The sequence below is a fragment of the Pelophylax lessonae genome (genome assembly GCF_965119305.1).
Source record: "Pelophylax lessonae genome assembly, chromosome: 1".
In the NCBI taxonomy this organism is placed as follows: Eukaryota; Metazoa; Chordata; class Amphibia; order Anura; family Ranidae; genus Pelophylax; species Pelophylax lessonae.
In genome coordinates, this window is record NC_138768.1 from 674,339,195 (window position 1) to 674,411,283 (window position 72,089).

Here is a 72,089-nt window from a genome sequence, read left to right on the forward strand (position 1 = left end):
AATGCTGAGCAGCCCAAACCAACTATTTACATATGTTTTTTTTTTTTTTTTTTACTGTGCGTTCTTCTTTACATCTCGGTTATGATAAAGTTTGAAACACAAAATCATAAATTATAATATACTAATTAACTCTAAATAAGTTAAAGTATGTATGTACACACACACACACACACACATATATATATATATATATATATATATATAAAATATATGTATATGTATATGTATACATTAATTTTATATATGTATATATATATATATATATATATATATATATATATATATATATGTGTGTGTGTGTGTCTATACATATATATATATATATATATATATATATATATATATATATATATATATATATAAAGTACAGTAATACTGCAGGAAAGGGCACTTGGGGGCAAACTAATGTCAATTTATTTTAATTTGTATTGTAATCAGTGTGTTTGTGTGTATAACTTTTTGAATTTGCCGCTGGTTCCACCCTCCTGCGAGCGTCACGTCGCAGGAGACGGAAGCCGGGGCTCACAGCATCGGGTGGAAGATCCGGGCGCCGCATAACGCCAGGATACATCGTTGGATCCCGGGGATAAGGTAAGTAACCCCTCTTTCAGGATCCAGCGATGCTCCTGGCGGTACCCCGAGTGTGGCTCGGGGTTACCGCTAATTGCACTGAAATTTAACCCCGAGACACACTCGGAAATACCGCTAAGGAGGTTAAACTGAATTTGTATAAATCCCATACCAGTAGCTTTAGCATTATCAGCTTTTTGAGTTAGTGATTGATATATTCAGTGGTCTTTGAAGCACAGTCACTGTTGGTTTTCTTTAGACACATTTAGGTGCACTAATGTCAATTCAGTAAAACTGAATAAAGTTGGTACCAATTGGAAGCGCAAATGCCACATAAAAATGAACTAATTATTCTGCAACAACTTTGTTTTGGGCTCCATTTTTTTTTCTCTACACTTAAAGTGGTTGTAAACCCCAGTCATGGATTTTGAACAAAGCATATATATCTGTAGTGTTTACTTATCTCTCTCCAAAGCTCTAAGTGTTGTTTCTCTCAGGTGCTTCCTTCCTCTGTTATCAGCATGTGATGAGAACTTTTCCAGACACATTTGATACATTTGTGATGGGGGGGAGAACTCAGAACGGAGTTTGTCTATTCACAACACAGTTATTCCGCTATGTGGAGGGGGGTGTGTTCCTTTCCTCCAATCAGCTCTCACACACTGTAACTACAGTCTCTCCACTCTCTGTTCTGTGCTAAGACAAATGAAGAAGATCTGCACTTCTGAAAGGTTGTAGAAAGCTGAAAATAACAGATAAACAAGGAAACCTATGTAGGAGGATCTGTTTCATGTCTGTCTATCACCTGAGGCTGTTCACTCAGTATATGTGAGGGTTTACAACCACTTTATTGAAGGAGTCTTTTTGGAGGATCATGTTAACAGAGTGATGGACCTGAGCAGCCAGTGAATGCACCGTGGGTGCAATAACCCCTAATATGACTGAATGACATCTGCAGTCATATATAGTGATGAATGGAAAATATGACGTCTGCTTCAACGTTTATTTAGCTGTATCAAAAGGCAGAGAAGTGTCTGGTGTCTAGATCTGATCACTCTCTGGTTTGTGGGAATAGACGATAAGAAAGCTTAGAGATGAATATTAACATTTTCCCAAGAATACTTTCATTGCAGCAGAACACTGAATCCAACTTTGCCGTTAATTTGGAATGACAAATAAAAGAACAATTCTTCAGAAAAGGCAAACAGCTGAAATGGTATCAAACATCACACATGGTATGGTTTTGCTTGTGGCTTATAAAGAGAGAGACTAGCTAAAAGAAAAGCTTTTTAGGCCTAACTGGTCTCATATGTACAGAACAAAGCTGGAGTAGTAGTGACTGAAATTTAATATCATCTAGGTTTTTTTTAAATCTGCTATTTCAATTTGCAGTATAAAATAAAGTATGTGATACACTTCATGTTTCAGAAGCTCCTCTAAAAAACATTCACATCAGCCAAACAAGTGGCAGCTTCCACTATCTGTACACATTAGGGGATCATACACTTGTTTGTACATTTTATAAAATTTTTAGGCCTAGTACACACTAGTGTGATTTCAGGTGTGACTTGTTTCACACAGAATCACATGACAAGGGAAATCACAATATTTGTTATGGTGCCGTTCACAACAATGCAGCACAGCACTGCACACTTTTGGAAAAGGTGCCAGTGGCACTTTGGTGCGGTTGCTGCACAATTTTGCCCCATAAACTTTAGTAGAAATGTGGCATCACCTGGAAAGCGGATAATTAGCAAAACAAAATGGTTGATTCTGACAATCCCAGTAGTACTACAAAGACAAAAACAGTCAAGCTGAGCAGTTTAGACCCCCCCCCCCCTCTATTAATTTCTCTCTGTTCTCCTGTAACTAACGAGAATACACATAAGTGTAAAACCGGGAATGTTAATTGCTATAGCTAAGATGTTACAGGGAACATCTGGAGAAGAATATATATTGCTTGCCAAACTAGTTAGGAAAATATGTATCTGTGACGTAACTGCTGATATATACAGTATATGTGATGTACATGCTTATTTGGGTACTTGGCAAATTGACTTGATTCGTTGCTAAGTCTTCTTCGCTAGCGAATAAAAAGGTTTGTTTTTCTGAAGTTTGCGTCCAGACTCCATTTCAGGTTTCCCCCAAAACTATTTGCTGCTACAGTTCTTGGTGCATTGGCTGCAGTGTTGCCAACCGCCCGTAGATTTACGGACAGCCCGTAAAAAAAGGGCACTTTTCTCCTGCCCGTAAATGCCCGTAGCAGGAGAAAAGTGCCCGTAAATCTACTGCGGTGGCGGCACTGTCAGAACTGCGCATGCGCGGCGCGCAGTTCCGGAGATGCCCGAGTTCTTCTCTCGACTCTCGCACTCGCAGCGATGCAGACTGCCAGACTCGCACTGTTCGTTGGACGAGTGTCACTGCACTGCCCGCCTGCGCCCGCCCCTAAGTCCGCCCCCGCCCCTGCCATAATTTAAGTTTTCCCGCCGCCGCCGCCGCACCGGCCATGCAGAGTCACTCTATCTGGAGTGGACTAGGAGATGCTGCCGCTAAATGGATGCCTGGTGGAGTGGACAGAGCAGTCACAGACTGACAGCCGAGGCAGAGGACTGGTAAGTGCTGGGGCTCCGAGCCTCCGACAGCTAGCAGGAGCAGACTGGAGTAGAGAGATGAGTCAGGGGGCAGAGGACATCAGTGTCCTGCTCCTGTGCCCCCTTCACCTCTCCACAGGCAGTGTCACAGCTTCACTCTGCACTAGTAATGTCACTGATGTTTGTGGCTGTGGAGAGGTGAAGGGGACTTAGGAGGAGGACACTCATGTGGAGAGCTCTGACCATCTCCTGTACCATGTACACAGTCCCTGACCACCCCTCTGTACCATGTCCGCAGTCCCTGACCCCCCCTCTGTACCATGTCTGCAGTCCCTGACCCCCCCTCTGTACCATGTCCGCAGTCCCTGACCCCCCCTCTGTACCATGTCCGCAGTCCCTGACCCCCCTCTGTACCATGTCCGCAGTCCCTGACCACCCACTGTACCATGTCCGCTGTCCCTGACCCCCCCTCTGTACCATGTCCGCAGTCCCTGACCCCCCCTCTGTACCGTGTCCGCAGTCCCTGACCCCCCCTCTGTACCATGTCCGCTGTCCCTGACCCCCCCTCTGTACCATGTCCGCTGTCCCTGACCACCCCTCTGTACCATGTCCGCAGTCCCTGACCACCCCTCTGTACCATGTCCTCAGTCCCTGACCACCCCCTTTACCATGTCCTCAGTCTCTGACCACCCCCTTTACCATGTCCTCAGTCTCTGACCACCCCCTTTACCATGTCCGCAGTCTCTGACCACCCCCTTTACCATGTCCGCAGTCCCTGACCCCCCCTCTGTACCATGTCCGCAGTCCGTGACCCCCCCCTCTGTACCATGTCCGCAGTCCCTGACCCCCCCTCTGTACCATGTCCGCAGTCCCTGACCCCCCCTCTGTACCATGTCCGCAGTCCCTGACCCCCCCTCTGTACCATGTCCGCAGTCCCTGACCCCCCCTCTGTACCATGTCCGCAGTCCTTGACCCCCCCCTCTGTACCATGTCCGCAGTCCCTGACCCCCCTCTGTACCATGTCCGCAGTCCCTGACCCCCCCTCTGTACCATGTCCGCTGTCCCTGACCCCCCCTCTGTACCATGTCCGCTGTCCCTGACCCCCCCTCTGTACCATGTCCGCAGTCCCTGACCACCCCTCTGTACCATGTCCGCAGTCCCTGACCACCCCTCTGTACCATGTCCGCAGTCCCTGACCACCCTTCTGTACCATGTCCGCAGTCCCTGACCACCCCCTTTACCATGTCCTCAGTCTCTGACCACCCCCTTTACCATGTCCTCAGTCTCTGACCACCCCCTTTACCATGTCCTCAGTCTCTGACCACCCCCTTTACCATGTCCGCAGTCTCTGACCACCCCCTTTACCATGTCCGCAGTCTCTGACCACCCCCTTTACCATGTCCGCAGTCTCTGACCACCCCCTGTACCATGTCCGCAGTCTCTGACCACCTCCTGTACCATGTCCGCAGTCTCTGACCACCTCCTGTACCATGTCCGCAGTCTCTGACCACCTCCTGTACCATGTCAGCAGTCTCTGACCACCTCCTGTACCATGTCCGCAGTCTCTGACCACCTCCTGTACCATGTCCTCAGTCTCTGACCACCTCCTGTACCATGTCCGCAGTCTCTGTCCACCTCCTGTACCATGTCCGCAGTCTCTGTCCACCTCCTGTACCATGTCCGCAGTCTCTGACCACCTCCTGTACCATGTCCGCAGTCTCTGACCACCTCCTGTACCATGTCCGCAGTCTCTGACCACCTCCTGTACCATGTCCGCAGTCTCTGACCACCTCCTGTACCATGTCCGCAGTCTCTGACCACCTCCTGTACCATGTCCGCAGTCTCTGACCACCTCCTGTACCATGTCCGCAGTCTCTGACCACCTCCTGTACCATGTCCGCAGTCTCTGACCACCTCCTGTACCATGTCCGCAGTCTTTGACCATCTCTTGTCTTTTATCATGTCTGCAGGGGAGTCTGGACTCTGGAGAGGAGTCAAGAGTGAGAGCGCTGCCAGGATGGGGGGTCACAGGAGAAGTCAGATGTGCGGGGCCTGCGGAGTGGAGACAGGGGCCATCTGACTGAGCCCTGCACAGTGCACCTGAGAGGAGGTCAGTGACAGAGCCGCCAGACCAGTCTGATGGGGGGGGGGGTCACTGATGTAAGGGGGCACTGATATAAAGATCCCTCTATATTAGTAACCCCCCCATATCTTAATGTATTCACTCCACTGTGTAAGGTGGTCTCTGGTCACAAGATTGCCCCCCACATCAGAGTTCCTGGCGTTCCCCTTTACATCAGAGTCTGCAGGATTCTCCCCTTACAGTGCGAAGAGGGAACTCTGCGGACCCTGATTTAAAAGGGAACTCTGATGTAAAGGAGAATGCAGTGGACTCTGATATATGGGGGAACGCTGTGCTGGCTGGGTTATATTAACCTGATCTTCATGTTAATGGAGAAATATGGTTTTTGACTTTTGTTTAACCTAAACACGTTGCTAATAGCTCTATCTACATGTTTATAGTTTAAGTATTGATATTTGCACGGTTTAGCACTGAAAACAGCCTGTTTATGTACATTTTTGCACTGCCAGTAAAAAATTGGTGCCGTCCGTAAATTTTGGACGTTCTGCCAGTAAATTTCCCTCTCGGGGGTTGGCAACACTGATTGGCTGGGAAACCAGGTGGAAAAACCGAGATGGGTGGCCAGACTCCGCGTCGACTTATAGGGATCGGTCTGGCGTCGGCCCCTACGATCACGCCTATGTCTCAGGCGCCACTGGACAAATTGTCTGGGAGACTATGCTACATCCTGGCCACCTGCTCCGAAGCCGCCCCCAACGACATCTTGAACCCGGACTCAGGAACCAACCAAACAGTTGGAGCTCCACTTCAGGACCAGGTAAGATCTTTGCCTTTTGGTTGGGATAACAGTCAGACAGGACCTCACGACGATATTCGAGGCAAGGGGAGCCTGAAAACCTCTTGAGGAAACCCCAAGTCGGATGATTGTGCATCCTGGGCAGACCTAAATCTGTTAGTTATCCCAGGTGGCATAGGTCGGTGTGAATGGTGTGCATGAGATGCTGTGTCGAGAGTCTTGGACCCCTTACCCTACCCTCTGTGTCTGTCTTGACGTCTCTAGGTTACAAAATGGGTGGGAACCAGTCAGTCCTATCCCCCCTGGAGTGTATGATCAAAAATTTCAGGAAGGGATGCTCAAAGGTAACGGAATAGGATTATGTGGTGTGTGCGTCTTTAAGTGTTAAACTTCTAAACTAAAAAGGTATCGGCAGTGTTTGTAAGTGCATGCCAGCCTTCCAGTGAAGAAGAATAGACACTGACACTGTAATATTTAGTGCTTTGATTAGCTGCTGTTCTGCTTTTAGATGGGTAAAATCCCTGCTAAGGGACCTCTGCCCAATGTACCTAAGCATCCACCTAATAAATAATAAGTAATATTATAAAGCCATCATGGTGCGGGAGGGGAACAGGGAGCAAGGGGAGAAGAAATTCCAAGGGAAGATAAGGGTGTGGTAAGTACCTCATCGCCTGACTCCACATTGGTTTATTCCCCTATGACATTACGAACAGGGCAGAAAGTAAGACCAGTGATGCAATTTCCATTTATTGTAATGGGAAATTATGTAGTAATTAAACCCATGGATACACCTGAAATAAATGATATAATAATTGACAGAATCTTGGAATATGACTTGGACTCCGGGTTTGACTGGACAAAGGTGCCCATGACTGGACAACGGCTTGCAATTTTGTTATTGTTTGATAAATTGGGTGAGAGACTGATATACAAATGAAACTGTTGTATCTTCAGGAAACCACAATTTGTAATAGTAAAAAAAAGCATTGGTCTTTGGATAGTAGAAGTTTCAGAGCAATGAGACTTGCTTGAATATTGAAAACGATGAGCTACTTTTGGTTCCAGGCTTCCAGCGTCACATGTAAGGGAGCGAGGAATGGAGGCTGCGGCACATCCAGCCTATAAAGCCCGCTCTCCTCGCTCATGGACGGTGAGTGACGATCAGCCCTACCTCTACCTTCACGGCGGAAGAGTCCTATGGACAAATTAATGGTGCATGGCCCCCACAGTGTCACTGCAAGCCTCCACTCTGATCACTCACAGGCAGGCACCCCTGCTGCCAACATGGGGGACGGAGTGGCTCCCGCTGGCAGGCTGATCCTCGCTGCAGACTCTGCAGACTATTCTGCACAACTGTCCCCACAGATAGAGGAGCAATACGCTGGAATAGCCCAGGCTGAGGCAGCCCTCCTCTCCCCCACAATAATGGCAGCTGTGGATAGGGCAGTAGCCGCAGGGATAGTACAGCTCAGACAGGAGATGGGTGTCCCTGCAAAAAGGCTAACAGAAATTGAACAACGTGTGTCAGAGGTAGAAGGTGAACTACAAAAATCATTTACTGCTAAACAGCAATTCAAACAAGCCTAACAAATCATTTTTGAAAAACTGGAAGATTTGGAGAACCGTTCCAGGCGTAATAACCTACGGGTTATAGGCCTCCCAGAATCATTCCATGCGGATTCACTGGCTGATTTATGCGCTATTCGTATCCCTACTATCTTGGGCATAACAACTCCCTGTACAGTCAAGAGAGCTCATCATTAAACGATTGGGGCATGCCGAGACCTGTTATTGTGCGATATCTGAATTATGCGGACAAGTTCAATATCCTGAAATCTTTCAGGATTTCCAAATCACTTCAACTAGATGGCTGCAAACGTCTGCTTTTTGCACACTACTCCCAGGAGGTGTCTAAATGACACAAAGCATTCCAACCCATATGTGCTGCTCTATACCAAAAAGGTATAAAATTCTCACTGGCATACCCGGCCATCCTCCGTTTCACAGACACTGCAGGGGACCCGAAATCTTTCACGAACCCTGAAGAAGCCATACAATATCTACATACCTATCTACATATCCCGATGGACACCTCGGCTCCCTCCACCCCCTCTTGCTTTGCTGCCCCAAGAGAACAACGCAGCCCCAGGAAAGATCCAGCCAAAAAATTGCGCCTTTCCGATTCCTCTGGCCGCAACAAAACACGATAAACCTGGCTCAGGATCAAGTTCACTTCCCAAATCCTATACCCCCCCTGGAGAGCCACCTATGCTTACAACCCTATCTCTGGTGATGTATAACCACGTAGTTATGTAAAACTGTTGATAAACCTTAACTCCTAGGACACTGTTTGTCTTTAACTGTTTTTTTCTGATTATTCCTCTTGTTCTTGCAGATACGCACACCCTTATTGCGGGACGCCTCTCTGTGCCCGTGCACGATAGGTATTCTCCCCTGTGGCACTCTTGTGATTGACGCTGGTTAACATACACACGTTGGGCTGGAGCTTGTTCGTCCTCCACGGGCATGGTACACAGCATTCCCCGGTAACGCTGTTCGAAATCAGATTGTCACATGTGAAAAAAAGTGAAGTCCAGTCCCCACTGGGTATGTGATTTTCTTGTTATTTACCTAGCTGTTTTCTGCTCATCACTCCAATTCCAATCCCCCTCTTTCAGTCCCAACACCAAAGTTATCCGACCATGGCTCCTCAGTGCCTTTTTAATTGCATGCCAACATGTCTTCACTCTCCCACCTCCCTGTTAGCCCTTTAATTGTACTAATAGATCACCCCTCACAAACGTGTTTTTATGAAAATAGTCTTGTGAAACGTTAAGGAGTTACGCCTACCCAACAAACGTATGGCAGTTCTACGCCACCTGAAACGGCTAAAGGCAGATATTGCGGTTCTCCAAGAAACACATCTTACTATGCCTGATTTCACTCGGATGCATAAATTATGGGTTGGGCAAAGCAAAGCCGGAGTTCTTCTCCTCATTCACAAAAATCTACCCTGCAAATAAGTTTCTGTTCAGACCGATAGCGTAGGGCGACTTATAGTAGCTGAACTTAAAATTCACGACCGAGAGTGGGTGCTTACCAATGTCTACATCCAGAACGTTCTAACCAAACATTTTTTTCAAAGCCTGGCCCCTTCTCTGGCTCCACACTTACACCTTCACCTTGTGGTAACTGGGGACTTTAACTCAGTAGCGGATGTACGTGAAGACAAGGCAGGGGACACTCACCGCACAGTGCCCAACCCCCCTCACCAACCTTCCCACTTATCATGCTTCATTGATAGCCTTCAACTAACTGATGTATGGCGATTGACCTATTCTCTTCTCATCGAACGAGCCTCTGATGCTTATATTCATGACTTTGCCATCTCTGACCATGCACCGATTTCAGTCCAATTAGCGGGTCTTATTCCCTAAGGTTATGGGGATTCCGGTCTTACCTTGCCCATGATAAGACTTTGGGCCAGCTTATTAATGATACATGGGAGTCTTATGCAGCCACTAACTCTGAACACACAGCCAACCCCAACTTATTCTGGGAGGCTGGGAAGGCGGTCCTGCGGGGGAGAATCATCTCCTACATCACTGCTCACAAGAAAAAGATCCACAAGGAATATGTTGCAGCTAGTGAATCTCTATGCCTGGCTCAAAACAACTTGGCCCAGTGCAGCTCCTTGAGGAATAGAAAAGCTTGGAAGGAGGCCAAGGGCCGGTTTCATCTGTGGGCAGGGGCGCAGGAGAAACTCCATCAATCGATATTAGATCTTAAATATCACAAATATGGCAATAAATCACGTAAACACCTCGCCCGTCTATGTAAGGGACCCCATTCTCCTACATATATAGCCGCATTAAAGGACAAACAAGGACGCCTGACCACCTCCCGAAAATCGATCAACCTTTTTTTGGAGGATTTCTTCGCTTCACTCTATGGAAGAGATCCCATTAATGAAACAGCTGCCTCAGCCTTTCTAGACAAGGTTCCACTCCCTAGGGTAGAAGACGCCCTTATAGCTCAATTAAATGCACAACGACTATTAAATCCCTCTCACCGGGCAAAGTATGAGTACACATCGGAATTCTAAAAATTGGCATTAAACACCATAGCCCCTACTCTCAAATTAGCGTTTCAACATATTCTTGATGGGCATCCACATCTGCCCTCGGACTTTCAAGCCCATATTAAGCTCATCCCCAAGAAAGGCAAAGACCCCATGGACCCAGGCGCCTATTGTCCCATCTCCCTCCTCAACTTGGACTCTAAAATATTCTCCAAAATTATCGCAAACAGGCTCGCCTACATCATGCCCTCTCTAATTCAGCCCTCACAAGTTGGGTTCACGAAAGGTAGATCCGCTATCTCCAACATCAGAAGGGTGTTAACTGCCCTAGAAGTGGCAAAGGCTAATCCTTCCTAAGATCTGGCTATTATCACACTTGATACAGAGAAGGCCTTTGATTATGTCAGCTTCTCATGGTTTCACCTGGTCTTAACCAAATTTGACTTCTCGGGCTCCTTTAACCATCTCATACACGCAATGTACTCGACACCTTCAGCAAATGTCATAGCGGCAGATCAGGTTTCCAATACAATTAGACTCCACAAAGGCACCATACAAGGCTGCCCTCTCTCCCCCCCTCCTATTCAACCTGGCTATAGAATCTCTATCTAGATTCCTGCTTTCCAATTCTGACCTTCATGGGATCAAGATAGGTTCGCAAGAAATTCGCACTGCACTTTTTTCAGACAATATTTTAATATTCACCTCTAACCCCTCCGAGGATATAACGCATATACAAGAGATTTTCAATGCCTTTCAAGAGTGCTCGGGGTTGAAAATAATTTATTCTAAAAGTGAAATCCTCCCCCTGTTTCAATCATTTATCCACTCCTGGACTGCTACCTCGGCTTTCTCTATAGCCAAGCATCACATTACATACCTGGGATTAAAGATAGGAAAGTCCCCTTCCTCACTTTACCACCTGAATTTCCTCCCCATTATACATAAAATCATTGCGGAGCTGGAGAATTGGTCAGAGCTACCCCTTTCACTATTTGGCAGATACCATTTATTCACAATGGTAAGTTTCCCAAAACTATTGTACCCTCTACAAACATTCCCGGTTCTTCTCCAACATAGAGACCTCCAAAAATTGCACAAGGTTTTATCTATCTTTCTTTGGAAAAAAACGCAAACCACGTATTGCCTTGAGGAAATTGTTTCTACCCAAGCACAAGGGGGTGCTAACCATCCCAATATAAGACTTTATAATCTCTGATGCCTTCTGAGAGTGGGATTGGATTGGCTATCTAATACCTCTAGTAACTCAAATTATGACCTAGAATCTCAATTATCTAGCCCTAGTTATGATCTGTCAGCACTGCTGCACTGCGGGATCAGGGATATACCCCCCATCTGAAATATAAACTCCTCATTGGAGACACAGCTGTGTCCTGGAGAGAGATCACAAAAAAAACGAGGTATCTCTACCCATATGTCTAAATATCTACCTATCTGGGGCCACCCTCTGTTACCCCAGGCGCAGTAGTCCTTCCCGTTTTCCGCCTGGGCCTCACATGGCCTATCGAGGTTCGCTCAACTTTTAGATCGCTCTTCAGGAAAGCCAATCCTGCCCTCGCAGGTTTTAAGTGACTTTAATCTCCCCACCAGTCATCTATTCTACATCATCCAGGCAATGAGTTTTGCGGCAAATAGTCCTCTGTTCTCAATCCTCAATATTGGACATATTCCTTGAGAAGGACATACATAGGATCTCTGGCATCTATAAACTGCTCTCTGGACACCTCCTTTGATTTTCACATCGCTCTCCACCTGGAAGAAGAGACTCCAACCACTGGACTGCCACACTGCTATCATCTCAGGATACTGTACTACAGGTACTTTTATAACAAACAAATTCTGGCAAGAACAACAGTTTAAAATATTACATCGGGCCTACGTCCCTCACCTAAAATACAAGGAACTCCCGGACCGCTCAAAATGCCCCTTATGTGATACTCCAAAACCTTAATTGCTTCATAAACTCTGGACTTATTGCTTCTTTCTGGGATAGAGTGGAACTTTTTGTCTCGGCAATTACAGGCCTTTGCCCCCTCAAGAATATAGATCTTCTCTTATTCGGCTCTTTTGACTCTATCAGTCGGTCTATATCTAGGCCTCAATTGCGTCATCTACATAACAATAAGGCCTGGCTGGTCACCTGCTACATGGCTGCCAGAAGGGCAATCCTCAAGAACTGGATATCACCCACCCCTCCCACGACTAAAGACCCTAAATCCCATCTTCTCAATCTCTACAGATTAGAGAAACTGGACCTAATCTTCTCTAACTACTCTAACCAACAACATTTTCAAAACAAATGGTCTTCCTTCATGGCTAAAGAGATCTCCTCCTTAGAGCTAGGAATCACCATGACTTTTCCTAAATCTACCCCAATGCTTCAACTCTCAAAGGTTACCCTACCTCCGATCCAAAGGCTGAATCAATGCCACATAGGCCCAAACGTGTCATTCTTCAAGATCTATTGAGCTGCTCTCTGTCCTGATAAACTCATAACCATCAGAGCTGGTCTTGGAGCCCTCCCATCCCTCCAACTGGACATGACAACCCAGATTCCTAATCAGAGAGGCTTATTCCAAGACATAAACCAAGTTCCTTTTCGGCTGCTACTCCTTGGGGGGGGGGGGATATAGATGGCCCACTCCGTTCTTCCCATTCTGTTACTCCTTTCTTGAACTAATTTGATATCCTGATTGATGTGTTGGTTACCCATGTGAATATTCTCTCTTATAGCTTTTGGCAGCTCACTGCATAAATCCTGGTTTGGACTCCCCCTCCCCTTTTCACCCCTTTTCCTTTACCCCCCTCTCTCCCTTTCCCTTTTCCTTTCTTCTCTCTCTTTAACCCTCCATACCTCTTCTCCTCCTTCCTCTCCCCTACACATATATTCTCACCCTTATTCTATTAGTTATGTTTTACCACATTTGAATATCATAACTCTGCTTGTACTGATGTTCATGTTTTTCTATTGAATAACCAAATAACATTTTCTTCTAAAAAAAAAAAAGAAAACGACGAACTGCCGCTCAGATTGTAAAACTGCAGTAGCGTAAGATATATGTGTATGCGTTGAGCTCTTTGTGTTGTGTTAGCTTACTAATGATGAGGAAATGTTGCTTATATGAAGATGTTGAAGGCATTTTGTTTTCTCTGTAGTAAATGTGACAATGTTACCTAAATTTAGACAGAAAGATAAAGCTAAGTATGGCTGATTTGTAACATACGTTTTGCTACTTATGTTTGAGGGTCTATGTATGTTTATTATTAGGAGAGATAACTAATCAAATCAAGGTGAAGATTTTGTAAAGTGGTACTGTATATGAGAAGGATAGAAGCCTTTGTAGAAAGTTTTTGTATGTTTAACTGAGAAATCATTTGTACTGCCTCCCCAACACATAGAGGGACATGCCACGTGCAGGTATGAGCAGAGAGCAAGTCTCAATGCCCCGGCCTGTAGACTGGGGGAATCAAGTTTAAGTCATTATGTTGCACAGGAAGATGACCAGACCCCATCAGTCTTCAGTTGCAGACTGAACACCCAAATTGTACCCCTGGCCTTGACACTCTCAGCATAAGTAGGATGAAAACGTCCACAGAAACGGCCAATGGGTGCACAGGTCAAATGTCCACTTCCACCCCAAAGACTCACAGTGCCAGAAACCAAACTCTTGCCCCGTCTTTCAACTCTGCTATGACAGAATAATTCCGCTCAAATAATTCAGACTTATAGTCCCACTTCTGCAAACTGCCAGCAGCTCCTACTGACTCTTTCAATGCATAGGACAGATACAGAATAAGCCAAGCAGGTTTAAAGTATGTTGAAGAGTTAGGAAAAAAAAGCTATGACTCTATTGGGTGGGTTACAGATCAGAAATAAAGAGAGAATCTGATTGTAGAATAAAACAGGAAGTAATGTGAAGGACAAATTAACTGTTGCAGCTACTCAAGTTATAAGTAGAGTTGAGCGAACACCTGGATGTTTGGGTTCGGTGGATTCGACCGAACTTGAAAAAAAAGTCCGGGTTCGTGACCCAGACTTAACCCGAACTTTATCCTGATCCCGAAGCCCATTGAAGTCAATGGAGACCCGAACTTTTGAGCACTAAAATGCCTCTAAAACAAACATGGAAAGGGCTAGAGGGCTGCAAATTGCAGAAAAATCATCTTAACAGCATGGCAAGTGCTCTGCAAACAAATGTGGATAGGGAAATAACTTAAAATAACATAAAAAACAGAAAAATAAAAAATAATCATCTTGAATGATGTAGGAGGAGGATGAGGCCCATATGGAGTAGGATGTTGAGGTGGCGAAGGATATGGCGGTGGATATGGCGGTGTAGATGGAAGCAGCGGCGGCAGTGCAGGAGGAGGACGAGGTAGCCAACACTGGTTTTGGTTTTTAATAAAAAAAATGTTTAAATTTGGGTACACCCCAAAAGAGTAAGAAAGATCAAATCCAACAATGGCTGGGTAAGGCCGGTATACATGTCTATTCTGCACAAGGTACGGACAAGTCCTGTGGGATCCATGCCTGGTCCATTTTAATGAACGTGAGCTTGTCCACGTTGGCTCTGGACAGGGGGCTGCGCTTGTCTGTGATAACGCCCCCAGCCGTGCTAAATACACGTTCAGATAATACACTGGCTGCAGGGCAGGCCAGCACCTCCAAGACGTAAAGGGCAAGCTCGGGCCATGTGCCCAATTTGGAGACCCAGAAGTTGAAGGGGGCAGACCCATCATTCAGTACGTCTAGGCGTGTGCACACATACTGCTCCATCATGTTAGTGCTGGGTGGTGGTGCTGCCGGTGGAGCTCCTATTGCAAGTACGAGAGTACGTTTTCGATCTGTGGCAGCTACACGCACAAGTGAAACACCTTTCTCAGCTGCGAGTAGGCGACAGAACCTTACAGCAGTAGTTGGTAGGAGCTAATGCGCCTCTACAAATGTTGAGGCCAGAACAAGTACAGCGATAGTAGATTGGGTTGCTGACAGTGCCTCCAGTTCCTTCACATTGTCTCCCACCCAGTCTTCTGCTGAAAGGTCAGAGTTGCCACCTGCAGCCGAAGTCCATCAATCTTTCACCTCACCCCCTTGCAAATCAGGCAAGCAGTCTGAGCCCCAAGAAATGCAGCAGTCTCTTCTTCTTTTTGATGACTCTGTTAGCATGGTTTCCCAGGGCCATCCACCTAGCCCTGCCCCAGAAGTGGAAGAGATTGAGTGCACCGATGCCCAACCACTTATGTCTCAAGATGAGTACATGGGAGGACCATCGCAGCACGTCTCAGATAATGATGAAACACAGGTGCCAACTGCTGCGGAATTCCGAATTGTGGAGACCGACAAGGGTTGCAGGGGTGAAGACTGCGTGGAAGATGATGTGGAGGACAATGGGGTCCTCGACCCCACATTGAATGAACGTCATTGTCACGTACCTGATCCGAGGCCGAGATGCAGAGAGGGCTCCCCTTGCGGCTGAGTGCGGCACACCCCTGGGGTTGAGACAGAGGGTGTAGCGCCCACAGAAGCACTGGTTGCCAGGAGAGTCCAGATGGTAGACAGGCGGTCTCTAGCAGAGTGCTGGGCAGGAATACACCGGACAGTCCAAGGAGGAACCAGGAACAACCAGGCAGTAGGTGTAAGACCGGCCGGGGGTCAAACACAGGAAGCTGCAACAGGTGCAAGCCAAAGGTATAGTAGGAAAGCCAGAAGCAGACAAGTCCGTGGGGAAGCCAAGATCAGGTACTGGAGGGCAGGTAGACAGGAAGCAAGTCCGTGAGCCAAGCCGAGATCAGATAACGGGAGAGCCAAACTGGAACAGGGATGGTCAGACAAAGCCGAGGGTCAAAGCCAGGAGAGAGAGCAGACAGGTCAGGAACAAGCCGGGTCAAACTGGAATCCAGGAAGTTGCAATGCACAGGAAACAGGAAGAGCTGAAGACAATCCAGCAATCTGATGGGCTGAGCAGAGCCCTTTTATAGGCCAGTGAATTAGTCTATGGTCTGAGTCCATTGCGGCCATGGGAAGTACTGGCAAAGTTGCCAGTTTGCAGCACAGCCATTTCACTGACAATGAGTCTATGGCCTGAGTCCATTGCGGCCATTGGAAGTACTGGCAGAGTCGCCAGTTGCAACATGGCTGTTTCTCTGACAGTGCCCCCCCCCCCCCCCAAGGGGCAGCCTCTGGTTTGAGTAAGGAGATATGGAAAACTGGGTGTACCTTAAAGGAGTCGGGAAGTGCCAGCTCAAAAGCCACAGGATTGATCACCCTCTTGACTTCAGACGGACCAATGAACCTTGGCCCGAGCTTCCTGGATGGGCATGAGAGTTTAAGGTTCAAGGCTGACAGCCAGACTTTGTCTCCAATCTTGAGATTCTGACCCTTCTTTCTTTTACAGTCATGAAACCGTTTATAGTCCTCCTGGGCTTTGCGCATGGCTTCCTGTAGGGTTTGATAGTTGGTTTGAATGAAGCTGATCCGATCTTGGACAGCAGGAACTGATGCTTCCGGAAGGGTGTTAGGCAGAAAAGAGGGATGAAATCCATAATTTGCCCAGAAAGGGGACTGGTTGGTGGATGCATGAAGAGAATTGTTGTAAGCAAATTCCGCACAGGGGAGGAGCGAGACCCAGTCGTCTTGGGATCAGGTGCAAAAGCATCGTAAGTATTGTTCTAGAGTTTTATTAGTCCTCTCTGTTTGCCCATTGCTCTGAGGATGGTATGCAGAAGAAAGAGAAACTTCAATGGACAGGGATTTACAGAGATCCCTCCAGAACCTGGAGGTAAATTGCACTCCTCTATCTGAGATAATGTTGTCTGGAAGGCCATGTAGCCTGACTATCTCCCTTATGAATATGTTGGCTGTGTCCAGGGCTGAAGGTGTGCCAACCATGGGTAGAAAATGGGCCATTTTGGAAAGGCGATCCACTACCACCAAGATGGTGGAAAATCCTTCTGAAGGGGGTAGTTCAACAATAAAGTCCATAGATATCTTTTTCCATGGTTGCTCAGGAATGGGAAGTGGTCTTAGCAAACCCCAAGTCTTGGTACTTGACCCCTTGTTACGTTGGCAGATGGTACAAGAGCCGATGTAATCCTTGCAATCCTGCCCAAGGTTGGGCCACCAAAAAGAGCGTTGGATAAACTCCGAGGTCTTCCGCACCCCAAAATGCCCAGCAAGTTTACTGTCATGAAATATTTTAAGAACTTGAGGTCTTACTTGGGGAGGGACAAAGATTTTATCCTGATGCCACAGCAACCCTTCCTGTTTTTACAGGGAGGGTACTTCAGGATCCAAGCGAAGGGCTGAGGCCTGTCGGATTGCCGTCAGCAGGTCAGGCTGGATAAGGAGAAAATTATGGGCAGAAAGGATGGTATCAGGTTCTGCTGTTTCTGGGGTATCCGGAAACATCTGGGAGAGAGCATCTGCTTTTCCATTCTTGGAGCCAGGTCGATAAGAAATATGGAAGTTAAACCTGGAGAAAAACAGCGCCCATCGGGCTTGTCTGGGTCTCAACCGTTTGGCAGTCCTGAGGTACTCCAAGTTTTTGTGGTCCGTGAAGATCATAATAGGATGAGTGGCTCCTTCCAATAGATATCTCCACTCTTCTAGTGCAAATCTCCACTCTTCTAGTGCAAATTTAATGGCCAACAGTTCTCGGTCGCCAACGTCATAATTTTTCTCCGGAGGTGACATTTTCCTAGAAAAGAAGGCCACAGGATGGAGGAGAGATTTGGGCCCTTGACGTTGCGACAGGATTGCCCCGGTGGCCACTTCCGAGGCATCAACCTCCAACACATAGGGCAGAGCCGGATCAGGGTGTTGTAGGACGGGTGCAGAAATAAACAGCTGTTTAAGTTTGTCAAATGCCAATTGGGCTTCCTGAGACCACAGAAAGCGGGACTGATGGCGGGTTAACTGGGTGATGGGGGAGATGATGGAAGAAAAATTAAAACGCCTGTAAAAATTAGCAAAGCCCACGAATCTCTGAACGCCTTTCTTGTCACAAAGAGCAGGCCAATCTAGGATCGCTTTTACTTTTTGTGGGTCCATAGTGATCCCATCGGTGGAAATAATGAGTCCCAAAAACTGAATGGACCCCTTTTCAAAGTTACACTTCTCCGCCTTGGCATAGAGTCCATGTTTTCTCAAGGTAGAAAGGACTTTTTTAACGTGAACCCGATGGAGTTCCAGTGAGGCAGAAAAAATAAGGATATCGTCAAGGTATACGATGACGAAGTGGTCAAGAAACTCCCGAAAGATATCATTTGCCAGGTGCTGGAATGTGGCTGGGGCATTACACAGGCCGAAGGGCATGACTAGGTATTCATGATGTCCAAAACGAGTTCTGAATGCGGTCTTCCACTCCTCTCCCTCTCGTATCCGGACAAGGTTATAAGCTCCCCGCAGGTCTAACTTGGTAAAGAGTTGGGCGGTCCGGAACCTCTGGAAGAGTTCTGGGACAAGGGGGAGCGGGTACCGGTTTTTGATAGTGACCTTATTCAGCTCTCTATAGTCCACACAGGGTCTCAAGGTGCCATCTTTTTTTTTCCACAAAGAATATACCAGCACCTGCAGGAGAAGAAGATGGGCGAATAAACCCCTTTTTCAAATTTTCATCGATATAGACCCGTAGGGCCTCCAGTTCCTTTTCAGAAAGGGGGAATATCCTTCCAAACGGGATCTCGGCTCCGGGAAGCATTTCTATAGGGCAATCGTAAGGCCGATGGGGAGGAAGGACCTCGGATTTTTTCTTGTCAAAGACGTCCCTGAAGTCCTGGTAAGCAGGTGGGATATCCAGGAGTGGCTCAGGTGTTGGTTGAACAGACAAGCAACTAGCAGGCCCACTAGGTCTTTGAGGGAAGCAATGCTGCTGACAGTAGGCAGAAGAAAAGTTGAGTTCCTTCTTGGCCCAATCGATTTGGGGGTTATGGGCTTGCAGCCAAGGAAGTCCCAGTATGATGGGAAACATGGGGGAACAAAGGGCATCAAAACGGATGAACTCCTGATGACCGGAGTCTGCTGTGGTGAGGATGGGTCCAGTCTCTAGGATAACTGGTCCGGAACTGGGTAGGGACCCATCGGCGAGATGGACCTCGAGCCTTTGTGTCTTAGGGATAAGAGGAATATGGAGTCTCTTGGCCAAAGAAATGTCCAGAAAACAGCTGCAGGCCCCGGAGTCAACGATGGCTCGATGTTGGACCTCCCCTTCTGGCACCTGTAAGGAGACCGGGAGAATAAGGTGAGAGAGCGAAAGCTCAGAAACTCGGCAGTTAAATGGGGGCTGAGAGTAAGGCTTACTGGGTCTCACGGGGCAGTTCCGAAGAAAATGTCCAGCCCCGCCGCAGTAGAGGCATAGGTTGGCCTGCCGACATCGTAGTCTCTCATCAGGAGTCAGGGAGGAACAGACCAGGCCCAGCTGCATAGGTTCCCCTTCAGATGCTGCCATGGGGGAAGAGACCGGAGGTGCAGGTGAAGCAGAAGAGATCTTGGGAAGCATCCAGGTAGGCCGGAATGTTTGGAGACGCTCCGAGCGTCGCTCCCGCAGACGTCTATCAAGTTAAATGGCGAGTTGTATGAGACCCTCAAGGGTAGCGGGGGTCTCCACTCGAGCCAGCTCATCTTTTAATGTTTTAGAAAGTCCTTGGCGAAACTGGTACTTGAGAGCAGCCTCATTCCAATCAGTGTCAGCAGACCATTTACGGAATTCAACCGTGTAGTCCTCCACTGGGCGCTTGCCCTGTAGCAGGGAGTGTAGGGCGACCTCTGCGGTGGCCGTGCGCTGGGGGTCGTCGTAAAGCTGTGCCATAGCCTCAAAGAATGTGTCCACAGAGTCCAGAACAGGGCTCTTCTGTTTCATTAAGTTATGAGCCCAGGTTTGGGGTTCTTCAGACAGCAAAGAGATGATGAACCCCACTTTCACAGAGTCCAGAGAAAAGGTCCGGGGTTGCAAGGCCAAGTATAGCAAGCAGGCGTTCTTAAAGGCCCTGAACTTCTTTCGATATCCAGAAAATCGCTCAGGCGTGGGTACTCGTGGTTCAGGAGGCGGGACTAGCATAGAGTGGGTGGAGCTAGCGTGTCCTTGTGGTAACGGGGATGAAGAGGTGCTGGCAGGCGATTGATTGGAGTCTGTAGGAGGCGAAACGGCCAGGTATTGCAGCCGACCTTCCAACTGGAAATAACCCTCCTGGAGTCTTTGCACTGCCTGAGTGAGGGCGGTGACTTGCTGGCACAAAGCCTCAATTGGGGAAGCACCTCTGTCGGCCTCTGACATGGCTGGATTGTACTGTCACGTACCTGATCCGAGGCCGAGATGCAGAGAGGGCTCCCCTTGCGGCTGAGTGCGGCACACCCCTGGGGTTGAGACAGAGGGTGTAGCGCCCACAGAAGCACTGGTTGCCGGCAGAGTCCAGATGGTAGACAGTTTGGAGGAAGAGGCGTGGTCACACAGAGCCACCAGCACAGCAGAAGAGGGAGCAGGGTGCAAAAGCGGAGCGGCCGTGACCTAGACACTACACCTGCTACTGCCGCAGCAAGGGACCAAGCACACCAAAGCCAGCTCAAAGGAGTTCCCTAGCGTGGCAGTTCTTCAGACAATGTGCTGATGACAGGACACGTGTGGTTTGCACGCTGTGCAATCAGAGCCTGAAGCAAGACATAAACCTTCTCAACCTGAGCACAGCCTGCATGACCAGGCATCTAAGTGCAAAGCACGAGCTGCAGTGGAGTAGACACCTCAAAAATCAAGAAAGGTCTCTGGCTCCTCCTGCTTCCTCTTCTGCTGCTGCAGTCTCTGCCTCTTCATCCACCTCTGTAGTGACAGTGGCACCTGCCACCCCGCAAACAGAGGATCTGCCAGCAACACCACCACCTGGGTCACCAACAACCATCTCCACAATGTCCCATGGAAGCGTTCAGCTTTCTATCTCCCAAGCACTGGAGCGGAAGAGGAAGTACCTCCCTACCCACTCATGATCCCTGGCCCCGAATGCCAGCATTTCAAAATTCCTGGCCTTTGAGATGCTGTCATTCCGTCTGGTGGAGACACAGAGTTTTAAAAGCCTTATGGTGGTGGCTGTCCCACAGTACGTCGTGCCCAGCCGCCACTACTTTTCCAGGCAAGCCATCCCTTCCCTGCACAACCAAGTGGGTGACAAAATCAGGTGTGCACTGCGCAATGCCATCTGTGGCAAGGTCCACCTAACTACAGATACGTGGACCAGTAAGCACGGTCAGGGACATTATATCTCCCTAACAGCACACTGGGTAAATGCAGTGGCGGGTGGGCCTGAGGCGGATAGCAGTTTGTCGCATGTCCTTCCACCACCGACGATTTCAGTGCGCTTCAGTTTGTATCCTGTTAGTAACTCCTCCTACTCCGCTTCCTCATCCTCTACCGCCTCCTCATCCGGTCAGCGTAACACCTTCACCACCAACTTCAGCACAGCCAGGGGTAAACAACAGCAGGCAGTTTTAAAACTTGCCTGTTTGGGGGAAAAAACCACACACCGTGCAGGAGTTGTGGAGGGGCATTGAACAGCAGACTGATGAGTGGTTGGTGCCAGTGAGCCTCAAGCCCGGCCTGGTGTGTGCGATAATGGGCAAAATCTCGTAGCAGCTCTGGGCCTAGCCGGTTTGACACACATCCCTTGCCTGGCGCATGTGCTGAATTTGGTGGTGCAGAGGTTCCTTAGAAATTACCCCGATATGTCAGAGCTGCTGCAGAAAGTGCGGGCTGTCTGTGTGCACTTTCGGCGTTCTCACCCTGCTGCTGCTCGCCTGTCAGCGCTGCAGCGTAACTTCAGCCTTCCCGCTCACCGCCTCATATGTGACGTGCCCACAAGGTGGAACTCCACCTTGCACATGCTGGCCAGACTGTATGAGCAGCAGCAGGCCATAGTGGAGTTTCAGCTGCAGCACGCACGCATGAGTCGCTCTGCGGAACAGCACCACTTCACCATCAGTAACTAGGCCTCCAATGCGAGAACTGTGTGCCTTGTTGCGCTGTAACATATGCAGACTAGGCCGCAATGTAATCTTTTTTCCCTAAATGGGTGTTTATTGAATAGTGGAATAGAACAACAGTATCCAACGAGTGTATCTCACAGTAAAATATGCAGACTAAGCTGCAATGTAATATTTTTTCCCTAAATGGGTGTTTATTGAATAGCGGAATAGAACAACAGGATCCAATGAGTGTATCTCACACGTACAGATACAGACTAAGCCGCAATTTAATATCTTTCTGTCCCCTAAATGTTTTTTTTTATTGCAAGGCGCAATACAACAGTATACAATGGGTGTATCTCACTGTATCATACGCGGACAGGGCCGCAATCAACTTTTTTTGCCCCTAAATGTTTTTTTTTATTGCAAGGCACAATACAACAGTATGCAATGGGTGTATCTCACTGTATCATACGCGGACAGGGCCGCAATCAACTTTTTTTGCCCCTAAATGTTTTTTTTTATTGCAAGGCGCAATACAACAGTATGCAATGGGTGTATCTCACTGTATCATACGCGGACAGGGCCGCAATCAACTTTTTTTGCCCCTAAATGTTTTTTTTTATTGCAAGGCGCAATACAACAGTATGCAATGGGTGTATCTCACTGTAACATACGCGGACAGGGCCGCAATCAACTTTTTTTGCCCCTAAATGTTTTTTTTTTTTATTGCAAGGCGCAATACAACAGTATGCAATGGGTGTATCTCACTGTAACATATGCGGACAGGGCCGCAATCAACTTATTTTGCCCCTAAATGTTTTTTTATTGCAAGGTGCCATACAACAGTATGCATTGGGTGTATCTCACTGTATCATACGCGGACAGGGCCGCAATCAACTTTTTTTGCCCCTAAATGTTTTTTTTTATTGCAAGGCGCAATACAACAGTATGCAATGGGTGTATCTCACTGTAACATACGCGGACAGGGCCGCAATCAACTTTTTTGCCCCTAAATGTTTTTTTTTTATTGCAAGGCGCAATACAACAGTATGCAATGGGTGTATCTCACTGTAACATACGCGGACAGGGCCGCAATCAAATTCTTTTGCCCCTAAATGTTTTTTTTTATTGCAAGGCGCAATACAACAGTATGCAATGGGTGTATCTCACTGTAACATATGCAGACAGGGCCGCAATCAACTTTTTTTGCCCCTAAATGTTTTTTTTTTATTGCAAGGTGCAATACAACAGTATGCAATGGGTGTATCTCACTGTAACATACGCATACAGGGCCGCAATCAACTTTTTTTGTCCCCTAAATGTTTTTTTATTGCAAGGCGCAATAAAACAGTATGCAATGGGGGAATCTCACTGTAACATATGCGGACAGGGCCGCAATCAAATTTTTGTTCCCTAAATAGAAAATGGGAGTTTGTGGGGAATCTTGGGCTGGAAAATCAGAACCCAAATTGATTCATCACAAAAACAAAAAAAAAATAACATTTATGCTGAGGTCTATATGCTGTGTAGGGAACACACCTGTACTAGGGTGTAGCCAGCGTCACCCTAGTACAGGTGTGTTCCCTACACAGCATATAGACCTCAGCATAAATGTTATTTTTCTATGTTTGCTACCTCGACACTAATGAATGTTCTGTTTACTTTAAGAAACTTCTGATGTATAAATACGGTCCTGAAGAAGCACGCTGCGAAATGCGTAGACCCAAATATCAGATGTGACTATGTATCTTATGATGTTATTCGAAATAACTTTGTGAATTTACAATAACCAACACTATTTTCCCATTCTCAGTAGGAGACCATATGGGTTAAAATAGTCTTGGGTTATTTGTTGTTTAATCCACTGACTTCACACATGTTATACATGTTTTGTTTGGACACTTGTCCTTTCAAATAATTTTACTGTGACTCTATTTTGTAATAAAATTATGTTTTAAGAGAATTTGTGAGTCGCTATGATTCATTTCATGATGTGCCAACTTTTTTTGTCCCCTAAATGTTTTTTTATTGCAAGGCATAATACAACAGTATGCAATAGGTGTATCTCACTGTAACATACGCGGACAGGGCCGCAATCAGCTTTTTTTGCCCCTAAATGTTTTTTTTTTTGCAGTGCGCAATACAACAGTATGCAATGGGTGTATCACACTGTAATGTATGAATGAAAAACTGAAAAATAATTGTCCCCTTAACCAACTTGTCTGGGCCACTTTTTGCGATTCGGCACTGTGCGAATTTAACTGACAATTGCGCGGTCATGCAATGCCGTACCCAAACAAAATTTACGTCCTTTTTTTCCCACAAACAGAGCTTTCTTTTGGTGGTATTTGATCACCTGTGTGATTTTTACTTTTTGCGCTATAAATAAAAATATGCGTCAATTTTGAAAAAATAACAATAGTTTTCAAATTTTTTATAAGAAATTCCCCCCCAAAAAAATGTAAAAATCAAATTTTTTTTATCATTTTAGGCCAATTTGTTTTCTGCTACATATTTTGGTAAAAAAAATTCCAATAAGCGTATTTTGATTGGTTTGCGCAAACGTTATTGCGTTTACTAACTAAGGGAAAGATTTCTGTCGTTTTTGGTGTTTTTTTTAACGAGTAATGGCGGCGATTTGCGATTTTTTTTTGCGGGACTGCGACATTGCGGCGGACAGATCGGACCCTTGACTGACATTTTTGACACTTTTGGGGTTACCAGTGACATTACTACAGTAATCAGTGCTATAAATATGCACTGTTACTGTAAAAATGACACTGGCAGGGAAGGGGTTAATTTTATTGGAGAGGGAGGGGTTAATGTATGCCTGGTGCTTACTGACATGTGTGGGGGGAGGTGACTATGTGACACAAGGACAGATCGCAGGTTCAGCTATGCTGAACCCTGCAATCTGACCCTGCCTGTCACTTTGGAGATCCGCCAGCTTTGTTTACACAAGCGGGCAGATCTCCAGACTCGCTTCCCCGGCGATCGGGGAAGAGCAGTGGCGATCGCCGCTGCTCCTCCCCTGGTCCGACTCCCGCTGTGACTGAATACAGCGGGAGCGAGCCTCCGGCGGCACGCCCGCGCAGCCGAGAAGGGGGAGTGTCTGGCGACGTAGGTCTACGTCGCAGACGATAACGAACCACTTTGCCGCAGTAGAGCTCTAGTGAGCAGCGGTAAAATGGTTAATTGGTGCTTGTTGAATAGCAGATTTGAAATGCAGTGTCTGTCTAAACGCTGTAAGTCACAGTAAAATATGAAGTGAAAAAGTTTTTTTCTTGTTAAAATGCAGATTAAGCAGACACATATGCACTAATTAGGTTGCAGGAAATGCCCGCTACACACCGCACGCCTAACAGGTTGGATACTGTTGTTGTTCTATTCCGCTATTAAATAAAAAAAAAAAAAAACATTTGAATGAAAAACTGAAAAATTATTTTTTTACCCTAAATACTGAAAAAGAATTATTTTCCCCTCACATTGGTGCTTTTTGAAGAGCAGGTTAGAAAAGCAATGTCTGTCTAAAGACTGTATGTCAAAGTTAAATATGAAGAAATTTTTTTTTTCTTCTTTAAATGCAGATTAAGCACACACATATGCACTGAGCTTGCATGAAATGTGCAGCACCGCACGCCTAACAGACTGATAAAAAAAAATGTTCTCCTTTCTCCTCCTCACTTGGCTCAGGTCAGGGCATAAAGATCGTTCACTGCACCCCACACAATCAAATTAATGTAGATCGCTGTATGATAAAGCAGATTGTTCCTCCTATGCTTTCCCTACAAGCAATCTCTCCAACCTCGCCCTACAGTAAACTCCTATCTCTCAGTAGCAGGAGTCAGGAACCTGTCCCTAGTATAGTTATAGCAGAGTGACACGTGGCGCTGTGTGACTCCAGCTTATATAGAGTCTGGGTCACATGCTGCACTGACCAATCACAGCCATGCCATTAGTAGACATGGCTGTGATGGCTTCTAGGGCACACTAATTAAACGCTTGCTGATTGGCTGTCTTGCACCTGTTGAAAGCACGCCATTAAAACCGAGCAAAACATCTAATAACATTACCGAACAACGGACAGTACCTGAACATACAGTGAAATGTTCAGGTATGGGTCCGGGTATCGAATACCCAAAAGTCCGGTACGAACACGAACAATACAGTCCGGGTTCGCTCAACCCTAGTTATAAGGTATCTAGAAGAAAAGCTTAATTGTGCAAAGAGGCTGTAAAATACCTGGGATTCAAGGTTTCACAAGGCCAGAGACAGTTGGGAAAGGGCAGGAAAGAAGCTGTTTGCCAGACCCCTGCCCCAACCTGGGAGCAGCAGGATTCTGCTGGATTTGGATACCTGACTTTGCCACCAAGGCCAGCCCCCTCTATGAATTCACAAAGGGGAGAGAGGGATCCCTTTCTTTGGGAAAAACAACAAGACTAAGCCTTACAAGACATTAAGGCTTCCTTAATGCAGGCTCCTGCCTTAGGCCTGCTGGACAGCCACAAATCCTTCTATTTGAACGTCAGTGAAAAGTGGGGAATAGCAGCGCGAGTCCTGACACAGTACCTGGCATCATGGCAATGCCCTGTGGCATACCTCTCAAAACAACTGGACACTGTAGCACAGGGTTTGCTACCTTGCCTGCGGGCCATTGCAGCAACAGCCCTCTTGGTGGCTGAAACTGACAAGCACTCCTGTACCATGCCCGCAGCACTGCATCTCCTGTAGTATGCCCACAGCCCCGCATTCTCCTGTACCATGTCCACAGCCCCACATTCTCCTGTACCATGTCCGCAGCCCCGCATTCCCCTGTACCATGTCCGCAGCCCCGCTTTCCCCTGTACCATGTCCGCAGCCCCGCATTCCCCTGTACCATGTCCGCAGCCCCGCATTCTCCTGTACCATGTCCGCAGCCCCGCATTCCCCTGTACCATGTCCGCAGCCCCGCATTCTCCTGTACCATGTCCGCAGCCCCGCATTCTCCTGTACCATGTCCACAGCCCCACATTCTCCTGTACCATGTCCGCAGCCCCGCATTCCCCTGTACCATGTCCGCAGCCCCCCATTCCCCTGTACCATGTCCGCAGCCCCGCATTCTCCTGTACCATGTCCACAGCCCCGCATTCTCCTGTACCATGTCTGCAGCTCCGCATTCTCCTGTACCATGTCCGCAGCCCCGCATTCTCCTGTACCATGCCCGCAGCCCCGCATTCTCCTGCACCATGCCCGCAGCCCCGCATTCTCCTGTACCATGTCCACAGCCCCGCATTCTCCTGTACCATGTCCGCAGCCCCGCATTCTCCTGTACCATGTCCGCAGCCCCGCATTTTCCTGTACCATGTCCACAGCCCCGCATTCTCCTGTACCATGTCTGCAGCTCCGCATTCTCTTGTACCATGTCCGCAGCCCTGAATTCTCCTGTACCATGCCCGCAGCCCCGCATTCTCCTGCACCATGCCCGCAGCCCCGCATTCTCCTGTACCATGTCCACAGCCCCGCATTCTCCTGTACCATGTCCGCAGCCCCGCATTCTCCTGTACCATGTCCGCAGCCCCGCATTTTCCTGTACCATGCCCGCATCCCTGCATTCTCCTGTACCATGACCGCAGCCCTGCATTCTCTTGTACCATGTCCGCAGCCCTGAATTCTCCTGTACCATGCCCGCAGCCCCGCATTCTCCTGTACCATGTCCACAGCCATTGCAAACTTATATTCTGAGGTTTTAATTACATTATTTTAATATAGTCAGTCGTGAACTAAAGTGGGCCGGTCTAAGGCATGAAACTCCAGGGCTGAAAATTAGTCCCACTCCGGCCCTGCTGGAGAGTCTACACTCACCCGCATGCTGGAGCCGGGCAGGAGCACCCCATCATGGGTCAGGAGAAGAGGCAGGCGCCGGGGGATCTGGATAGAGCCGCTAGAGGCCATGACCGGCCACACACACAATCCGCACACCGACCGACCAAACTCACTGACAGCTCCGAGTCCGGGCAAAAACCACCGCCATCTACTGGCCAACTGTGAGTATTACAACTGGGAATTCACCTCACAGGGCTGAGGACAGAAATAACCTCATCATATATTGTGATATCCTACATACTATACACCCCAATATAATCACCTCATCGTATACTATACACCCCAGTATCATCAGGATATCTGATGAGGTGATGATACTGGGGTATATAGTATATGATGAGGTGATTATATTGGGGTGTATAGTATATGATGAGGTGATAATACTGGGGTGTATGTAGGCCGCTCTCCATAGTTGTAGTCTTGCTGCTCTTTGCCCGGACTCGGAGCTGTCAGTGAGTTTGGTCGGTCGGTGTGCGGATTGTGTGTGTGGCCGGTCATGGCCTCTATCAGCTCCATCCAGATCTCCCGGCGCCTGCCTCTTCTCCTGACCCATGACGGGGTGCTCCTGCCCGGCTCCAGCATGCGGGTGAGTGTAGACTCTCCGGGGAATATGGATCTGGTCCGGAGCCGCCTGCTCAGAGGAACTTCCCTGAAGAGCACCATTATCGGGGTGACCCCCAACACTCGGGACCCGGCCTCCAACACCGAGGAGCTCCCCATCCTACACAGGTCAGTGTGACTTACTTCTGGGGCCCCTGACATGGTGCCCGCCCCCAGTCTTAACGGCTGTCCGTGGGGCACATGCGCAGTAGCGCAATCCCACAGACACAGGGATGGAAGGAGAGACACTTGCATATTATTAATATAGAATAGATATCCTACATATACCCCAGTCGGGCGGCCAGCCAAAACTCTTGAAGCGGCGGGTGTGCGCGGGCACGCGGCAGGTACGCGCTCGCATGCGAGAGACGCTCGGTCAGCTCTGCGCGTGTCTCTGTTGCTAGGGCAACAGGGACACTATGTGCAGAGCTGGCTACATCATGCGGCTCTCACGTTGTTAGAAAAAAAAAGAGATAAGCGAGAGCCGCTCAGTCAGCCATATGTTCTAGAGCCCCTTAATTTAACGGGCTTAATGTCTAGTATATATATATTCACACATATACACATACACACACGCGCACATGTGTTTGAGCTTTGGTTTGAGGTGCACACCCTAATGCCATAGTCTGCGCACGCCTATGGTAACTTGTTATATTGGAAATGCCAAGAATTAGGTATTCCCCATTCACCCAGCATTTGATCAAAGGATTTAAATGTGCCTGCGTCAAACAGTTGGTGAAGGTATTTTAGTCCAAATCCTCTGGTTTGAGCAGTTCCCCTAAATATTGTACCACAGTGGGGCATTGGGGGAAAGACTTAAGGACATATTCAATATCTTTTTAAAGCATAATCCCAAAATCTGTTTCCATATCTTAAGTATAGCCATTCCCACTGATGTGGGCCCCTCCCCCCTGTAGAAAAAGTTAAGTAAGGCTTCATATGAGGAAGTCACCACAGTCTCTACTGCTACTGCAGCATTATTTAGCTGTGGAAACATTCACCAATGCATATACATCAATTGAGAAGCAAAATAATACATGCGAAGATAAGGTAATGCCAACCCTTCCCTACTGTCCGGCTGTTTTAGTATGTCTAGTGACTCTCTAGGCACTTTGGAGCCCCATACAAAGGAGCTAATCAAAGAATTAATATGCCTAAAAAGCTATTTAGAGATATATACTGAGCTGCTGGTAAACACATAAAGGAACTTTGGTAGGTAAATCATTTTGAATAGGTTTATCCTATCCAGTAACGTTAAGGGGAGATCCTTCCATTTTTGTACCCTCTCTTTAAATGATCAAATTAAAGGCCAAAGGTTATTGTCTAGAAATGAGTTGGGTGGGAGTTAGATAGCAATCTCTAAATACTTAAAACTATCAGCAATCAGTATAGGACATGAAAGGGGTGCCACCACATTAGAATTCTGATAAAACGTGAACAGAAAGGACTTGATCCAATTGATAAAAAATCTGTACTAGTCCCCAGACTACTGTGTCAAAGAAAAGGCTGCAAAGAATGAGCTATATGGGTCATTCAGATACAAGAGCATATCATCCGCATATAATGAGACACATTCTTCAAATTCTCCTATGTGTAAGCTCTTGACCCTATCCTCTTCCTTTAACTTCACAGCCAGTGGCTCAAAGGCCAATGTGAATAGGAGAGGGGATAAGGGGCAGCCCTGTCTAGTGCCCCTATGTATCTGAAATGGCTCAGAGATTAGCCCATTAACCCTTACACGAGCCATGGGTTCACAATAGAGAAGCTGTACCCAAGAGAGGAATACAGGGCCAAAATCAAACTTAGCCAGGAGTGTGGTAACCCCATTCTACTGAATCAAATGCTTATTTTGTATCTAAAGATGCTATCACGCAGTATTATCATGAGTTATCTGTAGATTTACAAACAGTCTTCTAAGATTAATTTGGGCATATCTGAGTGGCATGAATCCAGTCTGATCCGGTCCCACCACCTTAGTAATCACTGACTGCAGACTCCTTGCCAACACATTCGCCAAAATCTTAACGTCTGTGTTGATCAGGGAAATGGGCCGATATGATTCACATTCTAAGGGATCCTTCCCTAGTTTCCCTATTAATATGATAAGTGCCTCTCTTATGGATTGGGGTAACTTGCCCTCCTTCCTAGCCGAATGAAAGACCCGATGTAGGTGGGTTACTAACGTTTTCCTATAGAGTTGGTACCACTCCACTGGTTAATCGTCTAAACCCGGTGATTTGTGGGGATAACAGTTGTCAATGGCAGCTCCAATTTCATCATATGTGATGGCTTGAACTAAAAGTTCTCTAGCATCCCTAGACAACATGGGCAGATCTATAGAGGACAGGTAGAGAAAGATATTACCGTCCACCTTTCCAGCCTAAGATTTATAGAGAGTTTGGTAAAACTCAACTACAGTTCCCAAAACCTCCCGGGAGTCCTCCACAATACATCCCTCAGAGTTTCTAATATGCCAAATAGAGATTGGAGTGCAGGAGAGTCTCCCCAGAAACTCCAAAAGGCGCCCATTTTTGTCTCCAAATTTAAAAATACTATAAATAGTATAGTTTATGCGCTCTGTCTGCTTACCAGAAGAGCTGCAGGTAAACCTATATTGTTCTCTGCTTACCAGAGAGCAGGATATGTTAGTGAAGTCTGTTCACTGTGCTCAGGATGCAACTTATTCTGTCTAGAGAATGTTTTACACTGGTCCAATAGGGAGGCATGTTGGACAGGGGGAGAAAACCTGACGAATTGGTGCATGGGCTTTTGATACAATCCTGATGATTGGCAGAAGGAAAGTCGCCTCGGTGCATATTGGGATACCAAATAAAAGTCCCGGTAGCCTCCTCCTCTGGAGAGGTGTCATGTGGCCTCAGGCGGTCACCCTGAGGGCCTGAAGAGTATCAGTGAGGAGCTGAACACAGAGGTCCAGAGAAGCTGACTGAGAGGGGAGACACTTGAGGATCTGTCTCTGCAGTATAGTGAGGATATAAACTTCTGTCAAGGGGCCTGACCTGAGGGGGGCCACCCCTGCTTCTAGGATAGTCAGTGGACAGGTGTCAGTGGGAAAAGGATGCTAGTAAGAGTGTCCTGAAGATAATTTATTGTCCATCAAGTGATCTTGTCAGGGAGCCAAGAGCAAGAGACTTCACACCATCTACACTTGTGGCAGTGTGGATTACAGCCTGGCTGTTCCAAATTCTCGTGCAAAGTATCTGAAGATAGAAGTCCTCAGCCAATAGTTAAATTGGAGTATCCCACTAGACTGTTCATTTGTGTGACTAGCCATCAGGAGCAAGGAGGGATACAGGGACTTATTTTTAAAGGTAATTGAGTGCTGGTAACCAGGGGAGCCCTTCAAGATAATACTCAGCAGTTCTTGCGGGGACAGTGCTACACTAGGTTTTTCCACTAAAAGTAATCGATAACTATGTGTATACTCTTGCCAAGTCACATACTGTAATTAGTTAGGGATAGATCCTGTACATTCTAAGAGTTACCTGATCCTCAGCTTTTAATACTTTCGTACCCAAAGCCTTAGTAAAATTCTTCACCACCTTCATAAATGTCCCTCTAACAGTGGCACTAAAAGCCTCCCATTGGACGGAGCCATTCTCTGCCCAATAATTGTTAATGGCCATTTGGCACTTCAATTTCACATAATCCTCCTGCAGACAATATGTGTTCATTATCCATTGTTTATTGAAGGCTTTTTATGAGCCGCATCAGAATCGGATCGCACAGTGGTTCACACTTGGGCGATCCGATTCTGTGCGAACTTGCCAGATCGCACTGCGATATGCGATCGCAACTGGGGGTGTCGTTAACTTTTAATTGACACCCCCTGCGTATCGCATATGGCAGTGTGAACTGCCAGATGTGCGGATGCGATGCGATGCAGGAACACGCTGCATATTCGCAGCATTCCCGCATCGCACAAGTGTGAACCGGCACTCACACACAAACTGCAGAAACAAAAACGTAAACTTTACAATTAACATTACACAACTATGCAAATTTATAGAAAGCAGTACAAAAACAACAAACATTCTGAAAAAAAGGTGGGCTTGGACTATACCTGTTCAAGAAACTTCTGGCAACACCAGTGATGGGGCACTGTCCCCCCCCCCCCGGCAACACCAGTGATGTGGCACTGTTCCCCCCCACCAGTAACACCAGTGATGGGGCACTGTTCCCACCCCCACGGCAACACCAGTGATGGGGCACTGTTCCCCCCCCCACGGTAACACCAGTGATGGGGCACTGTTTATTCCCCCCAGGCAACACCAGTGATGGGGCACTGTTGCCCCCCCCCCCCATGGCAACACCAGTGATGGGGCACTGTTCCCCCCAAAAGCCAACACCAGTGATGGAGCACTGTCCCCCCCCCCCCCAAGGCAACACCAATGATGGGGCACTGTCCCCCCCGGCAGCACCAGTGATGGGGCACTGTTTATTCCCCCCAGGCAACACCAGTGATGGGGCACTGTTGCCCCCCCCACGGCAACACCAGTGATGGGGCACTGTCCCCCCCCCCCACGGCAACACCATTGATGGGGCACTGTTTACTCTCCCCGGGCAACTCCAGTGATGGGGCACTGTTTACCCCCCCCCCAGCAACACCAGTGATGGGGCACTGTTTGGGAATAAAATCAAGTAACATTTGCAGGGCACATAATGCTCTCAGTACTTTTATACCAAAACTTTTTTTTAATTAAGCTCCTATATACTGTAAATATAATAAATGCTTATCTAGATTAAAGAGTTAATATTCCTTATAAGGTGCAATATTATAATAGAAAAATAAGTGAATAAAAACATCTGTGTCAGCCAGAGATATGAAATAGGGAGCATAGAAAGACCACCTATATGTGCTATGTGGACGTTTTAAATCACTTATTTTTCTATTATAATATTGCACTTTATAAGGAATATTAACTCTTTTATCTGGATAAGCTTTTATTCTATTGTTTGGCGGGCTGCATTGCATGGACAGGACACTGTAACACTAAGCTCGGCACTCACGTGCTGCTTCTCTCCTCTTTTCTCCCTCGCCTCGATCTGACTGACTCCCAGAGGTGGGGGACTCAGGTAACTGACTTGACTTAAGTCAGACTTAAGTCACCAGTTTGAGGACTTGAGACTTGCTTGACTAAAATTAACAAAAGACTCGACTTGACTTTGACTTGGTATTCATGACTTGAGACTTCACTTTGACTTGAGACATATGACTCGAAATGACTTTACTTTTTTAAGTTATTAAATATTTGCATTTTCTCAAGATGTGTTAAAGAAAAATGAATGTGCCTGTTATGTTTCTGACACCACAATCACTTAAAACACCTCAGTGTGTTCTGATTTTTAGGACACTGGCTGTTTAACAATGGAAATACTTAACATGTTTTTAGTGACTGGTGTTGAAACATGACCGGACGAAGGATTTTGAGCTGTTTGGGCATTCAAAGTGTTTCTTTAATATGCCAAGAAAAAAGCACTCAGCAGTTTTGTTAATGTTGAAAATAAAACAAAACCTTTCCTGACCACTGACTTTTAACTGATTTAACCACTTAAGCTCCCTGAATATTTGGCTACTCAAAGACCAGGCCCTATTTTGCCATTCGGCACTGTGTGACTTTAACGGACAATTGCGCGGTCGTGCGACGCTGTTCCCAAACAAAATTGATGTCCCTTTTTTACCACAAATAGAGCTTTCTTTTGGTGGTATTTGATCACCTGTGCGATTTTTATTTTTTGCACTATAAACAAAAAAGAGCGACAATTTTGAAAAAATAACAATATTTTTCAAATTTTTTATATGAAATTCTCAAAAAAAATGTAAAAATCAAAATGTTTTAACATTTTAGGCCAATTTGTTTTCTGCTACATATGTTTGGTAAAAAAAATCTCAATAAGCGTATTTTAATTGGTTTGCACAAAAGTTATTGAGTCTACTAACTACGGGAAAGATTTATGTCATTTTTATTGTTTTTTTTTTTTTTTTTTGCGGGACTGCGACATTGCGGTGGACAGATTGGACCCCTGACTGACATTTTTGACACTTTTGGGAGTACCAGTGACATTACTACAGTAATCAGTGTTATAAATATGCACTGTTACTGTCAAAATGACACTGGCAGGGAAGGGGTTAACTTTATTGGTGATCAAGGGGTTGTGTCCCTAGGGGCATGATTCTAACTGTGGGGGGGGCGTGGCTTGTGATGTAACCACAGAGACATACGATCCTACATAGCAAGATTGTACAGTCTCTGCAATTATATCAGGGAGAATGACAGATGGCTGTATTTACATCAGCCATCTGCCTTTCTCCCTCTGCAGCGGGAGGTCGCGAGTGACCGGCGGACATCGGAGCCACCGGTCACTCGTGCGGGGATCTCAGTGAACGAGCGGGAGTGCGCCTCCGGCGGTGCGCGCTCGCCCCCCACAGGCGGCTGAGCGAGTGATGTACCCCTACATCCCTTTGCCCAGCAGCGGCTGCCTGCCGCAGTATATCTGTGGTGGGCGGGCGTTATGTGGTTAATGGTGAAAATTGGGGTAGATCAGTATTTTGACTTGATTTGTGACTTGACCAAAATAAATGACTTGACTTGACTTGCTTGACTTCTAGCAGGGACTCGACTTGACTTGCTTGCTTTTCGCCACAGTAACTTGGGACTTGCTTGAGACTTGAAGGTTAAGACTTGAGACTTGCTTGTGACTTGCACATGTGTGACTTACTCCCATGTCTGCTGACTCCCTCACTGACGTCAGCAAGAAAGCAGGGAGGAAAGGCAGAGAGGAAAGGAGGAGGGAGGGGGAGGTCACGTAAGTGCCGAGCTGTGAGAGACAGTGAGTGCAGCCGACGGCTTCACATAGGAGACAGGCAGGGAAAGTCCAGAACGCAGCGCAACTAATCAAAGGATCAACTAATCGATAATGACAATCGTTGACAACGATTGTAATTATCGATTGTTATCGATTTTGTCGATTAGTTGTTTCAGCCCTAATATTAACCACTATATATATATATATATATATTTATATTTATATATATATATATATATATTGTGAGGGATTAGCTCGGTGGTAGGCGTGGATGACCCCTTTGGGGGGTGCGTTTTCACAGAGAGATAGCCGAGCAGAGGTTGCAAACAAGACTGATTTATTCATGCAATTTACTTCACACAATTGCAAGCGTCAAAACAGCCAAAATAAAATAAAAGACAAAATAAATCCTTGCCTCTGTGGGCGGCTACCTTCTCACGCTGGAACCTACCTAAGAGTCTGTCCCCAACCTACTGTTGGGCAGACTTTCTTATCCTACAGCGGATACTCAACAGTCCATGTTTTATCTCTTCACACAGCACATGTTCATTTATAACAGGTCCCTTTACTCTTCAGACTCTTCACACTCTTCACATGGAACATGTCCCTTTGTTTTCTTTCCACATAGCAAAACAGTCCATGTCCTCACCTTTGAGACGTCTTCACACTTGGTTACCCTCCTTAGCGCATATCACTTCAGGGGGTCTTCTCCCATGCTCACCAGCTTGTCGGGAAGCACACATCTGACTGTCCCCCTCTCCCAGCCCACACGGCGACAGGAGGCAGCAAAAACATCCAAAATAAAATAAAACAAAATAAATCCTTTGGACAAATTATAGAGGCTTTAATTTCCTCATTCTGAACAGCTGAAGGCCTTTCAACTTCCTTAGACAGTTTCCTGCTGCCTTTGGCAGCCGACACCCTATAGTAATTCGTGAACTTTCCAAAGCAGGTGGGAATGTGTCTCCTCTTTGTGACTATATTCCCAGATTTACCTGACTTCCTGTCACATACCCCCCCCCTCTTGTTTCAACCCTCGGGTTGGGACACAGATTTCCAGGCACGCATGTGTCAAGCACTGCTGACTCTCACTGATAAGCCTCCTAGTATCCTCCAGCTTCCGGATGAAACTGTTTGTCATCTTCATTGACAGATTTCTCATAAATGCCACACAGTTTGTCTCTCATCTCATATACACATTCTTCAACTGCATTTTTGGCATCATTTTGTTCCTTCTTTTCTGTCATCTTCATTGACAGATTTCTCATAAATGTCAGACAGCTTGTCCCTCATAACCGTCTGTCCAATCCACCATGGAGGACCGTGATCCATAGGCAACTCAATTGGGCTAGTCTTAAATTCTTCAACATTCTTAAGACGCCTCTCTCTGCAATCAACAAATGATTTCCACAACACTTTGAGAACCTCTGCTTCACTTAGCTTTGTTCCAAGAAATGTCTGTACTTTATCAACTTTCCTTCCATCATCATATGGGTCAAAGGCAACAACACAGTTGAAACCAGCGATCTGGGTGGTATCCATTATAGACCTCCTCTCTGCATCAGTAAAGAAGCATGGAACTGCAACACATTCTTTTACAGGTTTCTTTAATGCACTTTCTGCTGAACTATTTGACCGCTCAAGGTCACCTAGTTCCTTTTCTCTATCTGAATTCCACATGGAATGCATCTCAAGATCACGATCAAACTTCTGCCACCCGTCTTTCACCAGTTCCATTTTGGAAACACTCCCTGAAAGGCACTTATTCATTTGCTTCACGTTTTCACCAACAGACTTAGTTTTCTCCACTAGGTGGCGTTTGCTTTTTTCTCCCAGATTTATATCACTTGCTTTAGTTTTCTCCGCTTTAGTTTTCTCCACTAGGTTTTCAGCCTGAACTGAGAAATCATCACATTTCTTACACAGCTCCTTTGTTTGCTGAAGCTCTAATGATACATTTTCCAATGCTTGAAGTTTTTGAAGGAACGGTTTATTCCAAAGGGGTGATTCCAGCCACATGTCATCACATTTCTGAGGCTCACTCAGGACAGACCCCAAAACTCTGATCCTTTTAAAAACTGCAACAGGCACACTATCCCCTCTTTGGGACAGATCCTCTGTTGCCTGTAATTCCTCTTCCAGTTCCTGCAACGGAATCTTCATCTCTTCCACTTGCTGTTCTAAGACTCGCTTAGACTCTTCTAGCTCCTGAACGCTTTTCACAATATCATCCTTGGAGCTGACCAATTCTTCCATTTCTGTACGCAGCTGTTTGTTAACACTTTCTAGTTCAGAGAGACACACCAAACAAGCTGACGGTGAACTTCCTAACAGTGAGTCGATACTAATTTTTCCCTCAATGTTGTACTATACTACGCAATGGAAGCTCTCTTGGTCTTTTGTACACTGACTCCCTAGATGCAAGCGCAACTACATGTACGGAACAACCAGCTCTTACAGGCATCAGGAGAAGGGAGATACAGTATACTAGAGTGAGAAGGGAGAGGACATTGGTAAGTGCTTTACCCACGGTATTAGCACTCCTCACTCTCAACACGCGCAACAGGCGTTTTATTCTCTCACTTTACACTGCATAGTGTTTGTAATATTCACCACGGATGTCAGTTTCCTTTTTAAAAGGAGGCCACAATAAAGAATTTATTGTTTAAATCACTCAATTGCACTTAGCACTTTTTTGCACTGGTCACTTATATATGATTGTTTACATCCGATGAGTGATACATATACGGTACAATCCAACCGATACACGATAATTACCGTCTTTTTATATTTTTATATTTTTATATTTGCACTATATTGCACATTTAAGATTTTAACAATAAAATAATTTAAATTTGCACAATATCTGCTCACCAATAAGCACTGTGCACATTCATCTTTGGATCACATACAACAAAGAAATTTGCTGTGCAAGGTGGTAGCGCCCCATACCAACACCTCCCAACCCCTACTTTCTAGTTCAGCCTTACACTCTAGAGCTTCCTCCAAGGAGCGAGCCAAGAACAGGGCTTTGCTTTCGTTATTACGCGCCTCCGTTTTTGCACGGTCGCGTTCTTCTGCATATTTTGCAGACGCAGTCTTCTCCTCACCAAGCATCTGATCAAAGTTCTTTTTCACATCTTCAACACACTCTAATGAACCAACGCTTTCTTCCATGCGTTTTTTCATATCCGCTATCTGAGCTTGCAATGTTGCGACTTGCTCTGATAGGTTTTTCTTTGCTTCCTCCTCCTCTTTTAATTGTTCCAGGAAGCCATTTTTCACATCTTCCATTTGTTTGAGTTTTGTGCTCAAACTCAGCCTTTGACACCTCTCTTCCTGTAAGAGTTCCTGCGTGTCTTGCAGCTGCGATTCCAAGATAGAAAAATCTTCCGCAATTTCTCTAGATTTGCTGTCTGCTTGAGAAAGCTGATTTGTAACATTGTCCAGCTCAACCTGCAGTCGGTTTGCCTTCTCTGACAGCTTAGCACACACTCGGTCACCTTCTGACACCTTGACTTGCGATTCCAGAAGCTGTGCCTCTACTTTTTCCCTCTTATGTTCACAATCTCCTTTTCCCTGCATAAGAGCTTTCACCTCATTGGCTAGCTTCTGGGAATGAGACTGTAATTCTGCCACACAGGCTTCTTTCTCCTTTAACTGCTGCTGGAAACGTTGGGCTTCACCTTTCCAACTTTCACAGTCTGCACGTAATTCAGCTACCACATTGCTCAAAGTGGTGAGCTCATACACAGTACTCAGTAATTTAGCCTCTCTTTCACTTTTCTTGTTGTCGCTGAGAGACAATGTCGTTTTCAGAGCGACATTCTGTTCCTGCACCCCCTGCAGGTCTATTTTTGTAGCTTCCAAACACTGAAGACTTTTTTCCAGCTGATTACGCAACTCCAACATTTCACACATACTTTGCTTCTGCAAAGTCTGAATTTCAATTTCCTTCTCCATGAGGATGGTATCTTTCTTCATTATAGTCTCTCTGCGTTTGTGCAACTCGGAAAAAAGAAGAGCAGTGGATTCTTCCCACTGGAACACCTGAGCCTGCACGTTTCTATGCTCTATCCTAAGCAACTCCAGGGCTCGTTCCTTTTCTTCCATTTTCCATTCCAAGGCATCCAACTCAGCCCTGCACACATACTCGGTTTCCTCCAAACCGATGACCTCCATTTGCTGCTGGCGTCTCTGTTTCCAGCCTGCCATGCTCTCTTGGTGAGCCTTTTGTTGAGCTGCAAAGCTCCGCTGAAAATCCGCATTTGCCTGCTGTTGAGCTTCATTTGCTTGCTGTTGAGCTGCATTTGCCTGCTGTTGAGCTGCATTTGATATAATCAGTTGTGTCAACATCTCCTACATTTTGGGTTTACTTTTCATCTGAGCACACTGCGTCTCCATAGCAGTTTCATCAGTGTTGCTAGGGACAACAACCTTCCTCTTTAGTAGACTCTCTCTAGGCATGGATGGGGCTCGTTCAGACGGTAACATCCCCTCCATCCATAGAATCCGGTCTCTCATTTCATCTATCTTTGCATTTTTCAGGCGTTTGGATCGCCCCATCTTCAATAACTCCACAAACAAATTTTTCACAGTCCAGCAAAAATTTTCAGACCACTGTCTCTTTAACACATGTAGTTTTTCTCTCTCTTGCAAGATCTCTTTTCCTGCGCACACAGTTTGTGCAGTCCCTTGCACCAGACACAACAAAGTTCATCAAAAATTTTGAGACCCCTGTCTCTTTAAAACACGTTTTTTTTTTTTTTCAGGATCTTCTCTCCTGCACACATAGATTGTGCAATCTCGTGCACCAGATAAAGTTCATCAAACATATGCACTTCTTTGCAGGGATATCTGCTTCTGCCCACTGCATACCTCCACCATATGTGAGGGATTAGCTCGGTGGTAGGCGTGGATGACCCCTTTGGGGGGTGCGTTTTCACAGAGAGATAGCCGAGCAGAGGTTGCAAACAAGACTGATTTATTCATGCAATTTACTTCACACAATTGCAAGCGTCAAAACAGCCAAAATAAAATAAAAGACAAAATAAATCCTTGCCTCTGTGGGCGGCTACCTTCTCACGCTGGAACCTACCTAAGAGTCTGTCCCCAACCTACTGTTGGGCAGACTTTCTTATCCTACAGCGGATACTCAACAGTCCATGTTTTATCTCTTCACACAGCACATGTTCATTTATAACAGGTCCCTTTACTCTTCAGACTCTTCACACTCTTCACATGGAACATGTCCCTTTGTTTTCTTTCCACATAGCAAAACAGTCCATGTCCTCACCTTTGAGACGTCTTCACACTTGGTTACCCTCCTTAGCGCATATCACTTCAGGGGGTCTTCTTCCATGCTCACCAGCTTGTCGGGAGGCACACATCTGACTGTACCCCTCTCCCAGCCCACACGGCGACAGGAGGCAGCAGTCCTTCTCCCATGCCCACACGGCGTCGGGAGGCACACGTATGTCTGCCCTCCTCTTCCCAGCTCACACAGAGATAGGAGGCAGCAAAAACATCCAAAATAAAATAAAACAAAATAAATCCTTTGGACAAAGTATAGAGGCTTTAATTTCCTCATTCTGAACAGCTGAAGGCCTTTCAACTTCCTTTGGCAGCCGACACCCTATAGTAATTAGTGAACTGTCCAAAGCAGGTGGGAATGTGTCTCCTCTTTGTGACTACATTCCCAGATTTACCTGACTTCCTGTCACAATATATATATCTATATCAAGTGGAAAAATCAAACAGCAGTATTACAACATTGACTGAATAGAATGGATTTTTAGAACAGGAAACAGGGTGAATGGAAGGAATTAACAGTCTTATTGCTTTAGTTAAACTAACTTGCTGAGCAATGCCTGAAGCAACCAACTTTTGTGCCAAGTGACCTAGGAAGCCAGTACAACAATTAAACTCTCTTTTCAGCTTTGTGGTTTTTGGAGCTATGATATTTTTTGAGAAAGGAAAAAACAGTACTACAGGTATCAGAATGCAGCTTCACCCATATAGGTATCTCCCAACTTGCAGCTCAGTTTATTGATCTTTGACCAGACCTCAGTTTTTCTTTACTTTAGATATGTAATTATCTTCTAACCAAAGAATTACTGATATCTAATGTTATTCTTTCCTACAAACCGCATGTCTATCTGTTGAATGATTTACTAGCTTATGCTTTTACTATTATCAAATACTTCTTCTGAGAGAGGTCCTACGTAAGTCAAGACCAAATTGATAGCTTAGTTCTGAGTGGATACTAGCTGGCACAATAACCTGCGGACCATCCTTGTGATTCTAAGTCTGAGCATTCTTTAAATTGTCTTATGGGGTTTACATGCTCAATGATGTAGGCAATCTACAAAATTTGCTATAGAAAAAGCCTGAACCCTAAATGCACTATTCTGTATGTTTTCAAGAGACAATGTTAACAGTGAAGCTGGAGGACGAAGGCAGGATAGCTACAATTTACATAGCACTGCAGGTGGATACCAGCCCAAGGGAGAGCTAAGTTAGGTAGGTCTCTGGCTTTGTTAACATAATTTTTGCCTTTATTGTTGTTCTTGCGGCACTAAGGAAGAGTCCAAAACCAGGCCAAAAGCCTGCTACTTACATTAAACACACATGGTGCTCATTATTTACCCACAGTGGCTAATTGACAATTTCTATTGTTCTGATAGCACTCTCTCTCTTTTTCTCTCTCTCTCTCTCTTTGAGGTGGCCCATCCTACCCCTTGCAACCTAAAGAGAATGTTCACACAAACTACTGGAAATTCCAAATGAATCTTAAAGCGATATTAAACCTAAAACTAAAATGTAATATGTTGCTGCTCGTCAATCATTAGATGTGGTCGCTATATTCGTTTTCTTTTTTTTTTTTTTTAGGCTTTTACCCCCTGCTTTCCCCTGGTGATGTGGCCAGTAATATACCTCTTGTATTATACACACACCAATTAGGATAAAAGGGCAGATTTGGAAAGCAGCATTGTCAGGCAGGAGGGGGTGGAGGGAGTGCTAGACGTGTAGTTCAGTGCTGGGCAACAGCAATACACTGCCTTTTATTTTTCTCTCCCTCTACTGAGATACTAATGTTATACTGCATAATTCTCCTTTGGCTAGCAGGGGTAGAGCTAAAGCCAAGCAAGCCCCTAGACTTCTAGACATCGAAATGTTGATGCTTGTATTGTATTTTTTATTTATTTATCACAGGTACTATAAATTTACGTAGCGTTTTACATATATATATTGTACATTCACATCAGTCAGTAGATTTGACACGTTAAACTCAGCTCCTAGCACAGTGGAGTCTCAGCTCCTGGCACAGATAGAAAGGGCTGCAAGGGCTGGGACAGTGTTAATAATGGGGGATTTTAACTACCCAGACATTGACTGGAGTAATGGCACTGCTGGAACAGTTAAAGGGCAAGAAATGTATAAACCTAGTACAAGAAAATGTTATGGTGCAGTTTATTGAGGCCCCCACTAGAAATGATGCTCTGTTGGACCTGGTAATCTCAAACCATGCAGAGCTTATTAATAATGTTTATATAAAAGAGCATCTGGGTAGCAGTGACCATAATATGATTTCATTTAATGTTAGTTGTAAGCAAAAAGCGCATACAGGAAATATAAAAACACTTAACTTTAACCACTTGACGACTGCCGCACGAATATTTACGTCGGCAGTCAGCCCCTCATAGGCAAAGTGACGTAGATCTACGTCGCTAGCCTGTGAGGGTCTAGGGAGCGAGCGCGCGCCCCCGGAGGCACGCTCCCACTCCCGCATGGTCACGGACCCCCCCCACCTGATGTCCGCCGGTCACTCGGCGATCGTCGCTGCAGAGGGAGAAATGATGTAAACAAGCCGCCTGTCATTCTCCCCTGTGTATAAACAGTGATCATACGGTTCTACTATGTAGGACGGTTGATCACTGTTCCTACAGCTCAAGCCACAGCCAATCACAGTTAGAATCACGCCCCTAGGGACACACACAGCCCATCCCTCTCAAAAAAAAGTTAACCCCTTCACTGCCAGTTTAATTTTACAGTAACAGTGCATATGTATAGCACTGATTACTGTAGAAATGTCACTGGTAACCCCAAAAGTGTCAAAAATGTCAGTCAAGGGTCCGATCTGTCAGCCACAATTTGGCAGTACCGCAAAAAAAATCGCAGATCGCCAACCATTACGCGTTAAAAAAAACAACAAAAATGACAAAAATCTTTCCCTTTGTTAGTAAACGCGATAACTTTTGCGCAAACCAATCAAAATACGCTTTTTGCGATTTTCTTTACCAAACATATGTAGCATAAAACAAATTGGCCGAAAATGTTAAAACATTTTGATTTTAACATTTTTTTTGGGGAATTTCATATAAAAAAATGTGAAAAATATTGCTATTTTTGCAAAATTGACGCACTTTTTTTGTTTATAGCGCATGATCAAAAAATCGCACATGTGATCAAATACCACCAAAAGAAAGCTCTGTTTGTGGGAAAAAAAGGACGTCAAATTAGTTTAGGTACAGCGTCGCACGACCGCGCAATTGTCCGTTAAAGTCACACAGTGCCGAATCGCAAAATAGGCCCTGGTCAGGAAGGGGGTAAAATCTTCCGGGGCTTAAGTGGTTAAGAGAGCAAATTTTCCAAGGATGAGGGCTGCTCTTCAGAATTTAGACTAGGAGGGAATATTGGCATCGATGAGCACAGAACAGAAATGGGAAATTTTTTAAAAATACTTTATTCAAACTCACTGCAATGTATATTCCCATGGGTAATAAGTTTAAAAGGCTAGAAAAAAAACCTATGTGGCTCACGGCCAAAGTTAAAAAAGATATAAATAAAAAGATAAGAGCTTTTAAAAAATATAAAAATGAAGGAACACTATCATTGTTTAATTGTTGCAAAGAATTTAACAGAATATGTAAAAAGGAATTCAAGGACGCAAAAATTCAAAATGAACGACAGATTGCAAAAGATAGTAGGACAAACCCCCAAAAATTCTTCAAATATATTAATAGTAAAAAGGTCAAGTTTGAGCATGTAGGCCCTTTACAAAATAATCAGGAGTGGGTGACTGGGGACAAAGAGAAGGCAAATTTATGAAATACTTTCTTCAGCTCTGTGTATACAAAGGAGCATGGGGGAGCTCGTGACCATAATGAGGACGGTATTGACACAGCCACAAATGATCCACAATGGCTCAAAAGTGATATGGTCCAGAAATATTTTGACAGAATAAGGGTGGGAAAGCACCTGGACCAGATGGCATCCACCTAAGCATCCTAAAAGAATTGAGCACTGTAATTTCAAAGCCTTTGTTTCTAATTTTTAGGGACTCGTTAAGGACTGGAATAGTACCACTGGATTGGGCCAATGTGGTGCCTATATTTAAAAAGGGATCAAAGTCTTTGCCAAGTAACTGTAGACCTGTTAGTTTAACTTATATAGTCGGGAAGATACTGGAGAGTTTAATAAAAGACCACATAGATGAGTTCTTACTTGAAAAAAATATTTTAAGCAACAGACAGCATGGATTCATGAAAGACAGAAGTTGTCAAACAAACCTGATTTCTTTTTATGAGGAGTGCCATATTAGACTCAGTGTGCACCCTCCCTGATCATTCCACTGTTACACTGGCAGGAACTTGGCCTATAGGTTCAGTAATGTAGTGGGCAGAGCTTGATGGTGAACTAAGAGACTAGTTCCCCATCACGCTGCCTTGCTGCTTATTGACAATGCATGGCAGTGGGAGAATCCATAGCTTTGATTCAGTCCAATAGCGTCTTTCTAATCCAACCACTGCCATCAACTTACTGTTTCTAAAAAGTAAGGAGGACCTGTTGGGGAACTAATCTCTCAGTTCTCCAGGAGGATTTATCCACCCAACAGGGGCTGTAGCCAAGTGGACTAGTTCTCCATCAGGTCTACCTTCCCTTTGTGTCCAGTAATTTCCTAAAGGTGGGCATTGCCTTATTTGGGTGATGACACCTTCAGTATCCCTGGCCCCTTTGTTTACATTGAGCTTTCAGCCAGGGAATATCTCATGAAATGGGGCTGGAAACAGAGCCCTGTGTAGAAAGCTGTCACAATTATGACCACTTCACAGTAGAAACATGCTCCACGCTAAAGGATTGGCAGATCTCCATACGCCAGCTCAGACCTGGTCTTAAATACTGCCAGTTTCCTAGCCTATAGGCTGGTGGTAATTCTATAACAATCTGTTGCTACCATAGTGGCAAGTTCTTAAAGAGGGGGTAGTTAGAAAAACCTGTATTTGACATACCTGTCTTAATACTACTGAAAACGGTTCATTGCTTGCCTAAATTAGGTACAAGTAATTCTAAACAAGGCTTGTAAATCATAGAAACATAGAAACATAGAATGTGTCGGCAGATAAGAACCATTTGGCCAATCTAGTCTGCCCAATATATCTGAATCCTATGAATAGTCCCTGGCCCTATCTTATATGAAGGATAGCCTTATGCCTATCCCATGCATGCTTAAACTCCTTCACTGTATTTACAGCTACCACTTCTGCAGGAAGGTTATTCCATGCATCCACTACTCTCTCAGTAAAGTAATACTTCCTCATATTACTTTTAAACCTTTGCCCCTCTAATTTAAAACTGTGTCCTCTTGTGGTAGTTTTTCTTCTTTTAAATATGCTCTCCTCCTTTACCGAGTTGATTGACTTTATGTATTTAAAAGTTTCTATCATATCCCCTCTGTCTCTTCTTTCTTCCAAGCTATACATGTTAAGGTCCTTTAACCTTTCCTGGTAAGTTTTTTCCTGCAATCCATGTACTAGTTTAGTAGCTCTTCTCTGAACTCTCTCTAGAGTATCTATATCCTTCTGGAGATATGGCCTCCAGTACTGCGCACAATACTCCAAGTGAGGTCTCACCAGTGTTCTGTACAGCGGCATAAGCACTTCTCTCTTTCTACTGCTTATACCTCTCCCTATACATCCAAGCATTCTGCTGGCATTTCGTGCTGCTCTATTACATTGTCTTCCCACCTTTAAGTCTTCTGAAATAATTGCTCCTAAATCCCTTTCCTCAGATACTGAGGTCAGGACTGTGTCAAATATTCTATATTCTGCCCTTGGGTTTTTACGCCCCAGGTGCATTATCTTGCACTTATCCACATTAAATTTCAGTTGCCAGAGTTCTGACCATACTTCTAGTTTTCATAAATCCTTTTCCATTTGGCGTTTCCCTCCAGGAACATCAACCCTGTTACATATCTTTGTGTCATCAGCAAAAAGACAAACCTTACCATCAAGGTCTTTTGCAATATCACTTATGAAGATATTAAACAAAATTGGTCCCAGTACAGATCCCTGAGGTACCCCACTGGTAACATGACCTTGTTCTGAATGTTCTCCATTGACTACAACCCTCTGTTGTCTGTCACTCAGCCACTGCCTAATCCACTCAACAATATGGGAGTCCATGCTCAATGACTGCAGTTTATTGATAAGTCTTCTATGTGGGACAGTGTCAAAAGCCTTACTAAAATCTAGATATGCAATGTCTACTGCACCTCCAACGTTTATTATTTTAGTCACCCAGTCAAAAAAATCTATAAGATTTGTTTGACATGATCTTCCTGAAGTAAACCCATGTTGTTTTTCATCTTGCAATCCATGGGATTTAAGATGTTCCACAATCCTATCCTTTAATAGGGTTTCCATTAATTTGCCTACTATTGATACTTGCAGCTAATGAATAAGGCCAGCTAATGAGTATGTCTCTATATATACACTCACTCCTTCACAGCTCCTCCCCCAGCAACAAATGTAACACCTTAACGAGCTGGTCTCATTAGCAAATGCACAATAGCAAACACCTGACCAAATTCCTTTCCTCTTCTCAAGCAATGGGTCAGCAAAAAATACAGATGAGTCAGTTGCAAACTCCAAGCCAATCTCTTTCAGTATCTCTTCAATCTCTTCAGTCTCCTGCAATATCTCTTCACTGTACTTAAAATGTTGTACTTGAATGGAGTACTTGCAGCTAATGAATTAGGCCAGCTAATGAGTATGTCTCTATATATACACTCACTCCTCAAATCCTTTACTGAATTCCCCCAGTGACTCGTGTAGATCAGGGCCTAGGACCTAGGAAACCTGTAAATCCTTTATTGAATTCCCTCAGTGTATCTTGTAGAAACAGGGTCCAGGACCCAGGAAACCTGTGAATCCTTTCCAGAATTACCCCAGTGTCTCTTGTAGAAACAGGACCCAGGACCTGGGAAACCTGTATATCCTTTACTGAATTCCCCCAGTGTCTCTTGTAGAAACAGGGCTTAGGACCTAGGAAACCTGTAAATACTTTACTGAATTCCCCCAGTGTCTCTTGTAGAAACAGGGCTTAGGACCTAGGAAACCTGTAAATACTTTACTGAATTCCCCCAGTGTCTCTTGTAGAAACAGGGCCCAGGACCTAGGAAACCTGTAAATCCTTTACTAAATTCCCCCAGTGTCTCTTGTAGAACCAGGGCCTAAGACCTAGAAAACCTGTAAATACTTTACTGAATTCCCTCAGTGTCTCTTGTAGAAACAGGGCCTAGGACCTAGGAAACCTGCAAATCCTTTACTGAATTCCCCCAGTGTCTCTTGTAGAAACAGGACCCAGGACCTAGGAAACCTGTAAATCCTTTACTAAATTCCCCCCAGTGTCTATTGTAGAAACAGGGCCTAGGACCTAGGAAACCTGCAAATCCTTTACTGAATTCCCCCATGGTCTCTTGTAAAACAGGGCCCAGGACCTAGGAAACCTGTAAACCATTTACTAAATTCCCCCAGACCAGACCCCAGTGTCTTTTGTAGAAACAGGGCCCAGGACCTAGGAAACCTGTACATACTTTACTAAATTCCCACAGACCCCAGTGTTTTTTGTAGAAACAGGGCCCAGGGCCCCAGCTCTGCAAGGACAGAGTGCAAACCAAACAGTCACATTGCTTCCTCATTTGAAGTTAACCTCTGTTTTCCAAGTATAATTTATTCACCTTGTAAAAGTGCCTAAAGTGTGAATGTAGGGAGATTTCAGAATTAATGCATGTAACAGTCATTTGTGGTCAACTGCTAATCCCAAACACAACAGGTTGGCCTGTAAAATATGGATTACTTCGACACTGCAGATTTTGTCTACTAATATGTTATACAACTTTGTCATTATCCCCTCGGCATGCTATCAAAAATGCGAAGCTGAACCAGGCATACTGAAGCAAACGATGTGAGTTTCTGCCACAGGAATGCTGAGGGAAGAATCTGTAAAAACTTCTACGAGAATTCTCTCTCGGTCAACTTTAAAGACCTGGGATCTGATTCAATTAAAGCAAATCTACATCAATGTGTGTTATAGCTTGTTACAGATGTGATAGTAATCTGTATAGATTGCTTTTAATAGCATGTGGGGGTTTGGGTGAGAGGACACTTTATTATGAGAGTTTTTTTAAGAATCTTGACAGTGATGGGGGTAGAAATTATCCTGGAACCTTTGTTTAATTGCTTTTGGCATAGCAACAAATCGAATACCTGAAAGGCATTACATTAAAGCATGTGTGACTTTGTGGAGTGGAAGATACAACAGTTTAAAAGAACAGAAGGGATTTAATGGTCGCTAACACAAAAATACTTTTTTTCATGCAACTGCATGTGATTAATACATGAAACATTAGTATATGAAACATATAAAAAGTTAGTAAACAGCATATTCAAAGGATTTTTTATTACACATGGCTTTATTTAGTTGTTCTCCAGTCTGCAAACCAAGCTATCCAGCAAAATTGATGGCACCAAAGGTTTTTGGCAAATACTATTGCTCTCTATGTTCACATGGCTTAAAGGACAACTTCATTTCAAAGTGTAGTTGTCCCTTAAGTGCCTCTCCCCCACCCTTCTGAGTGCAACCCATCTGGTGAAATACTTACCTTCCTCCTTGTTCACACAATCTTCACTGTGCATCCCTACCCAGTGCCACACAGTCTTTATAAAGAAAAGTTCTTGGTTGGCTCCTTTTCCTATTGCACATGCATGCCACAATCCCATCCAATTTACACGGTGTTTTACATATGTACTATACATTCACATCAGTCCCTGCCCTCAAGGAGCTTACAATCTAAGGTCCCTAACTCAAATGTATATACATACTAAGACCAATTTGGACAGGAGCCAATTAACCTACCAGCATGTCTTTGGATTGTTGGAGGAAACCAGAGTACTTAGAGGAAATCCATGTAGGCACAAAGAGAACATTCAAATTTCATGCAGGTAGTGCCTTAGATTCAAACTGATGATCCTAGTGCTGCCAGGCGGAAGTGCCAACCACTTATTCATTCCTATGGGCTAGTTGTACTCATGGTGGCCATCCAGCAGAAATTAACGGTGTCACCTCAAATGTGCGGTGTGCGATAGGAAGATGACCTAGATGGAATGTTTGCTTTGCATAGGACTAGGAAGGGCTGAGCAGAGAGGATCGCAAAAACAAGGCGAAAAGTAAATATTTGCAGGCTGCATTCTGGTGGGCTCATTAATCCTTTCACTGCCAGGTTCGTACACCATACAGACCTCCAGCAATTGCTCCCTCTACTATAAGCTCATAGTCACTTCAATGACCATGAACTTATAACAGAATAGTTCAGCAGACTCTGCTGAACAACTCTATAATTCTGGTCAGCGGATTACAATCTGCTGTTCAGAGTTATTAACCTCAAATGTGACCAACCTCCCCCATGCCGCCACTTCCCTGTCCCCAGCCTCTTCACCTCCAGCCGCACCCTGTCACCTAAAACTGCTCCCCCCACTCTTCTTTCCTATCCAACGCACCCCCTTCCTGCCCCCAGCACTGATTCCCTCCCCCACACACCCGATCCAACCCCCACAAACCCGATCCCCTGCAGCTACCCTCATAAGCCGGCATCCCTCCTCTACCACTCCCGTCGACTTCAGGTGCTGCATGGGGCGTCGAGAGCATCCAGATGTGTCCCCCCATCACTTTGTTACCCCCTGTACTGGCCCCCGTACCTCCACCTCCAATCTATCCTTTCCCTCCGTAAGCCTAGAGAACAATGTGTGGTCTGACCTGGTCCACCTGCAAAATGGACAGCTAGACCCACTCGGTCTGCTTGTGCGAAAGGGGCCTAAGGGGCCTAATAGCTATATGATGAACATTTGCGAAATTATTGCGGGGCCCAAAAATCAGTAGCACTTTTTTTTTTTTTATTCTACAGGACATGTACTTTCAGAAAATATCTAGTTTGAGGGGTCTTCTCAAATTCTGAAGGCTATAAGTGAAAAATGGTAACCTCCAGATTTTTAGAGTAAATCGTTTTTATTTACAGTTTTGCCGTACCTTCAGTTTTCACCATTTCACAAAAAGGTGCAATTTAAAATATACAAATATTTGTTTTTTTATTAACCAAATAAAGTTTTAACTTGTGTGTTTACTAGGAATTTAGCAGGAATTTTGTACATTTTGTCATGTATGAATCCACTATTAATGATTTTAGTGTATTTTTAGCAAAAAAAAATTGTTTTGATAAACCTTTGTGCACATATCACAGTTAGGGTTAAGCGGACACCTAGATGTCCGTGTTCGACGGGTTCGGCCGAACTTTAAAAAAAAGTCCGGGTCCGTGTCCCGGACTTTTACCGAACTTTTCCCGGACACCGAACCCCATTGAAGTCAATGGGGACCCGAACTTTAAGGCACTAAAATGGCTCTAAAACACCAAAGGAAAGGGCTAGAGTGCTGCAAATGGCAGCAAAACGTAATTAAGAGCATGGCAAGTGCTCTGCAAACAAATGTGGATAGGGAAATAACTTAAAACAACAAAAGAAAACAGAAAAATAAAACAATGTTCTTCTTCATCTCTGAAGGACGAGGCCCATATGGAGTAGGAGGGAGGTTGAGGTGGTGGTGGATGTGGCGGTGACATAGGCGTGCGCACAGGGTGTGCTGGGTGTGCCTGGGCACACCCTAATCACCTAGGGCACATAGCATTGCCAGTGAGGAGATGGGAAAGATCTCCCTGGGACCTGCTCTGCTCTATTTCTCCTTGCCTACAGGTACATGGCCCCGATACATTACTCTCCCTGCTGGCAAACACATGCATGTGTATTTCAACTTTGGGGTGCACACCTTAATGCAATAGGCTGCGCACACCTATGGGCGGTGTAGGTGGAAGCGGCGGTGGAGGAGGACCAGGGCCGGATTAACAGCATCATGGGCTTGGTGCTGAGGATTTTGAAGGGCCTTAAGGGCCGTGCCTTGCCATGCACCCAGAGGAGGAAGGGTGCAGCCATGCATGCCTAATTCAACATGGGATGCTGTCTCTGAAGCCCATAAACACATCCATGCATCGCCAACTGTCCCTCCTTGTCCGGCCTTCACGCTGTGTGGGGAGGTTCTGAGGGTGCTGCCTGGGGAAGCGAGCATAGAAGCCAGACTTCTGTGTTTACAAGTGACAGAAGAGCGGTAACAGTGAATATGGCCAACCCGGGGCCTATATAAAAGGTAGGGGCCTGGAGCTGCAGCTCCAATAGCCCCTACATTAATCTGGCCCTGAGGAGGAGGACGAGGTAGCCAACACTGCTTCTTTTCAAAAATTTTAAATGAGGGTACACCCCAAAAGAGTGAGAAAGAGCAAAAATGGAACAATGGGTGGGTAAGGTCGGTATCCATTGCTATTCTGCATAAGGTACGGAAAAGTCCCGTGGGATCCATGCCTGGTTCATTTTAATGAACGTGAGCTTGTCCACATTGTCTCTGGACAGGCGGCTGCGCTTGTCTGTTATAACGCCCCCAGCCGTGCTAAATACCCGTTCAGATAATACACTGGCTGCAGGGCACGCCAGCACCTCCAAGGCGTAAAGGGCAAGCTCAGGCCATGTGCCCAATTTGGAGACCCAGAAGTTGAAGGGGGCAGACCCGTCATTCACTACATGTAGGCGTGTGCACACATACTGCTCCACCATGTTGGTAAAATGCTGCCTCCTGCTAAGACGTTCCATCTGAGCTGCTGGTGCTGCTGTTTGTTGTGGCGTGCTGACAAAGCTTTTCCACATTTCGGCCATGCTAACCCTGCCTTCTGAGGTGCTGGCGGTGCCCTGGTTGCGTTGGCGACCTCCTCCTCCTCCTCCTCTGCCTTGTGCTTCCACTGTGGCCCCGCTGTCAGATGGGAATGCCAGCAGCATGGCGTCTACCAGCGTGCGCTTGTACTCGCGCATCTTGCGATCGCGCTCCAGTGAGTGAATTAAGGACGGTACGTTGTCCTTGTAACGGGGATCCAGCAGCGTGGCCACCCAGTAATCAGCACAAGTTAGAATGTGGGCAACTCGGCGGTCGTTGTGGAGACACTGCAGCATGTAATCGCTCATGTGTGCCAGGCTGCCCAGAGGCAACGAAAGGCTGTCCTCTGTGGGAGGTGTATCGTCCGTGTCCTCTGTATCCCCCCAGCCACGCACCAGTGATGGCCATGAGCTGGCCTGGGTGCCACCCTGCTGTGAACATGGTTCCATCTCCTCCTCCAGCTCCTCCTCCTCCTCATCCTCCTCATCCTCCAGAACTGTGCCCCTGCTGGACAATTGCGTCCCTGGCGTTTGCGTGTGCAGGAACCCACCCTCGGAGCCCCTTGCGAATGACTGCCCTGAAAGCCTTGGAAATGTTACCTCTTCATCCTCCTCCTCCTCCTCATCCTGTGCCACATCCTCTTCCATCATCGCCCGAATTGTTTTTTCAAGGAGGCATAGAAGTGGGATAGTTAAGCTGAGAACGGCGTCATTGCCACTGGCCATGTTGGTGGAGTACTCAAAACAGCGCAACAAGGCACACAGGTCTCGCATGGAGGCCCAGTTAAATTAAATAGCGGAATAGAAAATATGATCCAAAAAAAGTGTATGTATATCACACGTACACAACCACACTGGGCCCCAATTACTATTGTTTGTACCCCTAAAAGGCTAGATGAGGAGTAGGGGGAGTATGGAACAGGCAGCACCCTCAAACCTTCAGAAGTATGAGATGAACCCCAACAACTTGGAAAGGTGGATCTCTCTCACACGTACCAACACAGACTATCCCCCAATTTAACTGATCCCCAAAGGTTTTTGATTAAATAGCGGAATAGAAAATATGATCCAAAAAAAGTGTATGTATATCACACGTACACAACCACACTAGGCCCCAATTACTATTGTTTGTACCCCTAAAAGGCTAGATGAGGAGTAGGGGGGGTATGGAACAGGCAGCACCCTCAAACCTTCAGAAGTATGAGATGAACCCCAACAACTTGGAAAGGTGGATCTCTCTCACACGTACCAACACAGACTATCCCCCAATTTAACTGATCCCCAAAGGTTTTTGATTAAATAGCGGAATAGAAAATATGATCCAAAAAAAGTGTATGTATATCACACGTACACAACCACACTAGGCCCCAATTACTATTGTTTGTACCCCTAAAAGGCTAGGAGTAGGGGGAGTATGGAACAGGCAGCACCCTCAAACCTTCAGAAGTATGAGATGAACCCCAACAACTTGGAAAGGTGGATCTCTCTCACACGTACCAACACAGACTATCCCCCAATTTAACTGATCCCCAAAGGTTTTTGATTAAATAGCGGAATAGAAAATATGATCCAAAAAAAGTGTATGTATATCACACGTACACAACCACACTAGGCCCCAATTACTATTGTTTGTACCCCTAAAAGGCTAGATGAGGAGTAGGGGGGGTATGGAACAGGCAGCACCCTCAAATCTTCAGAAGTATGAGATGAACCCCAAAAACTTGGAAAGGTGGATCTCTCTCACACGTACCAACACAGACTATCCCCCAATTTAACTGATCCCCAAAGGTTTTTGATTAAATAGCGGAATAGAAAATATGATCCAAAAAAAGTGTATGTATATCACACGTACACAACCACACTAGGCCCCAATTACTATTGTTTGTACCCCTAAAAGGCTAGATGAGGAGTAGGGGGGGTATGGAACAGGCAGCACCCTCAAATCTTCAGAAGTATGAGATGAACCCCAAAAACTTGGAAAGGTGGATCTCTCTCACACGTACCAACACAGACTATCCCCCAATTTAACTGATCCCCAAAGGTTTTTGATTAAATAGCGGAATAGAAAATATGATCCAAAAAAAGTGTATGTATATCACACGTACACAACCACACTAGGCCCCAATTACTATTGTTTGTACCCCTAAAAGGCTAGGAGTAGGGGGAGTATGGAACAGGCAGCACCCTCAAACCTTCAGAAGTATGAGATGAACCCCAACAACTTGGAAAGGTGGATCTCTCTCACACGTACCAACACAGACTATCCCCCAATTTAACTGATCCCCAAAGGTTTTTGATTAAATAGCGGAATAGAAAATATGATCCAAAAAAAGTGTATGTATATCACACGTACACAACCACACTGGGCCCCAATTACTATTGTTTGTACCCCTAAAAGGCTAGATGAGGAGTAGGGGGAGTATGGAACAGGCAGCACCCTCAAACCTTCAGAAGTATGAGATGAACCCCAACAACTTGGAAAGGTGGATCTCTCTCACACGTACCAACACAGACTATCCCCCAATTTAACTGATCCCCAAAGGTTTTTGATTAAATAGCGGAATAGAAAATATGATCCAAAAAAAGTGTATGTATATCACACGTACACAACCACACTAGGCCCCAATTACTATTGTTTGTACCCCTAAAAGGCTAGATGAGGAGTAGGGGGGGTATGGAACAGGCAGCACCCTCAAACCTTCAGAAGTATGAGATGAACCCCAACAACTTGGAAAGGTGGATCTCTCTCACACGTACCAACACAGACTATCCCCCAATTTAACTGATCCCCAAAGGTTTTTGATTAAATAGCGGAATAGAAAATATGATCCAAAAAAAGTGTATGTATATCACACGTACACAACCACACTAGGCCCCAATTACTATTGTTTGTACCCCTAAAAGGCTAGGAGTAGGGGGAGTATGGAACAGGCAGCACCCTCAAACCTTCAGAAGTATGAGATGAACCCCAACAACTTGGAAAGGTGGATCTCTCTCACACGTACCAACACAGACTATCCCCCAATTTAACTGATCCCCAAAGGTTTTTGATTAAATAGCGGAATAGAAAATATGATCCAAAAAAAGTGTATGTATATCACACGTACACAACCACACTAGGCCCCAATTACTATTGTTTGTACCCCTAAAAGGCTAGATGAGGAGTAGGGGGAGTATGGAACAGGCAGCACCCTCAAATCTTCAGAAGTATGAGATTGTGTTCACTGTACCCCACAAAGATTGAGTTCACTGCACCCCACAATGATTGTGTTCACTGCACCCCACAAAGATTGTGTTCACTGCACCTCACAAAGATTGTGTTCACTGTACCCCCCAAAGATTCTGTTCACTGTACCCCACAAAGATTGTGTTCACTGCACCCTAAAAGGATGTTGTTCACTGCACCCCACAAAGATTGTGTTCACTGCACCCTAAAAGGATGTTGTTCACTGCACCCCAAAAAGATTGTGTTCACTGTACCCCCCCAAAGATTGTGTTCACTGCACCCCACAAAGATTGTGTTCACTGCACCCCAAAAAGATTGTGTTCACTGTACCCCCCAAAGATTGTGTTCACTGCACCCCAAAAAGATTGTGTTCACTGTACCCCCCAAAGATTGTGTTCACTGCACCCCACAAAGATTCTGTTCACTGTACCCCACAAAGATTGTGTTCACTGCACCCCAAAAAGATTGTGTTCACTGCACCCCAAAAAGGATTTTGATCACTGCACCCCAAAAAGGATGTTGTTCACTGCACCCCAAAAATGATTTTGTTCACTCCACCCCAAAAAGATTGTGTTCACTGCACCCCACAAAGATTGTGTTCACTGCACCCCAAAAAGATTGTGTTCACTGTACCCCCCAAAGATTGTGTTCACTGCACCCCACAAAGATTCTGTTCACTGTACCCCACAAAGATTGTGTTCACTGCACCCCAAAAAGATTGTGTTCACTGCACCCCAAAAAGGATGTTGTTCACTGCACCCCAAAAAGGATGTTGTTCACTCCACCCCAAAAAGATTGTGTTCACTGCACCCCACAAAGATTGTGTTCACTGCACCCCAAAAAGATTGTGTTCACTGCACCCCAAAAATGATTTTGTTCACTGCACCCCAAAAAGGATTTTGTTCACTGCACCCCAAAAAGGATGTTGTTCACTCCACCCCAAAAAGATTGTGTTCACTGCACCCCAAAAAGATTGTGTTCACTGCACCCCACAAAGGATTTTGTTCACTGCACCCCAAAAAGATTGTGTTCACTGCACCCCAAAAAGGATGTTGTTCACTGCACCCCAAAAAGGATTTTGTTCACTGCACCCCAAAAAGATTGTGTTCACTGCACCCCACAAAGGATTTTGTTCACTGCACCCCACAAAGATTGTGTTCACTGCACACCAAAAAGGATTGTGTTCACTGCACCCCAAAAAGATTTTGTTCACTGCACCCCAAAAAGATTGTGTTCACTGCAGCCCAAAAAGATTGTGTTCACTGCAGCCCAAAAAGATTGTGTTCACTGCAGCCCAAAAAGATTGTGTTCACTGCAGCCCAAAAAGATTGTGTTCACTGCAGCTCACACACAGAAAAATGGATGTGGATCACTGACACCTGCCTATCTCCAATCCCACACCACACAGCAATATCGATTGTAGTTTGTAGAAGACACTGACCCTATAATTCAGCAGACTCTATCCCTAAAATGCCTACAACTCGCCCTGCCTAAACACTCCGACCTGTCCCTCAATTCTATCCGGACACAAATGGTTTTTTCCTGCCTATCTTTCCCTAATCAGCAGCCAGCACATTGATGTGTGCTCTGTCCCTTAGCTAAGCAGCAGAATGACGCTGCTGCGGCGGCTGCCTCGAACTTATAAAGACTTGGTCACATGCTTCAGACGGCCAATCACAGCTACTAAGACATTTGCAGGCATGGCTGGGATGGCTTAAGGCACACCAGTTAAACGATTGTTGATTGGCTGTTGAAAGCCCGCCATGAAAAGAGCGCCAAAGCATGCAAAACCCGGAAATAAAACGACCGAACACGGATTTTTACCCGAACATACAGTAAAGTGTCCGTGTCCGTGTTCGGGTAAAAAAAATCCAATTATTCGGTACGAACACGAATAATACAGTCCGTGTTCGCTCAACACTAATCACAGTGCCTTAAAAATCAGTAGCACCTTCTTTTTATTCTACTAGCCATGTGCTTTCCAAAAATATATGTTTTGGGGTCTTTTACAAATTCTAAAAGCTGTAGGTGCAAGAGGAAAACCTCCAGATTTTTAGAGAACTGTTTGTGTATGTCCGATTTTCACTATTTCTCAAAAAAGCGCTATTTAAAATTGACAAATATTTGTTATTTATTGACCAATTACAGGCTTAGCTTTTATATTTAGAAGGAACTTATCAGGAATTTTGTAAAATTTGCTGTGTTTGTATCTGCCAATAATGATTTTAGTGCATTTTTAGCGAAAATATTGTTTTGATAAACATTTGCGCAAATATCGCAGGGGCCTTTAAAAATCATTAGCACCTTTCCTTTATTCTACTAGTCCTTTGCTTTCAGAAAATGTATAGTTTGGGGGGTCTTTTAAAAACTCTTAAAGCTGAAAGTGAAAAATTAAAACCTCCAGATTTTTTGAGAAATTTGCTTATTTATAGTTTTGTGTACGTTCAGTTTTCACCATTTTGCATAAAGGCGCAATTTAAAATGTACAAATATTTGTTATTTATTAATTCAATACAGGTTAAGCTTTTATATTTAGTAGCAATTTAGCAGGAATTTTTGAAAAAATTGCTGTGTTTGTATCTGCTGATTTTAGTGCATTTTTAGGGAAAATATTGATTTTGGTAAACATTTACGCAAATATTGTGGGGCCTTAAAAATCAGTAGCACCCTATTTTTTTTTAATGGTCCCTTGCTTTCAGAAAATAAATGATTTGGGGGAGGTCTTAAACAAACTGTGAAAGATGTAAGAGTACAATAAAAAACCTTCAGGTTTTTAGAGAAATGTGGTTATTTACATTTTTGCTTACGTTCAGTTTTCCCCATTTTTCAAAAAGGCGTAATTTAAAAATTACCAATATTAGTTATTTATTCACTCAATACAGGTTAAGATTTTATATTTAGTAGGAATTTAGCAGGGATTTTGTAAAATTTGCTGTGTTTATATCTGCTAAAAATAATTTTAGATCATTTTTAGCAACTAGGGCTTTGATAAACATTGGCGCAAATATCACAGTGTGTTAAAATCAGTAGCACTTTCCTTTTATCCTACAGGTCATGTGCTTTCAGAAAATATATGGTTTGGGGGGTCTTTAACAAACTCTGAAAGCTATAAGGGAAAAATGAAAACCTCTAGATTTCTAGAGAAATCTGGATATTTCACCATTTCACAAAAAGGCGCAATCTAAAATTTACACATAGTGGTTATTTATAAACTCAATACAGGTTAGCTTTTATATTTAGTAGGAATTTTGTAAAATATGCTGTATTTTTATCTGCTAATAATGATTTCAGTGTATTTTTACTGAAAATATTGTTTTGATAAATATTTGCGCAAATATCATTGTGCCCTAAAAATCAGTAGCACCTTATTTGTATTCTACCGGTCATGTGCTTTCAGAAAATATGTGGTTTGGGGGTCTTTAACATACTCTGAAAGCTGTAGCTGAAAAATAAAAAAGCAATGAAAAAATTGCAAAAATGGCCTGGCCAGCTAAGTTTAAAAGTGGAGCACAGGGTCTGGCAGCGAAAGGGTTAAGGGTGGAATTGTCTTACATTTTTTTTCAAACAATTTCTGCTGCACATTCCCCTTAAACAAACTTATATGAAAACCTTAACCTCTCTACTGAGAAGCTTCATTTGGCAAGGGAAAACGTGTTGCTCCCACACTTCCTTCATCAAACATAGATCAGCGAGCGGTATAGGCATGGTAGACTTACAAGATTATTACACAGCTATTCACGCAGATCAAAAACATTGGTTCAACCCATCGGCTGAACCATTGTGGCTGGACATTGAGAAAAGCCTTAACAAAACATCTAATCTCTGCTCCTTACTCTTTGCTGATCTGTGGAAGCCACTGAATCTAACTGCGTGTAGATTTTGGTGCCTCAAACCAGGTTATATGGGACTTTAAGGGCAAGTATATACAAAGTAATAGGGCATATAAGTAAAATTTCAATAATTTATTTTCAAAGTTTTTCACCTTGTCACCTAACCTCTTATTTCTTCACCATTCCACGCATGGGTCTTTAACCCACACATGACAATCTGTCTATTATCTTGTAAAAACTTTGAAAATAAATTATTGAAATTTTACTTATATGCCCTATTACTTCATATATACTTGCCCTTAAAGTCCCATATAACCTGGTTTGAGGCACCAAAATCCACACACCCATTACCCCAGGGACGGTGGCAAAACCCTTATTACAGGACTATTTAGAGGACCAACCCCCCTTTACACACACTGAATCTAACTGTAATCCTGCTTGCCACCAATGCAGGGGTGCTGCTAGGTGGTAAAAAGAACAGGGGCTTCAACCGGAAGGTAAATTTGATCCCACGACGCCCCCTTCCGACATCAGAAGGGGGCATGAAGGTCACCGGGGAGCTTTGACCAGCGCTGGATTAAAGTTGAGTTTAACACCAATTATAGCATTTTGATGGGGGCAACACCTCTGGACCCCTTTACACTACACAGCCCCCACACCTCTGGGCCCTTAACATTAAACAGGCCCCCCCCCCCACACCTCTGGACCCCTTTACATTACACAGCACCCCCCACACCTCTGGACACCTTTATATTACACAGCTCTGCACCTCTGGACTCCTTTACATTACACAGCCCCCACACACCTCTGGACCTCTTTACATTACACAGACCCCCCCAGGGGCGTACCTAGAGCATTTGGCACCCGGGGCGGATCCTATATCTGGCACCCCCCCCCCCCCCCGGCGTGCAGGCGACGAACCGCACATTGACCCGGCGACCAGGCCTCTCCTCCTCTGCAAAAACGGCGCCGATTGACTTGAGGCGCCAGACAGAAATACATGTAACTGGCAGTGGCATACTTACTGTGTGCTACTACCAGTGGTGTCACTAGGGTTGGTGCCACCTGGTGCAGTAAACCATGGTGTCGCTCCCCCCCAAAAAATGATTTTCCTGTTTTCTGAAAGCGCGCCAAAAATGCAGCATGCAAGACTTTTGGTGCGCTTTCAGAAAATGCAGAAAAAAAATCTATAGGACTGCAGTAATAACTGCGAGTAAAATGTAGGAAGACCCCCTTTACATTACACAGCCCCCGTACCCCTGGACCCCTTTAACATTACACAGCCCCCCCATTGGAACCCTTTACATTACACAGCCCCCCCATTGGAACCCTTTACATTACACAGCCCCCCCATTGGAACCCTTTACATTACACAGCCCCCGTACCCCTGGACCCCTTTACATTACACAGCCCCCCCATTGTAACCCTTTACATTACACAGCCCCCGTACCCCTGGACCCCTTTACATTACACAGCCCCCCCATTGTAACCCTTTACATTACACAGCCCCCGTACCCCTGAACCCCTTTACATTACACAGCCCCCCACTGGAACACTTTACATTACACAGCCCCCCCATTGGAACCCTTTACATTACACAGCCCCCGTACCCCTGGACCCCTTTACATTACACAGCCCCCCCCATTGGAACCCTTTACATTACACAGCCCACACCCCCCTCATGGAAACCTTTATGTTACACAGCTCCCGCCCCCCAAAGAACCTTTTCCATTATACAGCCCCCGTCCCCCAATAGAACCCCTGACATTACACAGCCCCCATGGAACCCTTCACATTACACAGCCCCTGCCCCCCAAAAGAACCCCTTACATTACACAGCCCCCCCCCCCCCCCCATAGAACCCTTTACATTACACAGTTTCCGCACCCCCCAATAGAACCCTTTACATGACATAGCCCTCGCCCCCCCTCAATAGAACTCTTTACATTATACAGCCCCCCAATAGAACCCCTTAATAATACAAAGCCACCGCCAATAGAACCCCTTTACAATACAAACCCCCCCCAATAGAACCCCTCTACAATGCAAACCCCCCAATAGAACCCCTTTACATAAAAACACCCCCAATAGTACCCCTTTACAATGCAGACCCCCCCAATAGAACCCCTTTACAATACAAACCCCCCAATAGTACCCCTTTACAATACAAACCCGCCCATAGAACCCTTTACAATACAAACCCCCCCATAGAACCCCTCTAAAATGCAGACCCCCCCAATAGAACCACTTTACAATACAAGCCCCCCAATAGAACCCCTTTACAATGCAGACAACTCCCCCCCCAATAAAACCCCTCTACAATGCAGACCCCCCCCAATAAAACCCCTCTACAATGCAGACACCCCCCCCAATAAAACCCCTCTACAATGCAGACACCCCCCCCCCCAATAAAACCCCTCTACAATGCAGACACCCCCCCCCAATAAAACCCCTCTACAATGCAGACCCCCCCAACAGAACGACTGTCTTTACAATACAATTGACCCCCGCCCCCCTACCTTATTAGGAGAGCAGAGAGGGAGGAACTGAAGCAGAGAATTGGAGAGAGGATCACGAGCCCTGCATACACAGCGGTCAGCGCCGGGAAATGCCGAAGTTTACAGTGCTAGTTAATGAGCCGGTGATTGGTTGCTAGGCGGTCCTAGCAACCAATCGCCTTCTCATCAGTTAACTTCGGCATTTCCCGGCGCTGTGTATGCAGGGCTCGTGAGTCTCTCTCCCATTCTCTGCTATACAGTTTCTTTCTCCTCCTCTGCGCTCCTGTGTCAGCGAGCAGCGGAGGCAGTGCGGCGGCCGGCCCCGGTGTCACCCTGGTGCGCGCTGACACCCCCCTGATGTGTGGCACCCGGGGCGGACCGCCCCCCCGCCCCCCCTATTGGTACGCCACTGGACCCCCCCCCCCCCACACCTCTGGACCCCTTTAGATTACACAGTGCCCCCCCCCACACCTCTGGACCCCTTATGCATTACACAGCCCCTTCCATCCGCAGCTCTGCCCCTTCCTACCCTATTCGGGCATGCAGAGGGGGAGACACAGGAGAGCGGAGCAGGACAGAGGCAGAACTGGAGAGAGAAACACCAGTGCTGAATAGAGCCGGAGCTGTTGGAGTTCACTTTCCAAGTTCAAGTTAAGTGGTTCTAGCAAACGTTCACCTGCTGGTTAACTTAGAATGTTAACTCTGGCAGCTCCCACTGTCTATTCAGCACTGGTGTGCAAACTGCATACTATAGCCCCATACCTCACAATTTTTGAATTTCAGAATGAGGGGCACTTGAGGGGGGAAGTAACCTGCAGCGTGCGTAGTGTGGTAAAATGGATGGGGCCAAATGCATAAAAGTGGGAGGGGCTGAAAGGGCATGGTTAAAAAAACACACTTTCTTGTACTTACAACAGAACTTACAGAGTGCAAGGTTCAGGAGTGCATTTTGTACAGAGTGCAAGGTTCAGGAATGCATTGTACAGAGTACAAGTTTCAGGAATGCGTTGTTCAGAGTGCAAGGTTTAGGAATGCGCTGTACAGAGTGCAAGGTTCAGGAAAGCATTGTACAGAGTACAGGGTTCAGGAGTGTGTTGTACACAGTGCAAGGTTTAAGCGTGCGTTTCATACAGAGTGCAAGATTCAGGAGTGTGTTACGTACAGAGTGCAAGGTTCAGGACTGCGTTGTACATAGTGCAAGGTTCAGGAATGCATTTTGTACAGAGTGCAAGGTTCAGGAATGCATTGTACAGAGTACAAGTTTCAGGGATGCATTGTTCAGAGTGCAAGGTTTAGGAATGCGCTGTACAGAGTGCAAGGTTTAGGAATGCGCTGTACAGAGTGCAAGGTTCAAGAGTGCGTTATACAGAGTGCAAGGTTCAAGCGTGCGTTACGTACAGAGTGCAAGGTTCAGGAGTGCCTTGTGTACAAAGTGCAAGGTTCAGGAGTGCGTTGTACAGATTACAAGGTTCAGGAGTGTGTTGTACACAGTGCAAGGTTCAAGCGTGCGTTTCATACAGAGTGCAAGATTCAGGAGTGTGTTACGTACAGAGTGCAAGGTTCAGGACTGCGTTGTACATAGTGCAAGGTTCAGGAATGCATTTTATAGAATGCAAGGTTCAGCAGTGTAAACATCTATCCAGCACAGGCAGGGATTGGTCGGAAAGCCAGGGCGTATGGCCACAATGAGAATGAGAGTGATTAGAGCTGTCAAATCCAAGCTCTGATGTTGGGTATGGGTGGGGCTCCGCTCCTTTGTCCTGTGTATAGACAAACAGCTGGCGTGTATACATCGCTGGCTGGGGAAGAAGGTGGTGGGGGGCTGGATCAATTGTAACTACTGTATGTGTACCAACAGCGGTGTATAATAAACCTGAATTTTACACTGGTGTGGGTGCACATACAGTAGTTACAGTTGGTCCCGCCCCCACCACCTTCCTCCCCAGCCAGCAATGTATAAACGCTCGCTGTTTGTCTATGCACAGGCTGTATGGCAAAGGGGGCGGAGCCCCCCATATCAGCCCCGGCCATCCCGTTTGACAGCTCCACTCACTCTTGTTGTGGCCGTACGCCCCCGGCTTGCTCACCAATCACTGGATGTGCAGGATAGATGTTTACACAGTGCCTTGGGACTCAGTCAGCACCCCCCCCCTTTCCACGCCACTGCACCAAGGCCTCTTTGTCCACTTAGAACAGTGTTGCCAACCTATCAGATTGAAATTTACTGACACGACACCCAAAATTTACTGGCACAGCCGAGTTTTTACTGACATTTCCAAAAGTTACAAAATTACAGTTTAAGTGCAAATTTCAGTATTTAAGGTACAAACAAGTACACTATGCAATTAGCGATGTGATTTAAGGTAGATATTAGGGCAAAAAACATATTTCTTTTTTATTTTCGATATAGTAAATAATTTGCGCGGGGCAGGTCTCAGAAGGGCAAGAAATTAGAATGGGCTGGCACACACACATGAAATTAACTCTCACAGTGACACTGACAGCAGTGGTCAGCAGCACAGATAATAATGATGATGACACCTCACCGACACTTCTCCTGAGTCACAGGGAGAGTCTCTATCCATGCCAGGTGATCCCTTCAGTCCACTCCAGTCCAAACAGCACTGACAGTCCTATTTCTGGCTTACCTTGCTCCTGTCCCCCAGACACACATAGGATACATGGTATAGATGATCTTTTCCCCAGCAGGGTGCCTAGTCCACCAGAAACTATCATCACTAAATTCATTCTCCTGTGCTCCTCATACTTCACCCTGTGTTTAATCTATAGATTCCTGCAATTTTTCCCTCCACCAACTTTCAAAGTACACTCTAAAATCTGGGAATAATACACACATCCTCTCAAATCATTAAGAGGTACATCCCTCATATACAACCTACTGCACGACAAAAAAACTTTACATAAAACAAAGTCAATGGTAAAATGTGAAGCAGACTTGAACTCTTCTTTCTCTGGTGTCCAGTGGCTCCAAGCCAGTCGACTCACCCACTCAACCACACATTGTGTGAACCATTGGGAACTTGTTTTACAAATCCCACTCCATTGGTATCTTCCCCCCTGTAGGCTGGCAAAAATTTATGACACACATTCCCACTATGCTGGCGCAGGTGTGGCATATTGGGTACTCTCTTGCTAAACTATTGGACTTGTAATAACATTTGCAGCTTCTGGTGGAAAACGTTCCAATTGATCTCGGAGGTTACTGGTATTAGAACACCTATGAACCCTGCTCTGGCTCTTCTCATTATAGGTATCGATTAATTTCCCACTTCATTTTGAAGTATAGTAGCCAATATTTTGCTATCAGCTAAATTGATTTTTATTAGACATTGGAAACTAAATCTGGCCCCTAATCTGTCAGAGGTTGTGAATGTTACTCAACAATAATATATGCATGAAAAAGCTTTGATTCCGCATTCCAAGATCTTACCGTGCCTTTGATTGTATCTGGAACCGCTTTACTACTGATGTTGTTATGAATGTGATCTAAGTGCCTTGTACCCTACTTTCAGTATCGGTATGTCTGTGTTCTTCATACTGTCATGTTAGTTTGAGTAAAATGTCACTCTTTCTTTTCTTAATGTTTTTGGCGGCGTCTGCAGGATCATCAACCTTTATTTGTATTAAAAAAATTCAATAACAATATTAAAAAAAGAAAAAAAAAATTGGCTGCAACTAGAAATAATATCATTTTCTGCCAGAGGAGTGCTGGGGGAATCTGTAAACTTCTCCAAGCAAAATTAGATTTAATAATATCTGTGGTGTTTGGAGATCTACCCAAACAAAATATTAATTTGGTAAACTATAGGGTAGTCCCTTACATTACAGGTCATTACAGTAAATTATTGTTTTGCTACTCTTTCTGAAACAGAACTCTGTGCTGGACCTTCCTCAATACAAATTAAAGCTAAAGTTTAGCCATAAAAAAAAAAAAAAAAAAAAGATTCCTATAACTTTAGTGAGGTAACTTAACGGCTTCTGGACTGCCCCACGTACATTTACTGCAGGAGGGCAGCCTCTCTGCACGACCTGTATGTGATTTCGCTCTTCCTTGTCTGGGGAGCGCATGAATGCCCCCGGCGACCAGCTCCCGCTGTGATTGGACATAGCCAATAGGCAGACATAGGCAGACCCGCTGACCAGTCCCGAGACAGACAGAATGTCGGTCTGCCTATGTAAACAAGGCAGATCACCAGTCTGTGACAAGAGAAGACAGAGATCTTGTGTTTCTGCTAAGCAGGAACACAGATCTTAGTCTTCTTACAGTACAAGCATCCCCCACACAGTTAGAAAGCACTACCTAGGAGCACATTTAACCCTTTGATCGCCCCTGATGGTAACCACTTCCCTGTCAGTGTCATTAGTACAGTTACAGTGCATATTATTTAGCACTGATCATGGTACTGGTGTCACTGGCCCCCAAAAAAGTGTCAAAAGTGTCACTTAGTGTCCGATTTGTCCACCGCAATGTCACAGTCCCGCTATAATCTGCTGATCACCGCCATTACTAGTACAAAAATTAATAAATAAATAAAAATATGTAGCAGAATACATATTGGCCTAAATCAAAGCAGAAATTCGATTTTTTACATTTTTTTATTGGATGTGTTTTAAGCAGATAGTAAAAAATATTGTTTTTTTTTTTTTTCAAAATTGGCAGCATTTTTTGTTTATAGCGCAAAAAATAAAAAACGCAGAGGGGATCAATTACCACAAAAAAAGCTCTATTTGTGGGGAAAAAGGGACATTTTATTTTATTTTATTTGGGTACATGGTTGCACAACTGCACAATTGTTAGTTAAAGTAACGCAGTGCCGTATCGCAAAAAATGGCCTGGTCATGAAGGGGAGTGAACCTTCAGGGGCTGAAGTGGTTAAAGAAGTATGTCCCACATTGTCAGGCAGCTGGTTCATTTAGAAATCTTCACTTGCAGGGATGCCCTGTCCTCTTCCTGCTGCTGAACCTAATAGCTTTGGGTCTTCTGTGAAGCTGTTGTGAAAAAGTTCCTAATGTACTCGCTACTCCTCCATTGAGAAATGCTGTTGTATTGCTTTCACTTCCTGTAATACGTTCTATGAATAGTGAGAGAATCCTGTAACTCATCAGACTCTCCCCCATTCACAGATCACTTTACATGCAGTGAGAGCAATGAAAGAATGGTCCTTCAGCTTCACAGAAGAGTCAAAGCTATTATTCTTCACAACACCAGTAGTTCAGAGACAGAAAAAGGATGGGGTGTCCCTGCAGTGGAGATTTCCACAGGATCCAGCTGCCTGAACAACATGGAACATCCTTCATTACATGTAAGTTATCTCAGTAAAGCTATAGGAAATGTTTTTTTTTTTTTTTTATGGCTAAATTTCAGCTTTAGTGGTTTGTCTACCAAGGTATATTTATAAATGGCCCAATATACAGTATATATATATATATATATATATATATATATATATATATATATATATATATATATATATATATGTGGTCAAAGCAAGTTCATGGGTGCATCTGCAGCTGTGAGCTTGGCGTGGATTTTTGGAGCCAGGAACAGAACGGAAAACTTTTATGGGTCTCTAAATGTGGGCCCCCTTGCATCCGGTGTCCAGGAACTGAACTGCAGTAATGGCAGTGAGAGCAGACAGTGATTGGGGAACATCCATTCCCCAATATCCCCTGTGACTAATGAACCTGGAAGCAACATGTATTACATCACTTCTGGGTTCACAGCTGCCATGCTATGGCTACTGTAGCTTGGTTAGCAGTAGTGAAGGGCAGGGAAGACATTGGAGACTTGTTAGTCCCCTTTTGATAGCAATAAAGTAAAAAAAAAAAGATAACATGCTTAAAAAATGTATAAATAAAAATAATGGAAAAAAAAATGAAATAATGAAAAAAAAAGCACCCCATCAACCCCAAACACACCCCAATTCAAACATCCAATGTAGTAGGGCAAGCATGTGTTTCTAAAGGTAAAGTGTTGCCAATGGTTAATTTTGGTATAATTTTATTTGCTATTTTAAAGGCATTTGCATTTTTAAGCTTTGACATGATGCAACCTAATATGTTATATTTACCAAGAAATTGGGTATACTATTGATTTTTCCTTGCACTAACATTCTAACAATATCATGTGTGTAAATTTTTAAACGTTACCTTAGTAGACAAGTGGTTAAGCAACATGTTGTAATAGAGACCAAAGGGAAATGGCACAGGTATTCTATAAGTAGTGACTAGTCCTTTGCCTTCTGCTTGTATTTTTTTTTCTCTGGGCATAGCTTTTCTAACGCAGCTCATTTTTAATAAACTGATTAAGGACAAATGGGACATCACTCAGCAGGACATTTCTGACAAAATATTCATTTTGAAAAAGCGCGGAGGTCCGATTATTGCTATTTGTAAACACTGGAAGATTTGTGTGCAATCCTTTTGGAACGAGAAAACCATATAACCTCAATAATACACACACCCTGCCCCTGCCCTCCCTCTCCAGGCGATTGCTACCTCATTCCTCTGTAGTTTCATGCTTCTCCAATGCAGACATTGCCAGTGAGCACTGTTCTCCCTGAATACACAGCCATTTTCGTCTTCTTTAGATCAATCTTTTTGTACCTTACCTTCTTCTTGCATAAATTGTTAATTTAACGGGATGTGCAGGAGCTGAGAAACCACATAACAGCCTATGTGGAGCACTGCTGTAGTACTGAAAATAGGAGAAGTGTGTCTCTGGAAGTCTGTAAAGCTCACTACACTGATCGCACAGCAGTCTCCTATTACAGCCTAAGCCATCTCCCCAGCTGATGAAAATTGACTTTTAAAACATTATCCTCTCTCAAACACCTGAATTGTTTAGATCTTCTTTATTACATATAATAGACATATAAGCATTCAACCGTTATAGCATTTATCCGGACTCTGACACAGGCTTGTGTCATACTACCAAGCCACTTGATGAGAAATGAGGACTCTTTCTGCAACACATAACTGAATAGGGCAGGTAGAGAAGCAATTAGTGCAGCATTCTCCTTAAATTACAGTATAAATATGTAGGCAGGTGTAGGCTGCATCCTTTGCCCTGGAGGTGGCACTGTGGCTTTTTTGGCATGCAGAAGACCATTGAGTTTTCCCCTGCTATGGACTCCAGGCAGCCATTTTGTGTAAGACAGGGATCCCACTGGATACCCAAATCCAACAAGATTTGGGCAGCCATCTTGAATCAGAAAACCCTCATATAAATAGAAGATTCTTTGTCATTCAGTATGGCTGCACTGTGGAAGTAAGATAAGAACAGAATTCTCGCTGGATAGGGAGAGAAGCATTAGGGAGAGGTAGCAGAGAAGGAAAGAAAGAGCAGGTTTCCCTTTACAGGGTGTCTCCTTTGTCTCCTTTCTAGAACAGTCTTCCACTGGCTGCTGGAGATCCACAGTGGTCTGCAGTGTAATACCGTCACCCCACCAAGTGAAATGCTCCTCTGGCATCCTGTAATCTGTAGGTGTGTTTCATAACACTGCTGGAAATCTCCATTACTTATAAATATTACTTTCTATACCTGAAGAGCTGTATAATCTACATCATGTGTAGTACCATTGCCATAACTGCTTTGTCTGTGCCTATTCAAATCTACAGTATATAGAGAGTGTTCAAATAACTCAGTGTGGTGTTTCACAATTTTCGGGTACACTGAGTAGACTCCACCTACAATTCTGTACATAGTTTGCTTTTTTTTTTCCTATAAGAATAATCCATACTACTGTCTATAGTCATACAGCAAACATACATAAAAATATAATAGAATATAACTTAATCAGTGCAATTCAATATCAGAAAAAAATTATATACAGTATATATATATATATATATATATATATATATATATATATACAGCGGCGTATGGTCTGAGCACTCACAGGGTGAACCCCCCACCCCTTCAACCTCTGCAGCAATTTTGGCAGCACTCATACGTCTATTTCTCAAAGACAATCTCTGGATATGATGCTGAGCACGTGCCCTCAACTTCTTTGGTCGACCAAGGCGAGGCCCGTTTTGAGTGGAATCTGTCCGGGTAAACCGCTGTGTGGTCTTGGCCACCATGCTGCAGCTCAGTTTCAGGATCTTGGCAATCTTCTTATACCCTAGGCCATCTTTATGTAGAGCAACAATTCTTTTTTTCAGATCCCCAGAGAGTTCTTTGGCATGAGGTGCCATGTTGAACTTCCAGTGACCAGTATGGAAGAGTAAGAGCGATAACCAAATTTAAAACACCTGCTCCCCATTCACACTTGAGACCTTGTAACACTAACGAGTCACGTGACACCAGGGAGGGAAAATGGCTAATTGGGCCTGATTTGCACATTTTCCTTAGGGGTGTACTCACTTTTGTTGCCAGCGGATAAGACATTGATGGCTGTGTGCCTAAATCTCCATTCTGTGCGCAAAAAGCAAATGTTAAAAAAATTCTAAAATAGGAGACCCAGACCCTTTAGGGGCTTTACAGCTGTGATGTACGTACATCTTTTTTTAATGTGCCTTCTTTCACATAAATAATACAAACATATATATGTCATTACGTATTAGCTTATACTATATAAAGTCTTGTCTGTCATCAGAGTTTCTTTACATGTTTATCAGAGATTGTTCAGGGTTCATGGGTTGTGTAAAGTTCTTATGTTCTGTTCAAGTACAACTGATACACTAGAAATACATCTGCATGGTGTTGTTCTTGGTAGTACATGCACAGTTTAGAAATTTACAGCATATTAAACAGAACTAAAAGAACCAGACTTGGTGCTGAGTTTGCCTTTCTGGCCAACTGATGATGCAGCGGCCCACACAGACTTTATGATTTCTGCTCTAGCTGACAGAACTTTTTATCCAGTGGTTGGGTCAAAATAAATACGATAAAATAATGTCCCTCCATTAAAGAAGAACCATTTCCTACAGTTTCAAAAGACATCTGAAAATAACATATTTGATTTTAGTTTTTGAAGCTGCAAAAACTGTTGGTATACAACATTTCTGTTTCTTTGATGTTAGTGCATGCCCTACTTCTCAGTTCCTATCATTGCATAATCACGACTGAGGAACAGGAAGGACATCCCCAACCTCTTCATTAAATATGTTGTGTTTTATTTGCTTATTCAGACCTGTGACCACATACAAGTTTAAAACGTTTTCATGTACCTGTTGTTTTTTTTTTTTTTTTTATAGCAGTGGTATTATTTTATCTGGTTGTTTTACGTGCATAGAGTATATAATGGAGTTCTCCTTTAATTGTTTTCTCATATGAAACATTGAAGCACATGTAATGGGTATATAATATAGCTATAAGGATTAATTATATTTTATGTATACTGCTGAGCTGGTATATATTTATATTATCATTTCTGGGAAGCATACAACCTTACAGTTTGTCTTATCATTTACTTTTAATTTTTGTTTACAACATTAGTGTATCATAACACATATTACATTTTAAGTAAGTAAGTTTAAAAGTAATAATACATCTTCTCATGTGATTTGGGCTTTTTAGAAGTTGGCAGTAAGGTTAATATATTTTCCCAACAGATTTATTGCAGAATTTTTCATGGGGTAGGGGTGACAAAGTAAGTAGGCAGTCTTATCTTTTTAGTGCAAGGTCTGCTTTAAAAGATGTACTGGCTTGAATGAGCTTAGGGACATGGAGGACCTCACAGCCACTCTGTGTAACCAGGGCCGGCGCTACCTATAGGCAGGGCCGGAATAAGAGCATCATGGGCTTGGTGCTGAGGATTTTGAAGGGCCTTAAGGGCCGTGCCTTGGCATGCACCCAGAGGAGGAAGGGTGCAGCCATGCATGCCTAATTCAACATAGGATGCTGTCTCTGAAGCCCATAAACACATCCATGCATCGGCAACTGTCCCTCCTTGTCCGGCCTTCGTGCTGTGTGGGGAGGTTCTGAGGGAGCTGCCTGGGGAAGCGAGCATAGAAGCCAGACTTCTGTGTTTACAAGTAACAGAAGAGCGGTAACAGTGAATATGGCCAACCCGGGGCCTATATTAAGGTAGGGGCCTGGAGCTGCAGC